Genomic DNA, 72,089 nt, shown 5'->3' with positions numbered 1-72,089 from the left:
TCACATTATTTAATGAGTATTGGAAGGCACTCAGAGACTACAGTGATTATCATGATAGAAGGACCAACTTGACTAGCACGGGACAGGGTCAAAAATGACACTCTCAGCACAGACAAAGGGTGCCGCAGACATTAAGAACATGTTTGTGTCATTTTAGTTACATAGGCAAGACTTGACCGCATTGGAAAGGATTAAATAAGAAAAAGTCCAAACCCAATTTTAGAGTGTTCTCTAAACCGATAGCCAGGGATGAATAAATACATGCTGCTGCTGAAAGCCTGAGCTGGGTAATGTATTGGGAGACACACAGACTTCAGACAGCAGTCCCCAGGCAGCTGAGTTGTGATCACACAGACACGCTCGGTCCTGGATGAAATCAGCGACTCCAGTCATTGCTCATGGTAGCTCAGCACATTCCCTGCTGACCTGGCTGAAAGAGTGCTTTTATGAGACACAACTGATTAAAGAAACAAATGATGTAAAATGAAATGTCATCATGGATACAAGGTTTAGGGCTATACAAACAACTGTGGATTGAAATCATTAGACTCTCTCTGCTCTGGAATGGTTCAATATTTTTAGAGGATTAAAATGCCTTTTCTACCCTTTGGTCTCCTGTACTTATTTGTATGTCAACATAAGTATTTGTCAGTGTTTTTCATGCTTTCCTAAGTCAGGAAATCTGTAAATTCATCATATAAAGGGACTGAGTCTTAATTCCTGGGCCTGCAAGTCCTGGATCAAAGGTTTTGATATATTATTCCTAACTTCTTTTATTTGGAAAAATGTAGCCAATACCTCTAGCAGACAGCATGGACCTGATCCAGAATCCACTGAAGTTATTTAAAATACTCTGATCAAGTTCCATGAGTTTTGGTTCAGGTCCCGTGGCTCCAATCCAACACAGCACTTGAGCTCATATGTAATTGCTCAGGAGCTTAACTTTACATATAAGTACCAATGCTTTACCAGATTGACACGTTCATATCAGCTGGTACAAGTAGACTGGCTCACATAACTGCTCAGATGGTATTCACTGGGTAATATACTCATTTGCAAAGTCTGAAGTAGGATTTTTCACGTGTCGGGTTAGTAAGTAGCTGTCTAGCTAATAAATCTTCAGCAAGTCTTTTCTACAATAAGCCATGTGGCATTGTCACAACAACATAAGGTATGCTTGTAAGGAGTGCTTCCCATTGAGGGCTGGGGCACTAGAAAAAGCCATGAAAATAAACAGAAAGTAATATAGGAAGGCAAAAAAGTAGTTCGACTGTTAAAAAGTAATACAGCTTTAAGAAGTGAGCACAGTTTTTATGAACGTCTTTGTGGACAGTGGCAAGATTATGTTCTGTCAATTGGCAGCCCTGGATGAGTTTCTTCTCTCTTGTTTTCCCCATTATGCTTTGATCTTGGCTGGGAATAAACTGTATTTAAGGACAAAAGGCCTCTTTGGTGCTTCCAATAAAAATCACAATAGTTGCCTCATTCACTGTAATGATCCATTGCCGCCTTCTTAGGGTGTAAAGAAAGAAGATTACAAACTCATGTTGAGCATAGCTGATCATCAAATAGTAATCAGAGATAATTACAATCTACTGGGTGAATAGCTCACAGTCACTGCTAAATCTGGTCCTTCATTATATTTTTCTGTAAGAGATTGCCATCAGGCCTCAGAAGCAGCAGTTGCTCATACTTGCTCAGGGAGTCCCTCTGCAGTGTAATGCCTGGATTGAGCACTAGGGATGAACTCGAAACGGCTGGACTGTGATTCGTTAGCCACTGCGGGAGAGATTTTCAAAACACAAATGACTGGGAAACATTAGACATCTGTTTCTCTTTAAATCTACCTGAAGGTGTCATTTCTGTTTCCCGACCAGATGAGTTTAACACAGAGAGCCTGGTGAGATTGCAACCAAAGTCAGTGCTCCGGCTGACATGGGCAGGTGCTAATTGCCAGGACGCGGTTACAGCTGTGAATCTTTCCACCGGGAGGTATCACTAGCTATTTGCTGCAGGCTGATAAATAGGACCATTCTATTCTATAGAGAATCGTAAAATATTTTGAGAATTTCAAGTTGGGGTGTTCTAGAAATGCGAGTTAATACGAATTGGAAGCAAATAATATATTGTTATTCCTGTGTTTTTCCTAGTTCCCAGTGTAGTGGCGTAAGGGACCAACCTCAATCTTCAGGCAACTTCCTTGCTGTTAATGAGGTTACTCAAGAGGTGCATTTCATCTTCTGCTGACAATTTTTAGCCTTAAGAAAACTATTCATGCTTTGAGACAGAGGGCTTAAAAAGTAATAGCAACATTTAATAGTATAATTACTTCACATTATTTTGCATTCTCTGACTTTACTTAAATGAAACACATCGCATGCTGAAATAATCTTGTAGGGAGGATTATTCAAACAAGATAAAGTCCCTGCTGAATTTAATGTCAGATCTTTTTATGCATGCTGAGTAACCTGCTGTGCTTTGGCAGCTTTAAGACTGAGCCATATCGTGCTCATATTGGAAGCATGCAAATGTCTGAGCTAGCAGTATGAAATGTGGCCGAGCAGTTATTACTTCAGGAATGTTAATTATTACTTTTATGTGGATAAAGTCTCTGGAGCTGCATCCATTTAAAATTCAACCACAGACACTATGCACAAGTTTGATTCAGTCTCTGTGTTATAATTTTTCTTTGTTTGTATATTGGTAATGGTACCATGCTGGTGTCAACAGACTAAGACCTTATGAAGTGAATGTAGAAATAAATATTATTGTTAAAGAAAGGATGAATCATTTGCAGTCAAGCAAAACCGAAGATTTGTCTAGCTGCAGAAAACCCTGACTTGAGGCGCTGGAGTACACAGAAATAACATCAAAATGTTAAATAAAAGTGAATTAACACGAATGCAAGTGTGCAAGTACAATATTGTTAAAGAAAGGAAAGCCAACAGAGAGCCAGGGTACAAAGCCTGAGCTGCAAAAGAACATGTGCCAATCCAGCAGGTTTCCTTGAAGAAGAGTTGCAGTTTCAGGTCCCCCAGGCTTCATCTTGACAGGTGGTTAGCGCTTGCAGCTCGTGTGGAGTCCCGGAGATTTCCATAACAGAAAGTACTAGCGCTAATGAATCATTATGCCCCAAGTTTTCAAACATGGATTTTAGCTGGGTGGCTTAATGATTCAAGAGAGGCAGATGAAAAAAGAGGTCATTTTTTAAAATCTGGATCCAAACCTGCTATCTGATTTTTGTATATTGTGTGCTGTGTCTGGATGTGCTTTCAGCATGAGATGTTACTGCCTGTAGTTTACAAAGAGCTCTTTCACCAACTCTGGTAAAGTTTTGGAAGGCATTAGCGATCACCCTATTTTAAGTAAGCAAACTGTATAGCAAAAGGAGAAAAAGAGTAAAAGGAGCTAAGGAGAAGGAAGACGGTTTGACATGCGTTGGTGGGAGTCCATAGAAGAGTTTCTTAAAACTATTTTATCAGTCTTAGATTTCCATACAAATCTCCAGGTCAGCTACATGTGTATGCTTAACAGGAATTGCTTCCGAGTTTGCACTGCCATTTAGCTGGAAATAAAACCAGGACACTGAAGCCAGAGAGAAAGAAGCACAGAGCAGTGCTAATGTGGCTGCATTAGACAGGACCGTTCCAAACTTGGACAAGAATCTTGATTCCAGAAGGAGCTGAGAATGGCACAGAAGCAAAATTTTTTTATGTCTATTTAAATGGGACCTAAAATAAAGGTGATAGTAATATTCCAAAATAATTGCCAATTAACTGATTAACCTCTAAAGCTACTGGTAATCTATAACAGAAAGTCAAGTCTGAGCTTTTTAACAGGCATTTCAATGGCAAACTCCTTTCATGAAGAGGTGAGCTGTGGTGTCTGACACACTGCAAAAACGCCTGCGGTGAAATGATAATTCTGTGATGCTGTTTGAGGCACAAGATTACTTGCAAGATGCAGTAACACTACACACCTGTGCCCAATTTCACTCCTAATTTAATTTGCACTTTCTGTACTAGACCCCAGTGAAGGGAAGCATCTCTCCTCAGGAAAGCCCTTCTACATGTTTGAAGTTCTGTGAAAATTTAAAACATATGTTATTGTTGTCCCGAATAGATCTGGTTTAATAGCCTGAGCTCCGGCCTTTTTTCCACATGGGCCATGTTCAGAGCACTTAAAGCAACTCTGTTATACTTATGAGTATTTTTGTAAATGCTGATGGAAAGATCATGACCCTGTTGGAACATGGAAGACCGAGAACACGGGTAGGTCATTAAAAATACATGTAGAGTAAGACCTTACTTAATGTGGTAAAATCAGGCCTTAAGCATGAATTTGTGATAGCTGTGTACTGAAGAATGATAATAGAGTTTGTATGTATATATAGCTATAAATACATACATAAATACATGTGTACATATGTAATATATAGTAACAAATTAGCTCAATTTTTATTTATTTATTTTCAAAGTGATAAGCAAATATTAAGCCGTTGCTACTTTTGTCATAGAATTAGGCTAAAATAGTACCCTTTTAAGTTTTATCCTTAAAATGTGAGCCAACCCCTAATGGGCTCTCTGAGATCCTAATACTTTACTTTTTCTCAGAGATGCTGAAATGCTCTGCTGAATCCTTTGTGGCTTGGGTTGTCCTTGTTTGGACTTCAATATTTTCCTAGTTTTCTTTATTATCCTCAGAATGTCAGGTCCAATTTTGGCTTATTGAACTTAGAATCCAGCCTGAATCTTAAATGAATTTCTCTTAAGGACGTCTGAGTCCCATAACTGGATCCATACCCAAATGGAAGTGGGCAAACTAAGATGGCCCTTTGCTGATATTATTGCCTCCTATCTGCCAAATACATTTACGTTATGCATGATACACCCATGAATGAACTGTCACAGTGCTATCTAGATATTTCTGTGTATTTCTACTAAATAGTCTTAGACGAAAAGTAGCTATATGAAGCAAATATATAGAGGAGAAGAAGAAACAGGAGAGTTTTATCTCTTCTCTTGTAGCAACCAGTTTTTACAGCAACCTGTTCTAACTGTGGCAGGGCAAATGGGTTTTGCAAATCAAGCCTTTCATTTGCTCTTTTGCATTATTATGATAAAATATAAATTCCAGAAGGAGGAGAGCGTTGTTTCAGCAGAGTTAAAAAGAGTAGTGGGGGATTCTCAGACAGGCGTATGCACATTCTCAGGTCAGGAATGCTCTTTCGGAGAGCAGCAAGCTGTGAATGTGCAGCTGCAGGCTTCAGGGTCCTGAATAATCTACATTCAGAGACTGCAAAGTCATCAGTATTTATGGACTGGCGGGATCATCCCTGGCATGCAGCTACATCTGCCAGCTCTCCGTTTACTCCGCATCCTTTTCTCTGCAAGTTTCAGGTTCTTATTTCCTGTGACTAGTAGGTTTGCACTTTGAAGCAGAGCTCCTCCAGTGAAACAGAGAAGATGCTTCCTGAATCATACTGAGCAAGCATGTTAACCATCCGCGTCGAGAAATACCCACTGCAGCAGATGTTGTGTGAGAAACGGGAGCTGCCACTTACTACAGTTTCCCAGACTCAGCCCTGCTTTGGTTGATGCAGCATGCTTCTTCTGACTTATTTTCTCAGAATTGCTTTCAAGCAAAAGGCTCCCATACCCTGTTTCAGCAGGAACTGCCATTTTGTCTTCAGGCAGAGCCTGCTGCAGGGCAGAAATGTCCATACAGGTGTATTTTCTCTCAAAGGTAGAGTCTATGACACAGATGGCATTTGACTGGATCCTGCAGCACTGGAGCAGCGCTTGGAGATAATCACATCCAACGGGCCAGTACAGTTCATCTCGCATCGAGGCAATGAAATAATTCTTAATTTTCCAAATAAAGAAAAATGAAAAAATCATATTTATGTGGCAAAATCTGCATAGCTTCAACAGAGAACGCTCATTTAACGACCTTATCTATTAATCTCAGGCAGTTTAAATAACAGGTTAATATTAATGTCAAATTTTATCATCGTTTTATTTTAAAATCAAGGTCATCAAGAATGGCAATGCATTATTGATATTTGCAAAATATAAAAACATAAGATTTGTGTCCTTGCTTGCCTAAATTTGCATTTCAAGGCTGTGTGAATATAATTTGAATCACAGGCTATCCAAATAGCAGTGAATCAGCAGTGGAAAACTTGCGCTACACCAGTCATCTTAGACTCTGGAAACATTTACTTCACCCGATTGCACTTTTCTCACATTTTCCCATGAATATGCAGGTGACAGAATTCTACTAGCACAGGTGCTATGTATAAGGAGTCCTAATCTTGCATATTAATCATTCACAAAAGTGCATTTTCAATTAATTTCTGTAAGTATTAATGTGCAATGTTCTTTTGCCTAAGATTGCCTGATCAAAAGTCAAAATTGCACCATCTGTCCAAACACAGCTCCCTAGCTCCATATTCTGTGCTTCTGATTTTCTCTGTATGAGAAATGTCACTGTGTAATGAACAAAAAATAATTTCTTTAACAGAAATTATTCTGTGCAAGTTTCATGTGGCTTCTAAAAGTCATCAAAATTTCATTACTCGGAAATTATTAATAAAATTTCAGAACAATAAAGAAGCAGAAGAGAAATGATCTCTCTACATTCCCGCATATTCGTGTGTTAGCTTTGATTTGCGGTTTTTGTTTTGTTTTTATTGTCAGCATGGCACTATGGAGTAACTTCGTTTATCGTTCCGAAGACAGAAAGCCTGAAGGAAAGGCAATTTCTTTGTCTTCCCTGACAAATAAATCTCTGAATTTAAATTTATGTGATCCAGTGGATGTACAGCATGGTACAACTTAAAAATCCTTCTGTTCAGTTCAAGTATATGACGCCACTTTAAATCTGTTTAAGTCCTGAGTTCATATGATAGTCGGGAGACTTTGCTTATTACATCAAAAGGTGCAAATATTATTTTAAAATTTTTCCTTTCTTATGGGATGTTTTAATGCAGGGTGCAGGTGGCACATAAAATGAGCTCCAGTTTTGATAGGGTAACGTGTTATAGGTGAGTTGACATTGTGGCCTGGGATACACAGCTGACCTGTTGGGCTCCAGAGCCCTTGCTGAGTGGCAGCTGGTAGAAGACGACAGCTGCCCCATCTTCTTAAGCCTACCTGGTATCTGAAGCAGTATAGTAACAAGGAACCTGTCTGGTTGACACCTTCAAATATATTGATATACTCTGCTCCTGTTGACATGGGGCTGGCAAGACTTCGACGTCCCAAGAAGTATTTGACTAATGTTATAGAATATTCTGGGTGATGAGTAATATTCCTGCTGTATATAAATGATTCAAGTGATATTAATCTCACAAACAGAGTAAAAATTTATGACATATTTTGGCTAAGGTCTCTATAAAAAGATTGTAAAAGGTAGTTGCCTGAAGAAACTTTGGACCTACACTCTGTTGAGGAAGATATTTGCAGTATACAGCTTTAGCGGTGGGCTGTTAATGTGCTACGTGTGCCAGGTGGGATGAGGGTGGAGAAAAGCAAAGCTAAATTCCCGGGAGCAGGGGAATGAGATATACAAAAAAGAGGATGAAGGGGCAAACAGCATTGTCAGAGGGGGAGCAGAGTTGAGTGTTGGCGGGATGGGAGATGACTCTGGAGCATGTGTGCGAGAGTGGTGCTTGGGAAGTGGAAGAGGAACATGAAAGGCTTGAGGAGAGGGCAGGGAGTAGGAGGCATGTGGGTGAACAGATCATCACTTAGGGTTAGGCTAAGATCATACAGACACATGGGCCATTTCTGCTGGGAGCTAAGCAGCATGACACGATGCAATGCAGTACACTTGCTTTGAGTAAATGCACCCTGCTCCTATTTTTTGTTATGTTTAGTAGCTCTTTGGGTATTCCCAGCAGCCTAAGCTTTCTTTAGATTTTCTCCTGTTTAAGTAACTGTTTCAAGAACGACACCAGGACTGGGAAGCAAATACAGAAGTGCATGCACTCAAGTCTTCACTTCTCCACCCCTGGCTGTTATTGTCTATCTAGCCTGAATATAAACTTGTAATCTCTGCTCTTTTGTTATCTTCCCCCAGATTCACTTCTGGGTCCTCTTGAAATGCAGTGGGTGGGTACACATGGCCCTAGCCAGCTTTCCTGTGAGAGCAAAGGGAAGGAGGGTGCTAGCACCCTAGCTTTTCTGCCTCCACCTCAGCAGAAAATACCCTAAAGGCAGGGCATATTCATCAGCATCTCGGCAGGTGTAGTATGAACGCAGGAGGAAGGGGCTTGGAAACACAGCCCTGCGTATGTGTGTGTGTGGGGGTGCCTTCAGCAAGCAGCATGGTAGCAGCTCCTTCTGGTGAATGTGGATACCATGGGGTCAAATCCTTTTTGACAGAAAAGGGAATGGGATTTTCCACAGCCTGGGAACGTGCCCCCTTGCCTTATCTAAAACTTCAGTGAATCTGACTCCAGTTCCTGGCTAGCTTCGAATTTACCAAAACTGCAGTTAAAAAAAAAAAAAAAAGTTACCAAAAGTATAACTAAACTACTGGGCACTATTTAAGAGGGGTAAAACTGAAACAGGACTGAATGCCTGCACAGGGGAGGAATCCTTATTTTAACTGAATCATCCTTTATTAGCTGGATGTTTGTGGTACAAACAGTGCGGTTTGATGTCAAACTTATTTTCCTCTTCTACAATCCTCTCAATATGCCAAGTTCTAGAAATTACTGTTTTAAATTTTCTTTCCCTCTTTAAGTCATGACTTAGAAGTGACATAAGCTTTCAGACAGAAATCTGTTTAAACTCTCATTGCAATATCCTCATGTCATTCATGTTGTCTACTGTGCTGACTGACAGATGCCTACAAGGTAGAAGAATGCATGGTACAACAGTACCTGAGCATGACAGAAGAATTCAAGACAGCTGCAGCATAGAAGTCTTCCTTGCTTTGTTTCCTTGGTTTTATGGTTTTTAAAAAGACCTTACTGTAATGCAGTATTCTGTGGTTAAAATTAATTTGCTTTCTTAAGGTATCATTAAAAAGCTCATTCACCCACACTTTACATGCTAGATGGTGGAGGGCAAGACAATATTTTAGTGGCTACATCAATGGCATAAGAGTTGGGATTCCTGGGATCCTAATTCCATGTGCTGAAGTTGTGTGGTGAAATTTATAAGAAATGTCTTTCGGGCAAGATTCATTGCATTTATCACCGAAGTGTGTGAGAATGCAATTGCATTTCCTACCTACACAGAGGAAGCTATGATAGCACAAGATTTATTGAGGAGTAAGTTATAGTATAAGATAATAACTTCTAATATTCCTTTCTGGGGTTGGTGGGAGCTTCAGCAAAAGAAACTGAAGCTACATGTATTGAACCAGAGCCTGTTCTAGCTGCTGGCTAATTTTACACAATTTTTGGGCTGTCCAGCCATTTTTTAGGGCTCAAAAAATAGCAAGAGACACAGCAATGTGTTTTCAGATACACTCAGATCAATGGTGAAAAGGTATGTTTGTTATCACCTCTCTGAGTACTTTTAGTTTACCCATGAGAAGATTCAGTATCCTTCTTCCTCATTCTGTCTTGTGGTTTGATGCCACAGTCAGTGGTTTCTCCATTAAATTCTAAATGCATTACAGAGTTTCTGGTTATAAAACCCAAGTCTAGAGCCATCAGCTTCTTGCACTTTTTTCATGCGTCTTCAACCCTTGGTTTTCATCAGTCCTTCCTGCTTCTCTCCTATTTCATCCCCTTTTTACTCAAATCATGCAGTGCACACTGATTTTCATTAGCCCACTCTGTACTTGAAGGCTTTTCATCAGTTTTGTTTCTTGGTTTTGTTCCAGTAACCTTGTCTCTTTGTTGTCGTGGTGTCAATTGTCATGCTTTGATCTGCAGCTTTTTTTCATTAGTAAAGTGTGTGCCTTAAAAAGGTTATAACTAGAAGGGTAAAGATACATGGAGAACCATATATCACAAGTGCTCCTCAAGTATAATTTTGACATGTGAGAAGGAAAGGAGGAGGAATTATTCCTAGCATTATCATTTTCTTTTTCACACTCATCTCATTCCAGATATGACATCTGCTTTTTTAGACTGCTTTTCCATGTATAAATACTTAACTGAGACACAGAAATTGACTTCATGGCTTCAGATCTAAATCAGTTTACAGGCAGTGAGGCAGAATCCTTATTTGTCCAAGGATTTTCTGTTGCCTTTTTCTGTAGGATCTCTGACTCAATTCTTGACCCTTTTCTATAGATTTTATACAACCTGGGAAACTGGTTAAATTGTATTTATGACTATTGTATGTTAAAAAACCAGGCATGACTAATAATTTTTAGCAAAAGCATTAAGCAGTCAATGGCAATGCTCCTTCAATTGCTGGGGAGAGTTAATTGGACAGTTTCCAACAGAGTCCATGGAAAAATGCAGATCATATCAAGCAAGCATTAGCTGTGAGAGTATCCAAGGTTAGAGGGAGACTCATGCTTCATTTATCAGCCAGGATTAAAGGCAGCGGAGAATGTTCATTGCAACTGTGCAAACATAAAACATCTTAAAGGGCCAAGACGTAGAAAATGTCAAAGCACTGCTGTTCTGAGCCTATCCATCACAGTGAGCCAGGAGTCATTGCTGTATCCCGCAGTGAGTCATGAGTGAAGCAAATGTTACATAAGCTTTTTTTTACCCTTGGGGATTTCAATTAACTTTTGAAATAGAGATGCATTGTGTTGAATGTCATGCTGATATTGAAGACCTCCACAATGTTGTCATGCCCGTAGACATTTTTAGATTATTTAATCAGCCTTGTCTGGAAGGAGTAAGGCAATGGGACTCTCAGATTTAAACAGTTTTGCCAAAGCTGTAGCTAGCGGCCCCCGTATGATGGGCAACACACCACAGTTAGCCTGATAGTCACTGATTGTAATCCAGTACTGCACGGTGTGGAGAATGAACTCGCGCAGCTTTGTGATGATGATAGCTTTAGCCCCTTCTGCAACCAATGTGTCTCAGCCATGAGAATGGCCGTTACTGGGGCCTTGTGTCATTTGCAACTTGGAATCTCACTCTATCACATTCCCCAAAAGGCTGTATCACTCCACACTGAGGGTTACGCAGGTTGGAAGGTGTTAGTCATTTCTCTGTTACGTTCCCCTAAGTTATTGGGGGGAATAACTTGAGGAGGACTCAAGAAGAAAGTTCTCAGCTGAAAGTCATCCTTACAATAAGGCACGAGGGGCCTTATTGTAAGCAAACACTGAATGCAGTATTGAAGGAGTTGATATAATTGTTTGACAAGGATGCTTACCTATCTTCTTATAGGAAACTTCTGGTGAGAACTTAAGCCTTGATAAGAGTGTCACTTGACAGACAGGAGGAACTTCTTTGATTGGTGGACACATTATTTTCTTATATGAAGCAACCAAAATGGGTTACAGGTCTTGATGTAACAGACAATGAACAAAAATTCCTTACGTAGTTTTTGGGGTAGTCTTGCTTTTATGGTATCAAGCTTTAAAGGAAGTTTCTTAAAGGCACTCTCAGCCAAAAATAGTGTTGTGGCAGTGCATTCTCCTTTCCAGAGCAGAAAATAAGGGCTTTGCTCTGCAAGTTCTAAATATGTAGTGAGATTGATCCCGTTTGCACACCAACTTGAAGGCATACTGAAGAAAGGAAGAGGTAGTTTTAACCCATGTCAGTCTCCATGTCAATCATCACCTTCGCTCTCATTACTGATCCCTGAATCATGACCTTGTATGCTTCCCATGTGCTGCTTATCTCTTCATTCAGCTGTTGTCCTTCTCATTCCCTCAGTTTGTCCTTCAGCTAGCTATCTCCTTCTCCTCTTTTTCTGCCAGAGGCTGGGGCATGGAGGGAGTGGAGAGGCAAGGTTCAGGTGCCAGTGCCATAAACCAGCAGCTTTCTTGAATGTAATAGATAAGCATAGCAGTAGCATTAGGGAATAACAAAGAAGAAATAATGGGGACTTTTTTTAAACTAGCAGCCAAACAAAGGAGAGAAAAAAATGGGTTTAGGATGGTTATATTTGTGAGCAGAAGTCTCTGCAGTGCACAATCTGATCAGCTGTAGAGGTATGTAAAGAAAGCTCAATTGGATGCAGATACCGTAAATACGAACTGCACAGTTACAAGGAAGTTGTAAAGTATCTCTTTGCACTGTTTGTTAACGACAAGAAGTGGTTTTCTGGGTTTGTTGTTTGTTGGGTATTTTTATCCCAGCCATTTACCAGTTGATTAATTTTAAGTATAAGACTGATCCCATTAATTTTAACTTTGAAGATCAGAGCTTGATTTGGTCTACCCATAATCTTTCCTTATAAACTCCAGTGTCGAAAGAGTTCAAATGTCTGGACTTTTACAATCAATTTTTGACTGCTGATTTTGCAAACAAGTTCTCTTTGTTTGTCTGCTTCTCAAAAATAGACAACTGAAATGTCACACAAAATTGTTTTCTGGGTAAACAGGTAGTTTAAGATATTCAGATGTACAGCAATTTGTTGTTGAGCATTTTCTCTGTCCTCTTGTGCAAATTCCTCTACCCTTTTGTGAGCATGAGGATAGACAGAAAACACACATCCTCCATTATGGAACAAAAACTTACTTTTTTATGTGTTCAACATCTTTTTATAATGAAATGCCTATAAGCAGAATGTTGAAATTGAGCATGGAAACAGCAATGGCTCGCAGGCACATTCTAGCACTATGCTGCAAATGATTTTGATTTGACAATGCCATTAAACAGTGAAAATTCTTCTTAGGATTTGCAAGGCAGTAGAAACAAATATTATAGCCTTTCTTATTAGCTGAGAAATAGCAGTGGACAAATTGCTGGTGTTTTTTCTATTTTAGGATCTTCTGAATAACAGTATCATAATACACTTGAGACAGGGATTTTTTAAAAGTTTTTCCTTAGATTTTTCCCCCTTTTTTAACTCCAGTTGAATTTCATACGGGTTTCAAAACATTCTATCCTCCAATACAGCAAGGTATAAAGGAAGTCTTGTAGATGCAAATTCACTGTTCTAACTCCCTGTTAAAAATGCCTACTGCAGGAAGGGTGGCAAGAAAATAATCTTTGGCTTCCTAAAGAAAGCATTAAATTGGAACTGCTGAAGTCTGTACAATTGTAACCAGGGTGGATTTCAAGGGTTAATAATGATGCTTTCCATACTGATTGGAACTCCACAAAGCACTCAAAGAGAACAATATATCAGACAGCAAGTCAGCAAATCTAGAGAGGAAATCGGAGCTAATCACATTGTCTTTTCCCTACAAACCCACTATTCCAGCAGGGTAGGACTGATCCATACAGACGGGGTCTGTCTGCACAGATGACTGTGCAGATGTCAACATCTTTAGATGTACAGCTGGCTTTCCATCCCAATCTTTTCTTCTTCCAGATTCTTCTGTTGTTTATGAAGTCTCCCTCCACCTGACCAAAGGCTGCATGAGCCAGGTCAGAAGTTTTTTGCCTGAAATCAGGTAAAAGTGTACATGTACAATCTCTGGAGAATTGTGTCCCAGGAGAAGGTGTAAACCGCTTAGTGTGCCCAACAGAAAAGGTCTAAAGGGTGATGTTATGAAATGTGATTACACTGTGCTGTGACGGCAGTCAGCAGGTCTGGGGGTAAGAGTCAGCCTGGTTGCCCCAAGGGTCATCCAGTTGACCTGTCCTCTCATGGCCCTGCACTGTTCCTAGCGCCATTCAATGGGATGAATGCCATACAGATGTCAGTTTATACCAGCCTCCGTGAGAATACTGCAGGGAAAGGAAGGAGAATCAGCGGATTATTCTTATCAGAACAAAGAGAGACAACATGCCTCAGAAAGCTAAAGAGATAAATGTACAAGCTGGAAGAGAAGCAGGGTAAAGCAGAACTGCCCTGTCAACAGTCCACTTTAAAAGCAGATATAAGGAACTCCCTTATTTTCTCTTTGAAATAAACTAAAAGCATATAGAAAATTGGGCATAGGTACAGTGCTGATTTTGTCTTCTGTCTTTAGGCAAAATTCTGTGCTTTAACTCAGAGTGACATCAGATAAATCTGCTTGTTGACTATCATTTCTATTCAGTATAAAAGAAAAGGCCTATTAGGAGAAATTGTTTTCAGTGGACTAAAAAGAAAAAAAAACCTAAAAAAAATTTTTCAACATCTTCCTTCATGGTGTTAACTGTGATTTTGCTCAGCAAATTGAAATGTTAGAGTATAGATCTTTTGCAGGTCATCTACCTATTCAATGAAAAATCAGAGGGGAAACTAAAATAAAAAACCAGAGTTATTGACTCCCAAATTCCGTTTTGAATTGGTGTCTTTGGGCTACTTTATTTTTACCTTATTTTCTAGGCTTTCTGTGTTTGTTTTTTATTGCATTTGTATGATGTATATAACACACATCAACACATGTAGCCTCACATCACTCCTGTGAGAAGAAAAGTAGCATTAAACTGACGGGCATAGATACAGGGACCAAAAACCAGGAGGAATTTAATCAGCATACTGCAAGTGTGCTTGCTCTGAATGACCTCCAGCATACACAAACACAAGGCCTCGGGGCATCTTAGCGAGGCTGCAAGTCGCTGCAGTGGGAACACTGGAACACAGGACGGTCTATGTCAGCCCCATTAGACACCGAATGCCTGAGTCCTCCTCAGTCCTTTACCACAAGATCTTCCCTGATCAGTAGTTGCCTGAAATAAAACACAGAGCCATGTAACCCTGATGCATTGTTTGCAGTCTAGGTTTTTGTGGTTTGTTGTTTTTTGGGTTTTTTTTGCCAATACTTCAAATAACAGCAGTTCTTAATTTATTTCTTATAAAGAAATATTTCCTTTCAAGAACCAAACAAGCTGATCTCCACTGCAATGATCCCCAGATATCTTTATGTACAACTCATCTAATTGTGTAAGTGGATTGAAATGGTAGCATGCTTTTCATGTCATTGAGATGCTACTTTTTAATCTTAATTCCAATTTAAATAAATTATTCCAGTGATCTATGATTATGGTAAAACATGCCAAGAAGGCTATGACCTGTTTCTGAGCGAGAAGTAAAAATTCAGGGTTCTCCTGAGTCCTTCTCCTGTTGAGAAGGTCTGTTTTACAAAATACCTTTCACCTGCAAGTTCCGTAACAGCAGCAGAAAAAAAGATCATCAGGGGAGAAACAAACCCCCTTGGGGGGAATATTTACAATACAACTCCATACGGTCTCACTCATCTCTGCGCTACTCTTTATTTCTGTTGTAACCACTGGTGTCAGTGGTTAGACTAATAGAAAACTGGATTTTGCAGTATGCGAAAAGGAGGGACTGATTATCCCCAAGGGCAAGGAAACTGTACCACACACTTTATTTTGAAGGCAAAACAGAGAGTTGGATTCTCTATTTGAGAGCATCTGCAGTGTAGAAATACAATGTTTATGAGACTCCTGCTACAGCAGCTACCTACACTTGCTAGCTGTATAATCAAGAACAAATGACAAAATCAGCCAAGGATGTGAAAACCAGAGATATTAAAATATAGACATTTTAGGTTGTTCCAGAAGCCCGTCTCATCCTTGTGTGATATGTGACAGTCAGACACAGCCAGGCGACATGTGTGTGTCTCCCACTGTGATGGGCAGAACTCTTTCTTTTACAGGATAAAAGGAGATTTAAAAGCTGTTATCCCTTTTGAGAATATTTTATTGAAGTGTCACTTTAAAGGATTGGGTTGGATTGCTTAAAGAAAACAAAATACAGAAACCCTTTTAAAGAATTATATTTTTCCCGAACAAAATGCGGTTGGTTGAGAGTTCTGTCTTCCCAGGACCTTTGTTTAGTAGCTGCAAGAAAACTGTGTGGGCAAAGACTCAGAAAACAAATACTGTATATCCAATGTCTGATCTGTCTAGGTTTCCGCAGCACACCCAGCATTGTATTATCTCAGAATTTTAAAAAGAAGCTAAAAAAAAATTTTTTTCTTTGTTTGTACAATCCTGAGGCACTTTAATAGGGCAATCGGTTAGCAATGCATTTTTAGTTTGCTTTTTTGTTTCAAATGTTCTAAGGAAGAAAGCTTTTTCTCCTGCGGTTGAACAGAAACCTCCACAAAGCACAGCCTGTTCATGACAGAAATAGCCAAAATTCAACTCAGGTGAGCTCCTCCCATCTGCACACTGGGTGACTTGTTTGCTTTGCAATAGAGGAAAGCGATCATGTAGGGCAGTGAGAACTGCCTGGCTGCTTGTCTTTAAAACCAGCTGTGAGGTCAGTCAGTTGCCCTTCTTGTACTGCCGTAACAGCACTGGTTTTTAACATATAGGAAATGTTAAATATTAAATGTATTTGTCCTCCATGAGTAGAGGTAATAAAACCCGCAGACACAGAAGCTCTCCTGCAGTCTGTGCCCTTCTTTGCAAGGGTGGCCTGAGGGGGTCTCAGGGCAAGCTGGCTGTGGAGGAGACAGCAGGGGATGTTTCAGCAGGGGATGTTTCGGCAGGGGATGCCTGTGGCCTGGCTCCATGGTCGGGACAGACAGAGCAGGAAACTGGCCTTCTTCATAGCTACTGCCAAGTCTGCTTCCGAGAATAACGTAGATGTACCTAGAGAGTCCTTTAAAAAAAGCAAACACCCCCACCTCCCAAAAAATACTCAACAACACTTTAAAAATATCTGAATGTATCTTTGTCATGACAGGAACTCTTTCTGATCTGTTTGAGTACCCAAAATGACAGGATTTGCACTCCTAGCCTAGGCAGAAAGCTACGTTTTCCTGTATATCTTGTATGTTTACCACACCGAAAAGATTGAAAGGCTTGCAAAGCTTGAAGCCAAAAAGCTTGAAAACTTGCAGGTCTTTCCTTTGGAAGGTTTTGACTAACGGTTTACAAAGAGCAGACAGCCTACTACACTCAAATAGCTGTTTCTTTTATCAATAGGAATGAAGCATTTGGGGGAAAAAAAAAAAAAAAGATTTTTAGGTGTATAGACTCCATAAAGTTGTATTATCTTCTATCAATGATTTGTGCAGCCTGACTTCTCTTGACACCCCCAAGAGGCCTCTCTTGAGCTATTCTTTTTTCCTTGTAGACCTGTTAGCTGAAGCAATACATTCAGACAGTAAAAATCCCAATTACAACATTAACAAATCATACTAAGAAAATATTATGGAGCATTTCTCTTTTCGTTACAAGTGTTACAACAATAAAGTCTGACATCCTGCAACTCTGAAGAGCTTTATGTCAGGTGTCCAGCAAAGCATATAAAACTCAAATCTAACCATGCAAAAGTCTGTAGTGGCTGATGTTTAGGTCTGACCCTTTTATGTACATTAAAATCTGCTTTAGATCATTGTTAGAAGTTTTTATGCTTCCTTCTGACCTCATATAGTTAGATTCTTGACATTTAAGGTTTTACTGAAATAAACATAAACAAATAAAATTGAATTTCCCTTCCTCCTTTTCTTAAAATACTTCCAAATAATTTTTCCACTGCTTAACTGAAAGATACTGAGCACATACCTCTGTGCTGTAAAGAAGACACATGACGTGTTTGGAAAGGCCACCATCTCATTTTTTCCTCATTCAAACAGTAGCCAATTTTACTCTTAAGTTTTCACATAAGTGTCAGGCTCGTTTATCCCATCACAGCACCATACAATTCTCCCACGTCTGCACATTTTATATATATGCAAGTAGGTGAACACACGCATACGTGTATATGTAGATACGTATGTCTGTATGCGTTTGTTTATACATCTTTAAATAGATGCATGTAAAAGCTCTGCAGATTACAAAATGACCACCTTGTTCAGCTTTAGTTGGTCACACAAAATTTATAGTGCCTGTGGGAAAAAGGCTGTTAAGTACAGTGCTGGCAAAATCTTCTTTCTGATTTCTTTCCTCTGGCTCCCAAACTTCATTTGTTGCCACGTTGAAGCTTTGTTCTGGATTCGTAGCCTATGGCAGAGAGTGGGATGGGTGAGAAGAAGAGAATGCAGGACTTTTAGCACAGTGTAGCAAATCGAAGTGTCAGAGATGTGTTGGCAGCCTGTGATACAAGCAAAATGAAACCCTCAGCTGGACAATAGATTTTATACACATCCACGGTAAAGTCCCACGCCCATGAACCCCCAAAATGTCACCACTGTTGTCCTCATTTGCTCTCCAAAAACCCAAATGCACTAATAAACATAATGTAAGTCATGGAGGGATCTAAAGGATAAAGTTTATTGATACTGCTGCACCTTGGGATGGAAATGAACCCTCGTGAGACAGAGAACGGTCTTCAACAAAAGACACATTACTTTTATGACACATAATATGCCACAAGAACCACTTTGTGTGGAGGTACACAAACAGTTCCCAGTTACAGCTTACCAGTATAAGGATGTGTGCTTATCACAAATGGCTTCCACCCAGGCGGCACCTGCCCATGCCAGGGGTGGAGAGAGCAGCTGAGCTGTCTGCCAACGGCGGCGCCAGCGGCACCCAGCCCTGCCGAGCCAGCCGGTGTGCTGGATTGCATGGCCGTCCTGACATGAAACTCTGAACGTTTACTACCCACAGTGTAAGAGCAGAAAAATGGCCAAACTAAGGGACGTTAGGATTACCTGAGGTACAAGAAACCTACACCAGTGAGTTACAGCAATTCACACAAGTGGTTTTACACCATCGCTGCACAGAGGGATTTAGTCCTAACCATTTGGAAAGTTTTTTAGTTAAGAACTGTTTGGTAGGATGATGAGAAAATGTGCTGAATGACTGCAGCAGAGTGCACATAGTGCACCTTCTGATAACTGGGGCCAGCAAGAATGCTTTTATTTGTCAAAGAGCTTATTCAGCACACTTAAGCAATGGGTAAACACTACACCTACTGTATTTGTGAAGAGCATGTTTCAATGGGACCCCCAGTGTGTCAGCAGGCTTATTCACAGAACTTAATGAGTGTAAATTGGTATTTGCTAGTGTAAAAATACTTTCCCATATACAGAGAAAAAGAACTGATCTTTTAATTGATCTTTGAACTACGTTACAATTGACAATCTTGAGATGCCAGTGTGCAAAGTTAATTAAGTTGTCAAAGACATTTTAAGAAGCTGAGCCCGGTTTTGTTTGAACGTCTTTGTCATTTACAAATTTGAGAGAGGCGCTGCAAAGCCACGGGTGATGCTAGTGTAAACAGAGAATGAAAGAGAAGCAGCGTTATCTCTGTCAGGATTGTTCTTTGTTGTGGGTGAGGATCATCTTATTCTGATTCACAGAACTCCTACGCAATGCCAGGACTAAAAGCAGGCTTGAAGTCGATAAAACTTAAAAAAATAAAACTGCTACCCAGTGGAGGTGAGCGGAGAAAATGGACAGAGGAATTTTGTACCATCTTCCAAATTTCACATGTGTTTAGCAGGGGAAAGGAGAAAGGGAAACTAACAGAATTAAAACCAAAGAGATCAAAACTGCATTTATACTCGTACCTAGCTTTTTGGGACTAGGGCCCTAGACATGCGTTCCTTGAACATTTCCAACCTCTGCTTCCCTCTTCTGTGCTTACGTGTTTAAGAGAATGAAATTTAATTGACTTTATTCAATTACTATAAATATTTGTTGAATGCCTTCCAAAGCAGCCCTAATACTTTGAGACTGTATCAATTTTATTTCTATGTGCGTGTGAGTGAGTGTGACTGCAAGGGTGTGCCCCGTGCGAACAATGTCTTTCACTTGCAAGAATAGTTGTCAGTTTGTGGTTGGATACAGTTTTTCTTCAAGGGAGAGTCTCTTCTCTCTGACGGGTACAGTAACTGCTCTCTTTAGTTTTATTGTCCTCTCTATAAAAAGATCATTTTGGCTGAATCAATGTGAAAAATACTTTTCCTTGAAAAAACAGCATAGCAATAATAATGTGTCCGTCCTGCAAATCCTTCATGTGCAGAACTCCTTCCAGCTCACAGGAGCTCAGTGAAGAGTGGGTTTACAAGGTTTCTGATGACATAGAACTGGTAAATCAGCAAGAATGGAAGTAATGTAATTTATTTAGAGAACTTTTTGCAGAGAAAGTAAAATGCCAGCAAAATGTATGGAATATTACAGAAATCATTGTTTTGCAAGTCAGAGGTGTAAGTATAGTAAAATGGCAGGATGAAAATGGAAAATGAATGCTCTGAATAATTGTTTTCCAGGGGTGCTAATAATGAATGAAGATTTAATTTCCCAAATTTCTCATCAAATGACCCATCTTTAGGATGGAGGTCTTTGGGGGTTTTTTTAATAGTTTCAATGATAAAACAGTGCTGTAAAGATGTTAATTTTGTGAATGCCTGCTTGTAACTGAGGTAACTCTTGCAGGAAAAGGCAAAAGTTACAGAGAATGTGTTTTGTTTTCCTGGTTAACAAAGAGCCACCCCACCATGATAATGTGAGAGAAAGTCATGGCGTTCTTTTTCATGTACATTAGCAGATATATGCTGTTACATGTCTCAGTGAATACAAATTATGAAGGATGTTTGAAACACAGTCTTTGGACAACTTCACTTAGAAATGATTTTAACACCTTCGGATAATACAAGTCCCTTGAGCTCCAGGAGATGAATAAATTCTTGTAGGTGGAGGCTGCTGCTGATGCACAGCAGGAGCTGTTTCCCAGCTGTATCACTGATTAGCAGGAATCTCACCTTGCCAAGCCTTTAAAGCCTTGCAGAAAATGCACCAATTAAGTGTTCAAATTCTTCAGCCTTAAGCCGTATGTCAGGGGAAAATAATTCACTGGCATAGGGCTTTGGGTCAAGCTTCTTAGCCCAGCAGTTGATGTGATAATGCTTTAGCATTGTGCTGCTTGCCCACCCAGGAGGAAGGAGAGGGAGACCTGGCTATTGTTTCTCTCTAAAGCAGACCTCTGAGGAATATGAATGTAAGTGTGACTCATTAATAATCTCAATTTTAAGGAAAGGTGATGGAGGAGGAGGGTTTTAAGTATTCTTGGCTCAGGGTGTATTCATTGAAAAAGTGTTACTTTGCTCTGCCTCACGGCTCTGCCTGCAGTTCAGGGCTTTTGCTGCCACTACTCTCTATTTGCACCTAGTAAGCAGTCAGTTTTGTGGGTAGATTTTGGGAAAAGGCAAGGAAATCAGATTTATTTATGGAAAGAAAGGGTTGATTTCTTAGGTTGATTTCTTTGACAGAGAGCATGTAAGGGTTCACTGAGGATAGCCACATGTTTAGCTGCAGGCTGAATTAAGACAGTCACTAAAAGTCCATGAAAAACTCCTCAGATGCTGGAATTGCAGGGCAAGACTGACCACCTCTGCCCCAAGTGCACTGTCTGTAGAATGAGGTCACTAACCTTCAAGGAGGTAAAGAAAATCCCAGAAAACATGGCTGAAAACTCACACTGATGAAAAGGGATTTCCTGCCATGTCTCAAAGGTGTAAGAAGGGCCCCACTCTTCCGAACTGTAAAATTGGTTGCTTTTCCCAGCAGAGAAAGGGCAAGCACCTGGCCACACAGTCATTGCAGTGTTGCCATCCGAAGCCCCTCATGCATGCCCCAGCATCCAGACAGTCTTAGACCCATCCTGCAATGAGATGCCACAGCCTCAGCTCTAAGAAGTAAGAGGAAACCCAAAGACTTCATTAAAAAGAGAAAGCTGGAAATATTTCAGGCATCCTCCAGCAGGAAGACAGTTGCTTCTGCATTGAGATGAATATTGGATGTTCAAATATCATGGGCCACCTCTTCCCCCTACACCACCCGGCTCTCGCAGCTCAGCATCCCCAAAGTGACATGAGTCAGGGTAGGAAGGAGTCTGCAGTAGGATAGGGAACTGAAGGTGAGAGACACCAAGTTTTAGGCCTATAACCTTCCTGAGAGCTCATATTTGTCTCAGGAACAAATTTCATCTTAAGTATGTAGCAGCTCTAGCTCCAAGCAGCGCCAAGTGTGAAATCTGTATGTGTAGAGGAGAAAAAAGAAAAGGAGATTAATGTAAATTAGGCACAGACACAGAATACAGAGATTAGATGTTGTGAACAAACACTGGACATCAGTTTGTTTTAAAGTGAGTTTCTCCACCTGCCTATAGTTGTCTTATATATGACCAAAATACTGGGCATGGTTTTGCCTTTACAAGGTTTCTGCATAAATGTTTATGTGCTGTGAATTAAATCATGCACTTAAAGAAGGAAAAGGATGAAATGGAAAACTTACTAACCCTAATGATGGATGGATTGCTCATTACTCATACTAACGGATGGCCAGTCCAGGCAGGAAGTTTCCATCCAGTAAATGAATCTCTCTGAAAATTTGCCAGGTAGAGGTAAAGAAAAATGTTACTTTTGCCATTTTGAATTACTTCTTGAAGGGTTCTGGACTCTTTCTGCAGAAGGAATAAAGAAGAGTGTACAAGACTAAGAAATATTGAACAACTGGCATAATCTGAGCTCAATAAACCAAGTTTTTCTATTTGTCTTTCTCTATCACCTGTTCTGACTCCTGGGCTATCTGCTGGAAGTATTTTATAATGTGTATGTCTATCTTATTTCATTAAAACTGACATTTTCAATTAGCAGCTGAGGTAAAAGCTTTATAAACGTCTCAGCTGAAAATAGTGTAAAAAGACCAGTTTTTCAGTCCTCTCTGTCAAATATTGTATTTATTTCAGTACTTTGGAAGATGAACAAGAGCTGTATCTTCAGCCAGCCCCTTTGTTAAGCTAACCTCAGCTCTGCTAGACATCTGCATTAAAATAATAATTTAGATCTTGGAAGTAAACCAGTACTTTATCTCTTCTAGTGAATCTTTTGAAACACATCGTTTAGATTTTTTTCTTTTGAAAGCAGTGTGAATTGACCCATACACTATAAGTATCTTTTGACTATATTTTTTTTAAGAAACCCATAGTAATTGTCACCTCTGTATGCCTGTGTATTTATACAGTATCTGCACATCAAGAATTCACAGGTACAAATAAATACAGTCATTCTTCTATGAGCCATCTTTTTGTTGCACACTTCTACAGGGGGAGCCTGTTCTATAAGTGGCTTTTAGGTGAGAAGGACTAGGTGGGACCGGTCCAGGTTTCACACATCATTAAACTCTTTTAATAAATTGATAAAACTCCACCCTACAAGAAGTTGGATTCTTTGCCCAGACGACTTCTACTGGAAGACTATGGAAGAACTAGAGCTCCCATATGTCTGTTTTTCCACAGACATTTCCTGTTTTTCTACCTGATTTTTTTTTTTTCTGGGACAAATTTGCAGATTTCTTTTTGATGTTTTTTCAGTATTTCTGGCTGTCTGGCAGTCTGAACAGAGTACTTCTCACTTCTACACATTTTCAGGCATTACTGCAAAGCCCACACTAATCAACTACACAGAACTGGTACCGTAAGTAATTTAACAATGATAAAAGTAACCATCATCCTGAAACACCATTCAGCTGAAGACCTCAAATGCTCAATTAATACAGGACCTTGAACCACAGTGCTTCAGAAGGGTTATCAAGGAGAGGGATATATGGCAATCAGATCAGCAACTGTGTGGTAGATACTCTTAGATGTCTGTGCTGTTCTTACAATATTTGAATTAAGAGGGATGCATACTGTCATGCTTCACTTTTACTCCTTCAAGATGTGTTGTTTAAATCCCTGCAAGTGTCTTTGAGTACAGACTGTTGCCTGAAGCTCTCGCACTTCTTTTCCAGTCGTTAAGTGTTAGTACGGACAATTTTCAAAACCTAGCCTGTGCAGTTTTCCTTTGCTGCACAGTGCGCCCTGGCCTGGTGGCTGGGGTACCCCCACCCACTGAGCTGGGGGTGTAAGTGCCCACAGCACGTGGAGATCCACTGCACACAACTCTCTGGGGGGGACCTTGCCCCAAACTGCTGGTGCTACAGAGGAAGACCACCATCTGCCCCCAGGTCACAGGGTTACAGAGGAAGAACACCAACAGCCAGATTAGATTGAACAGTACATGGGGAACTACAGGGAGACTTTGGTAATAATGAAGGAGCTGGCTCAAAAAAATGTCTTAAAGAAGCATGAAGATTTGCAACTGGTGGGTGAGACCTTGGGGTGGAAACAGCAGCAGCCTCTAAATTATGTCTGATGAGCTACTTTGTCAATGAGATGGTGTGTTTGGTTTGATCTGTGACTCCATAGCAAAAGTTTAGGCAGATACAGAGTAAACCATATGCTGGCCTCTCTTGTTACTCATGTATAAACTTTGTTCCCCAATTGATAGGGCGCAATATACACGTGTATATATATGTATTGTATGTATAAATCCACACGAGGTTGGGGAAGACTCTGTTACTTGATGTATACAGGGAAAAACCCTTAGGCAGTAGCAACAGCAAGATTAGAGCTAAGCAGTAGTTAAAATATAATGAAAAAAATAAACTATTGCAAGGGAAGCATTAGTTCCACAAGCATTACTGTTGAAACTGTGCACACTGCTGTTACCTAGCAGTGAAATTTGGACTTAAATCAGGCCTGGGCACAGGATCACTTTTCTGTCACATTTGGCAGAGCACATGATACAGAGTTTACTCTGGCTGTATGCTTTCCTGATAGTTTTATGCTGGTAGTGTGGTGAAAGTTGGTACCTGATTAAGCTTGAAGCCTGTTGCTACAAAGATAACCCATCAGAAATTGCATTGGTCAAGTGAGTCTGCACCAGACCAGTGATTTGTGTCCTCTGTCGTTGGTGTTAGGAGATAGAAATTTAAGGTTGAACTCGTACCATTGAACCATGGCCTGAAGCTGGTGAGTTCTGACCTTCACCATCAAGCCTGCATGTGGGTCTGCAGCTCTAGTGAAATAGCTACTGAATCACTGAAGTATCTAGCATTTCTGCCTTCTGTGGGTCAAAATTCAGTCTGTGCTTGGTGGCTTTTTGAGAAGGCAAATGAAAGAGTTTGAAACTTGAAGCAAGTAGTGCTGCTGACTGAAAGCATTCTCCAGGAGGAATGTTTCCTTTGTTTTCTAAAGATGGTCAGATGCTGTATTCACCTGATGTTCAGGGAAAGATTTTTCCAACGCTGGATTGCCTTCAAAAAAATGTTTTGTCCCTAGGTCCCAAAGGCTTTGTTCTGAGCCTCAGTGGTTTGCAACTGCAGCAGGGCTTCATACTCCAAAGGCTGTAAACTGGCATTAGGAATTACCTGGAGCTGAAAGAAGGACCTGAGCACTGGCCTGGAGTGATTACAGTGATCTAAGGCAGGCATGAGGCAGACAGCCTCCTTCTGCCGCATCTGGAGCCGGCACGTTTTCTTACATTCGGCTTCAGAAACAGGAGGCTGTAATAACACAGCCGTCAGGTAACAAATGCAGAGGATATTGTGGCCTCAGTGGGAGGAAGGGATGAAACTCCCCATAAAGCTAAAGATGTGAGAAGGTATTTTTGGGATGCTGCCCAGTCATCCAGACTCAGTAAGGAGTCAGATAAGAATCCAAGGCTTCACACAACCTTAACAAAAAAAAGCTTGCAGGCCTTTAATGGGAGACAGTCAGCTTCACTTCCAACAGCATCATTTCAGCCTTGCGTAGGTTTGGGCTGAGCTCTATATTTGATTAAAACTGGCAGGCAGGAGGAGTTTCATGTTTCATTTTTGTAGCCAAAATCTCTGCTGTACTTTCAGAAAATCATATGTAGTGCTAATAGAAACAATTTAGAGATTTTTTTAATAAGTAATCCTTTTCATTCTAAGGCATTCATTGCCTGAGGCTTCCTTTGCCATTGAACTCCATTTTATTGATGTGGAGCTTCAGTTTAATTTTCCTCCTCACAAAGTCATGTGCAGTCATTATGACTGTGTAGCCACGGGTGCAAAGGAGGTAGTGAGTTTTGCTGGGTTCATTTAATTTCTGTATGCAAGAATTCTGGTCCAGCCTGATGACTACCTCATTTTCTCACGTTCTTGAGGAATGTCCCATCCCATAAAAAATACTCCACATGAATTACATGTACTAACCTGAGAGCATCACTCAGGTATGGTTTAGAGGGTATTAATCCTGGAGCCCTACATGTTCAGAACTTTATTCCTGCTTTCTCTCTCCTGTTAACTCCTAGCACTTCTAAGTGAACAATTTATAATCCTAACTGCAAAATACAGTCTCCATATTAAAGTATGTATTAGGGTATATAAATTGTACATATGTGCCTACAGAGGTATGAACATTTGGTTTAAATGCAATTTTTATGCTTTCTAACAAATTCCAGTTGTGATGTTAATTTCAGTTGCTAAGGTATATGATTTAGTACGCTCTGTATTATAAAATTTAAGTTCTTATATCCTTTTTGTGTAACAAAACCAGGACTGCTCTTTTGCCATCTCTGCTGTATTTCTCGTGTCCCTCAGCTCAAGTTGCCGTTGAATCACTCAGCAGCTCCTGTTCCAGTTTTTCCTCTTTCTTCTTTCTTAGTCAGAGAAAAACAGACCCACTGCACTTGATCAATTAAAAGCCATTTTCAGGTGTCAGAATATAAAACATCACAGAAATCTGAAAAATGGAGCTGATCTGACGAACTGCTGCAGTAGTTGCACTGTCCATGACAACATCTGCAGTCTTGTCTCAGGATACGAGCTTGACATAAACACAAAACAAACCCACGAGCGCCACAGGAGACAGCTGCTGCTGAGTTTATTCTCCTTCTTTTCCAGAGGTGTAGCAGGCACAAGTTCAGGCTTTAATCAGGTGTGAGCTGGGCATCAATGTCCTACTGTAAAAGCAATCTTCTGGGGACATAGCAGTACAGGGCACCCAACTGTCCTCCTGATGTCCTTCCTCCCAGGGACAGGGACCTCAGATTTCTGCTCAGGAAGGAAGTTATTTGCCTCTGAGCCTGGGATCACACTCCTTCTGACTGGGGAGGGGTCTGAAGCAAAAGCCCAGGGACATGTTCAGTGTTGGGAAGTAAACTGGATCTTTAGAAAGTGGTGCTTAAAAAAACAAAGTTAGGTTTCTGAAGTGGTTCACGTTTGCAGCTCCACTCTTTCCATTTCACAGTTACTTTTGTAATGAGAAAAATGTACTAGAGCAACTTCTTTGTAAATACATTCCAAAATTAATGGCTTATAGTAAAACAGAAGATGGCAATTCTGTAGTAGTTCCTTGTTATAAAATGAAAAAAGAGGACTGAACTATAAGAATGCACTGCTAAAAAGTATAGTATTTTGAGCAAGTATATTTCTACTTAGAATTCAGAAATTCTACATGTGAATGGATTTATAGCTTTTTGTATTCCCTTTCACTGCAGACTATTATACCAATTTCTCTGAGTTGTGTTTGTATCCGGTCCTTACTGAATAGGTAATTGTTCTGATAGATAATGAGACTACATTTGGATAACGTCAGCAAATTTTTGTGAAGTCTGAAATCGTGATAACCAGCACAGTAATCTTATATTGCATGTATTTTCCAAGTATGGAAAGTTTTCTTCAAATAGGGGGTGGCTTGTGGCTTTGAATCTATAAATGAAGCTGTTTATGCAGCCCTATGAGTAGGTTTTGGTAGCTGTAGATGACACTACCTGGAAGACCAATTCCGTCCTCAAAAAATTACTCTAATAACTGCTTTATCAGAGTCTATATTTACTGTTTCCCACTGAATACTTACTACATTTACTCACTTTTCGGCTGAAATATATTTTTCCAAACTAAAAATGCCCCAAGGTCTCCATGAGCTCTTTTTATTTCACGCATTGTCACTGACAATAAAGATAACACAAGCCAAATTATACAGCTAGCTCTATCTCTGTAACATCAACTGTGGTTAGATTATGCCTTCAGCAACATCTGAAAAACCACATTGGTTTGCAGTGTGCTTGTTCGGCACATGAGATGGTAAGACTTGACTTGTCTGCCAGATCTTTGTGGATTTGAAACTGAAAAACACCTCCGTTTGCCAACTGAGCAAAATATATAATGTAATAAATGAGACTTAATGAACCTGCACCCATGAATTCTGTACCCACTCAGGAAATCTTGGCAGTTAAACCTCACTCCAAGTTTGGCTTTCATAGCGGATGATAATAAAAGCATGACATGCATTTTGGTCAGGGCTTTTTTAGTGTTGAAGACAAATAGCTTGGAGATTTTTTGTAACATTTTAATACAGGAGTATAACAAAAGCTCTCTAGCACATACTTTCAACATGTTTGTTCTCATGTCCTCCCTTATTTCTCATGTAAGTTTTCTTTAAATCCATTGCATTTTGCTTTTTAGGTTCTTTTTATATGCCAGTCAATCAATCAATAGCTCATTTAATTCATGAGAATTAATTCAAATTTTAGGTCAGGTAATATCAGCCCAGTCAGCCAGAGCTGCGCATTATGATCTCAAGGGCTCTAAGGGCTTTTCTTTTTGTGAGTTTCTGCTTCTTTAAAAGATTTGGCAGCATGTTAAACCAAAGGTTTTCGCTTTCAGTCCAATGCAGTCTTTGGATGTTATTCCAGGATTTCCTGTGTGCGCTACATGGCAAGAGATCAAGTCTGTAGATTGCATTCAATTAAACAGATCATCTAAATGAGATCATGAAAATAAGTGTGTGGCATGTATTTGTACAGCAATCACTGTAGCCTAGTCAATACCTATAGTTAACGAGCACCACAGATTTCACTGTTCAGGATCATGATATATTTCAGTATCCCAAAAATCTGGGAAAAAAGTACCAACTAAGAAAAAAATAATGAATTTGATTTCTGTGGCTGGTAGTTTTTGTTTGCCTTCAAAGGTGCAGTCCTTATCATTTACCCTGACATCTTGTGTGCAAACACTGGCAGGGTCAAGCTTAAACAATGGGAAACCTGGTCGTAAAGGCTGCCCATTGCGGTGTTTTCCCTTAATGTGAAAAGTGAATAACTACAAATGGGTGACTTGTAAGTTGCTTGTTAGGGCAATAACTCTTGCTGACAAACAAGCTCCGAGTTGGATGGGGAGGAAAGAAGGGGAAGTTCCCTGATCTCTTTTGTCTCAGTACAATGTGCTGGATTTAATAGAGGCTGGAAAGGCTGAGCAGAATGCTGCTGGTGTTTTGAAAAAAAAGCAATAGTTTCTTTTTAGCAGGCTTGAGACAAAACAAGACACAGTATTTCTCCTACTCTTTTTTTTTTTTTTTTTTTTTCCCAGAGCAACATTAAAAATGCGGACCTCATAGCTGATAGCCATCACTACACAGAGTTTATAATTTTCCACCTGCATGGATGCTTTCTCTTGTGCCGTCCCATTGGAATCCTACCTTTTGTCTGCCAAGTGGAACTAAGTTAAAATACTTTTCTGCTGATTTGGCAGGATTAAGAAATAAATTAAAGCACCCTGACTGCCTAGAAGTCTTGTTTTACCAGCTGCTTGCAAAAATCTACTAATGATTACATTTTAAGTCCTTTTAGCACTTCGGGTTCAGCAGGTTAAGCCTACTGGACCTAGTGGCATGGGAGTCATGTGTCTCCTGTATCTGAGAGATCAATGTTTTATAGCAGGTTGGCTTAGCAATAAACAGTGAAAAAAGAACCATCACTTTACACCTAGTTCTATTAAACATACAGTACTACCTCGCTGATGTATCTAAAGGCCAAGCAGTCTCTCTGGCAGCCATGGTCACTTCTCGCCAAGCCAGAGCTGTCATGTGAACTCATATAAATCTGTTCCATTTGTGGAAAATGAAAAACTCAAGAACCATGAGAACATAAAATGTAATTAGGAAGTCATTTCACCATCCATAAGGGGTTACTTCATTAAATTTAAACATATCTCTGCACACATTTCATTTAAAATCAACTTAAGGATATGATGGTTTAAAAAGGTAGTAAAGAAAATAAAGGAAATATGCTGACCAGAGATTCTTAAAAATATTTTTCTCCATTATTTTGCCACAGACTCCATTTTGGCTGGATCATTACCTCACATGTGTGCAGTGCCTGAAATGGACTGCAGTATTTGATATAGTAAAAGTAGCTGGTGTTTTGTTCATGGGGAATGAAAATTAAAAACAAGACAGTTAATTTTATTGGAATTTGAAAAATTCAGTGGAAAAAATTATTCTCTGCATCTAAGCAAGTTTACGTGAGCTTACTCAGTTGTAGCAGTCTAAGCACCTTTCTCCAAGCTCAAAGTCTGTCTGGGATGAGTCCGTGCTCAAATTCTTAGATTCTTACGTTTGATTAGGACTGAACAAATTACAAGTAGTTTGTGCTAGAAAATCTGTTTTATTTCAAAGCAATTTTGTCAAAATCAATCAGCAACTGCAATATCTTAGCCTTCTGAAATTAGCCCGACTCTGAAAAGGATATGCATGATTTCTTTAGACTTGTATACGTTTAAAATATCTGATTTTCAGAATGAGGATCAGTTTGGATAATTTGGGAAACCTGAGTGACATTTGCCAAAAACATTTCCTGATGGCTTAGCCTTTCAGAATATGCTAAGCATCCCTTTAGGTTTTAAGATACCCCATGGCTTACTGAGGCCCACACTGATGATTATCAGTTGAATGGGCCCTGTCAGGAGAGATTTTGACCCATGAAAACAAGGACTTCCTAGAGAACAGATAACAAAAACCAAAGGTTCATCCAGTCATCTCTGTTTCTGTAGCTTAGAGTAAACAAAGGAGCAATGTAGGCTGGCTGCTTAGTGCCTCTTTTCTCCCATTTTCTCCATTTGAATTACCTACGGACAGCTGGGTTGGTAGTCTGGTTGGCCTTCTGTAATTAGGACGCATTTCTCTAGATCAGAAGTGAGATGTCTTAATTTGCTGCCAGGATTAAATGAGGGCCATTCTTACTGATAACTTTCTACCAGTGCAGCGAAGGACTGTTTTGAGCAATTTACTGACCTGGGACCTGGTGAAACAAAGGATTACGGGATGAAAATATGCAGGGTATAAAACAGGTCACATATCATCAATAAAAATACCAATAATCCAGGTTTTTTTCTTCACGTTTTATATGTAGCTACATCATTGATTTAAAAGCATTCCCTACAAACTACTGCGCTAGCTGATTACCACTGCGGTTTTCTGTAACAACCTTCTATTGCTGCAGCCCCATACTGTAGTCCAGCACACTTCAGTAATGATGGTTGCCTGGTAATAGTTTCTCAAAACCTCTTTATTAATAACAGTAAACTTTTGGGTTTCTTGCAGACGACTTGTAAGATACCCAATAGGGATGATATATTAAAAGAAACCCAAATCTTTCACTGTAGATCTTAGCTCGAAAGTTTGCATCTGCAGAAAACGGTTTTCTGAATCTGAACTTGCCCAATATAAGAAGTAAAGATTATTAAACTATTCAGACCTGAATGTTGTCAGTGTGTGGTTATATGCGAACATGAAGATGTAATTTTGGCCCAATATCCAATTCTTAAGCTTGCTGGAATTGCCTTATACGGTGTTAATAACAAGTTTCTTTACTAGAAAATGAAGTAGTACCCTCTGTAATCCAGTATAAAATAAACCAATCCCTGTATTCAGTATGTTGTATGGTCTTCCTCCAAATGTGAAGAAAGCTAATAGTTTCACATCCTACTGCATTCAGTACTTGGACTTCTTAAAAAATCTTAAATCCGTTTTGCATTTTCACATCATTTCCAAATGTGTTAATCCTGTGAGCTTTTCTCCTGTAAATAGGTGAAACGAACTCTTTTGGGTTATGCGTAACAGTACTGTTGGGATTTCTATAAGATTCTTTTTTAAATATGATTAAAATAAATAAAATACAGTGGTGTTGAGAAAAATATTTCCTGTAGCAGCAGGATATGCTTTTTTTTAAACGCAAGTCCCAAGCTGGGCTGGAGTCTGTGAAAATCAAAGGCATTTTTTTAAAAGATAGAAGACCATGTAGATTTGGCATGCTGACAAAATCTCACTTATGGAATCTATTCAGTGTCTTAGCCACAAAAATTGCAGAAAGAACACCAACAAGATTTTAGCTTCCAGAATACTGCATTTCTTCCTCTCTTCTCCCTTCTCTGTACTCATTTCCTGAAAGTTGGCTCATTAAGGAAAGGAAATTATATTTTTCTTAAAAGCAAATAATTAGCTGTTCCTGAAATTCCATCCCATGGGTTGTCCCACTGTCTTTGATGTACCTACAGTATCATAATTTCACCTGAAGATCTGATTCCATGAGTTGGATTTTGTTATAGAAAGTGTATTTCCAGAAGAAAACAATTTTTTTTTTCATAGAGCAGATGCGTTTTTACCCTGCCATTTTAAAACAAATATATTAGGTAACTGAATCTTTTTTAAAAGCTGGATTTTTAAAGTCATTCTGGGATTACGCTAAATGATGAATAAACAAACAGAAAGAAAGCCTCTAAATGCTTGCACGTCATTACATTTTTGAGAGGTTTTAGTGAGTGGATGAGAATAACCACAGAAGCATTCTAAGGCTAAGAAAATGAAAACAAAGACCTGAAGACCCTTTATATTCTGTATATTTTGCTCATTTACTGACTTATTCCTTTAGATTTGGTGTTTATAGCCAGGCAGTTTCAAACCACTTGCCTCTTTGGTTTTCAGCTGAAAGCATTGGGAACTCTGTAAACATCATCAGGCTTCAGCTCCACGAGCTTTTGAAGTCAGAATAAAGTGGAATGACACCCTTCCCCTGTCCCTCCCCTGTCCCTGGCTGTCCCTGTGAGTCTTCCTCCCTTCTTTTGCCAGGGGCTGGCAATGTGGCTTCTTTTCAGGGCAGGACCAGCTCTTGCCAGCTTCAAGGGTCTGTGGGATAATGGTGTGAGCCTCTCACCCGTATTACTGCTTCTTTGTCCTAGGTGCTAAGCAAAAACATGCATGGGCAGACACGGACACAAACCTCCCACCATCTAATTTTACTTGCAGTGCAGAAACCTGAAGGTGGAGGAAGGATAACAGTAATCAGATCTCAGTATCAGTTGCTCCAAATTATGCAAGAAGCTTTTCTTAAACTTAACAAATGTCAGTTGTTCGCCACTGTCACTTTCTCCTTTCCCACTACCTGATGGATAACACTAGATGTCTGACCAGACTAATCAGATACAAATGTTTCCAAAGGGGGTAACAAGAACCTGTGTGGGATGCAATTGTTAAGTTGCACATCGATGGCAAAAGGTTTTCATCTTTAGCACTTGATTTCCGAAGCAGTACAGTGTGCAGTGGGACACAGAGGCAAAGGACGATGCTGTCAAGAGCTGCTATGCAAAAGTTCTTGTGGTCCTCATATGTCCTTGACTGCAGAATGATACTGTTTTGGCTATTGTTATTGAAGGTGTACATAGAAAATTGAGCCTATAAACAGGTAGTTTGGAGAATACTGGGACCAAAGAGGCCTGATTTCCTGTAAATTCTCATGTTAAGTTTTATAGACCTTTGTCCTTTAGTTTTTCAGGTGGTTGGAGCATGTATTTGGGCTCTCTTCCATGTGGATTCTCTGGTGTCTAACAACATTTGAGCTCACATTACCCTCGTTCCCTTGCCGGTGGCATTAATACGGTTTCTCTCCTCTGCCTGCCGCACACTTTCAAAAAAGTGGCTGGAATCCGAGACTCTGAAACTTCCACAAGTGTGGTTGAAACTGCGCTTGCTAACACAAGGTTTGAATTTGTCCACGAACACAGAGAAGTTTTAACTGGGTGAGGGAGCTATAATTCCACTGACTCCAGTGTGGTTGCTGAAGTGGCCAGGAGGCAAAGTTGTACATATGTGAAAAATCTCAGGATTTTAGGAAGTGTTCCTTCCAAATTGCAGTAATAAGCAAAAACACTGAAACTATTTCACGGAAGTGAAATTCTGTAATGTTTTGTTACAAAACACAAATATTTAAAAAAAAAGGTGCCTCCAAAGTTCGTAGTTCTTAGTGGTAGGAACGGGACCAAATTGGGAACCTGGAGGCTCTGATAATCCTGGCTCCTACTCAGCTGATGGAAGTAAGGTATACAGGTTGGCCACAACTTGGAAGAGTTTGCATTTTTCAGCAGAGAAGTGTTTCACAAAAAAAAAATAAGTTGCTGGGTCCAGCAGTTGCTCCTAATCCACACAGTATATTTATGAGTAATATCAGACCCCAAACAATGCCAGACCCCACTGGCATCTCACGTGATAACCTAGCAAACAGGGAAAAAAAGGATGATAACAGAATACTAATATTAACTTTGTAGGAGAGAAAAAAGATCTGTTGCACATTGATCTCATTAAGTAAATGATTTACTGGAATTTCCTCTTGCTTTGCAACTTGCTTGAGAACATATTCGATCTCAGCTATCTAAGGCCTGGATAATTTCATCTGGTTCTCTGCCAGCTATGACACAGCCATTTAACACTGTCACTTTTCTTGGCCACCTCCATTCAGTGTTTGTTGTTGGCCTCTGTTTCTAAAGTAACAGGACAGTATTTTCCTAAGATACCAAGGACATGTCCAACGGGCAACAGGGAGGTTTCATCTGGCTCTGCTTAAAGGTAGCTAATCATTGAAAATTTGGTCTGAGGTTGTAAAGGACAGCGCTAGCTTTTTGTTCTCCTTGTAAGATTTGTTTTTATATATCCCAACGGCTAAAAAAAAAATATATATATATATCAGGAGAAGTAACAGAAACTGTATAACTGTGGATAAAACAGACTTGTTTAACTTTGGTTATCTTAATTCCTGTCTTCAACTGGTTGGACACAAGAAGTAAAGATCTGTTACCAGTTTCGTTGCAATGTGGAGCTGCTAGCAATAAAATGGTGTACAAAAGAAGGACGAAAGAAATTTCTCATGGAGGTGATTTAGCATGAAAAATAATTAACAAAATAATATAATTATGAATTTGAGACTCTGCTGGTTAATACTTCACATTCTCATGTCTATTTTCCATGAATATATAAATGTGTATTTAACATTGTTGAAGATATAATAAGGATCACAGGTCTGTGGGGAGGGACACGCACATGCGGTGCATATGTGATTTCAGTATAGTGATTTCAGTCCAGCTCCTTAATTGCTAAGATTCTGACATCATGATATAGCGAAGGCATAATCAAGATACATGAGAGTCACTTGCGATATCTGAGTATGAAGCCGTGGGACGCCAAGAATTTAACAAATTACCTGATATCTACAAACTTATCACTTATGCATGTTATTGGATTAGAAATAGAAACAGACCTGGTTACTGATTTGAGAATCAATTATGGTTTCTAAAACAGCTGATGAAATTACTTTAGTACTTGCCTACTTATCTTGTTTATAACACTGGGTAAAATTAGTTACTGATAATAGAGGGAGCCTGGCAATCCAGTGTTTGTGAAGATTGCTCTCTCTGCTTTTGCTAGTTAAAAAAATAAGAGTATTATGTGAAATGACATTTTTATCACCAAAAGGAGATTTTTATGACTTGCAAATATTGTATGTTGGACAGAGGGCACATCTTTACTGACAAATATATTTAAACAGTAAAATCACCTAATTAGGTTTTATAGTACCTATATTTGTCTAGCAGAGAGAACCGATTACAGGGAGATCAATAGGCAGGACCGTTCACTGCAGCAACGCAAACGCGATTGGGCTGATGGGAGTTTGGAATGAGCCAGGAATGTACCTGAAAGCCAACTCCCTCACTGCTGGAGATTGCTGCCTCACATCCAGCACTGACTGAGGATCTGTCTACGTATTAGCTACCCCATTATTTATTACAGACCAGCAATTCAGAGGTAAACCCAATATTTGAAATGATCAGTGTGCAGGGCAACTAATTACAGCTGCAGCTGTAACAAGGCTGCTATAGCAGGGGCAAATGGACTACCCCCATGAGTAGAGGGAGATAAAGGAGCGCACTGCTGCTGTGGGCCCCTGAGAGCTTAGACCTGCTCAGATCTGGGTGCTCTCCGGCATTGCTGGGGGCACCAGCCAGAAGATAAAGGTGGGAAGGAGAATTTGATTGAAGCTACACTGGCATGCTGGGCAGAGGCCTCCTTCGAAAGGGTGCAGGGGACATCTCTTGACCCCTGCCCTCCCTGTGCTTTGGGCTTACTGTCATTGTCAACAGCAGTACTGACCCCAGGTCTTTGTGCTGAAAGAGTGTGAGGTCTTTCCCTCTGCCCTTTTTTAGCACCTTTATAAACCAGGCATAATTTCGCCCCACGTGTGTTGTTTCCAGAAATTAAAAGCTGTATGTATGCCTCAAAGTAAAAGAGTATTTTCTTGCAGCCTTTGCTGTTGCTACATCGACTGGCTTAACCTTGGGCTGTGTAGCCCCCAGATGCACACTGCCGCCTTCTGTGTCACTCCAGCCTAAAACATTAAAGAGATCCACTTATAACTTCTTATCAGCACAGCATGAAGACAGGAAGAAAATAACTTTTAAGAAACAGCATGCCTTTTAAAATAATCAGCTCAGACTTCTGGTTCAGATTAAGCACAATAAAGCTTGGGTTGCACCCGTACTATATCCTTTGGGGAAGAAAACACCACAGAGGCGTTGTTCATAAGAATGGATTAGGCTTGCAAAGATCAGTAACTAGTATAATCTGGAACCTCAATTCAGATGCTTTGTTTTTTAAAAATAGGGTTCACTGGGGCAAATTTATGCCAGATGTAACAACCATGGCCAGCAAAACTAATTATTTCTATTTAAAAATTCCATTGCTAACACAAATGCTGCCTGGAATGGTGTGAGTTCATATTTTCAGCATATGAAAGGGCTCTGCAACTGCTGACATCTCTGGAAGCAGTTTGACCAGTAAAGCCAAGAGTCCTCTGTGGAAACAAAAGCCCTGTGATTCTTTTATTAAGTGTATCGTGTTTTCCTCTGTGCATGGTAAATACAGCTAGGAGCCATGAATGTGGGAGAACACCCATTGGTGAGTCCATCATCAACTCATTAAGCTATATGTATAGCATATAAAAGGGCATTCTTCCCATAAAAATGTAAATTACAGCAGAGATAAAGTATTCCCTTTCTCCATAAACTTTTTCAAATGCTCCAGTTAGCTGTGCTTGTCAGCACATGCACATGCATGTGTGAGCTCACAGGACATGCGAATACAGATTTATGGGGGAAAGAAGAACTGTAGAGTTTTATACTCCGTCCATTAACTCTGGCTCCCGTTCCCATCCCACACAATAGTACTGTGAGTGATAAAATCCCTTCTTCCCTCTCTCCCCCGTTTATAGGAAGGCTATTCCTGAGTACAGAAGAAGAACATTTCTTCTTGACTTTTGATCATGCAGTCTACAGCGTTTCAATGCATAATTAAAAAATTTCACTTACAGAACAGGTATGAACTTTCCAAAGTTTGACTGAAATTGCATTTGAAATCTGTGTGATCTATGTTTCAGTTACAGAGTGGTTAAACTGTCTAAATTTTACTGATGGAGGTCTGGACACATGAGCTGAAGTTAGCAGGCTTATAGATTTAGACCCAGAGACCCATCCTAGCCCAACAATTTAGGCTAGGTTAAGGACACTTGAACTTGTCATGGTCGGCTGAGTGCCAGGTTTTCTTAAACTGTTTTCTCAGCTGTATTTTGCACTGAGGTAGGGCTCCAAAACCATCAGGAACAGGAATTTATGTGGTTTGCACTTATATACTCATTATCAAGGGTGCATAAAAGTTATGAAGAATATCAGAACTCAAGGTCCAGAATTTGTTTTTAAAAAAAATCTTCAATAAAATCCATAGTTTCATAATACTGTAGCACAGAAAAAAGAATCCAAGAACCACCAGTGGGCAGCTGTGTAAGCCATTTTCTTTAGATTACCTCCCATAATGTTTCATGAGTGAGGACTTCTGTTTAGCCCTATTAACAGACATCTGCAATGGACGAGATGCTGTGTTCATGGCCAGAACATAAATAAGAAAAACTGATTCCAGCTCTATTGTCACTTCCCTCAAATATATTTCATTAGAAAAGTTCTTAGAAAAGTCATTAGAAAAGTTCTTATCTGATTTACAGGATGTTTCGTCTCAAATCAGCAAAATCGTGTCACAATATTAAGAAATCCTTTGCTGATCTGCCAAGAAAATTATTAATGCCCCATGAATTCTTACTCAGACCTTGAATGGAAGTTTTATTTCCATTTACTGCCATTTAATTTAAAATCTTGCCAGACTAGTAACCTTTTATCTTCATCAGGTTTGCTAAGTCAGTACATGCCTTGCAGTGCATATTGCTGTTTCCACAGGGAATGGTCTGTCACTGTCAACCTGAGAGCAACACCGCAGGTTGTGCTGATACAGCTTCACTGGCAGAAAATCATAAACTAAGTGAAGTGGTTGGACCACCAGAGGAATGATGAATAGCCCTCAGAATAACCCTGTTACCTCCCTTTAGAAAAGATGACAAGGGATCAAGGCAAGGCGCATTTTGTTTGCGTTCTTTTCTTGACCTACCATGACCCAACTGAGACAGTAACAAAAATTTCAGAAAAAGGCTGATGTTAAGAATACTGCTCAAAAATCTCACAAGAAGGACTTGATCAGGGAAGAATATTCTGAAATCCAAAGTTCCAGATTTGTAAAAGAGCCCCACTCAGCATCTGAAATGTTGCCCAAATGAAAGAACTAATTAAGGAGTCTAGTTGAGCCGACTGTAAAAATTTTGGTACATTTAGATTAGTGAATCTGATTTTTCTAGTCAGTTGTTCACAGTAAGAAGTAAGATAAACTACACTATCCACATCTGGAGTTGAATTCAGAGTTCCCCCCAAACTCAAGGATATTGGAAGCTGAGATTTCAGCTCTTGTCCAGAAAAATCCCAGATCTGGATATCAATAAAAAGCCACCAGTCATCGTATGCCTCAAATAATTCCTTTCTGTCCAATCTCAGTTCTTCAAGCCTATAGAACATCCTGCAGTTGTGTGATTTTTATGAAATAGGGTGGCTTTGTGCATTGTGCCTTAGTTTTCTAAGTTTTGCCAACCAAAGAGACAGACAAATACTCTAGATGCCGAAGAGATTGTAGTCAAGAATGCATAGAGGATATCCTCCTGTAATGACTCTTTGACCTTCCTGGTTTGTTTTCCTTTTCATAGAGATGAAGCATCACTCAAAAACTCTCTGGGGACTCCTGTGAGAGTATGAAAAAATGGAGCTCCCATTCTCATCCGAGTGGTTGTGCTGATGGGGAACAAGGGTGCAAAAACTATCATGAGGTTACTGCAGGTGGTTTCTGGATTAACTATGTGATTTTGCTAAACAGTCCAATAGCAAATGCTTTGCCTCGACATGAATAACTCAAATGAAGGATTTAAGGCCATGCAGAGGTAATTAATTTGGAAAAAAACTAGGAGACATTTTAATCCAATCATATTTGAATAGCTAATGAATGAAAAGGAATTATCTTTGCTTCCCCCTTCTTTCCATTTGAGACCTTATTTTACTCTTGCTGATATATTTATTCCTGAAGCATGCATTGCTTTCATAGGCTGACAGATTCCTCCATCCACAGCCTTTCAGGGCAACACCTAGTAATTCTACAGATACTACAGTCCGAAACTCTTCAAAGCACTTCATATGTGGAATAATGGGCTAGTTAATCTTTGTTAGAATAACAGCAGAATATGATAAAGCTATTGAATGCACTAAGATAATCAAAACAATTTTTAAAGCTGACTTTTAATAGGCTCTCATGTTTCAAAGAGTAAAGATTTATACCAGTACCCAACAGCATGCACTTCTTCTGTAGAACAGTTTCAGATAGAAAACATTCTGCATGTTTTCTTGGAAAAGGTTGACTCTAATTCTCTTCCCACTTCCACCATCTTTTTCCAAGTTGAACATGCTCCTTTTGCAGTATCATATCCTGTTAAATTAATGCTACTGACAGGAAAATCTGGTCTGTAGTCTCTGTGTGGACTTAACTTCTGTTTCTTGCATAGAGGGAGGCCAATGCAAGGCTGAAATCTGCACTGCTTGGGTTAAAAACATACAGGTACCCCCATCAGAAGCTTGGAGAGACAACCCTTTTTTTAACTCAGAGGTAGATTGCAAAGCCTAAACCCGTTAAAATCCCCCTTCTACAGGAACGAAGTTCTGGCCACTAGCACTCTCAAAGAAGCTTTATTCTTTGCTCTTATCTCAATGCACCCATGCCCCTGGGAGGCTCTATTCAAACCTCAGATAACTTCGCGGCCAAACTTTGTTTAAGCTCATTTGAGCTGCATAGTCCAAAGTATGGTCTCTCATAAGAAATCATTAGAAACCCTTCTGTAGTTGAAGAAGTCTAGCAAGAGTTTGCCAAGCACTCTCTGCAAGTCTCCAGGCACAGAATTGGATTCCAAAGAATCACAACTTGGCAGAATTGATCTGCAAAGACATCTATCACTACAGCTCGGGTGACGTGAAAACTGTTTTTAATGTGACACTCGGTTTAAGCTGTGATAACTCTATAAATGCTACAAAATAGAAGTGCAAGCCTTTATTTGTAAGAGCAGTGGTTCCTGAAGGAAATCAGAAAGTACCACCCCTGTTAAATTTCTAATTGGCAGATTCAGGTTTGTCTAAACTGGAGAAAGTGCATCGCCTGGTTTAGTCTTTAATAAATAATCCAAGGCCAGATCCAAAGCCTGTTTAAATTTATGGAAAAACCTCCCAGTGATTTCAGTAAGCTTTGGATAAGGGCCTATGCATCTATATGTCTTCCTCAAGGCATTTTCAGTTTGAGGGTATCATATCATTGTCCTTATTATTTTAGTGCATCATAAAAGTATATTGTCATCACAAGAATTTTAGCAGCTGAAGGTAAGAATGGAAGAACTCTTTCATGCAGTATAGGAAGAAAAAAGGAAAAAAGGAAAATGATCCATCGAGACTCACTGTAAAGCCCCAACATGCTCTCTCACTACAGGAATGATACTGTCAAGTTACAATTATAATTGCTGATGGGATTTATGCCAGCAGTTGACCCAGCTAGCAAGTTGATCATCAGCTGAAATGGGGATGTAAACCTTAATAAGAATTGAAAGAACAGAACTGGAATTCCCCATGGAGCCCTTGAACAGTAGGCAGTGTTATCTTTGCAGCTGTGCGTAGGAAGAAAGCATAGACGTCAACAGTTCTCCAGTCTTCAGCATGACCACAACGGTGTATTTCAGATGAATCCGTTTTTCTGTTATGGGCTACCACTAACATGGATCCAACCTTACATCTGGTGCCTCTGTCCTTTTTATTTTTTGTAGCTGATGGAAAGAGCCTACTCAGTGAGAAAGATGTTATCTTTGAAATTTTTTTTTTCTTTTTAAGGAGCAGTACAGTTATGCCTTCGTATACACACAAAGAGCAAGTGCTTAGTGGGTGTTTTCTACACTCATCTTCTGAAATTACTTTTAAATATGCTGTTTCAATGAATAGTGCCATCTAAAAGGCTTTCTCAGACTAGGTTCTGTGCACTTTTCAAGTCTTTCTCCAGTATACCCACTGGTATATAAATTAATAGTCTCCATCACTTTGTAAAATTTTAAAGGCTGAAGCTTACTATAAATTAAAATTATTAGATATCAGAATATAAGTTACAAAGATTATGATTAAGGTGCATTATAGAGCACACAAAATGCCTTAGTGGGAGGCAATTGGATACCTTTGATTAATAAGAGACTGAGAACCAGATACAGCCTGGCTATTTTCCACCACTGCAGAAGCACAAAGAAGCCATAAACTGAGGTTAACCAACCAATTAAATTGGTTTGTATCTGTTTTGCATCACTAGAGCTGCACAAAGAAGCCAAGATACATTAGTGAGTCTAACCCAAATTTTTAAATAATATTTTCAGAAAAATGTTTTAAAACTGATACCAGTATACTCTCATTAATATGCAGCTTTCCTAGCATGAGTACCAGTTTACATCAGCCATAAATTTGTTAGTACTGAATTTAAAGCCTGTCAAGTTAGAAGTCTTTAGACACTGTTTGATTTTGGTGGTATATGAAAGGTAGTTTCTATATTGCTGTTTTCTTTTTTAAAAATTATATGGATTGTCTTATAGATAATGATGGAAAAGTTAATGGAATAGCTAAATAACCTGCAAGAAAAATGTGAAAGATATCAGCCTAGCTGGTATCCCACAGCTGAAGCCCTTGGATATCGTGAATACCTCTTTGGGCAGAACATGTCAAATCACCACTTTACTGTGGATTGCCTGAGCTGTGTGCAGCACAAATCAGAGGCACAGGAGGAACAGCTCGGCTATCTTTATATGCTCCCCACTCTGATTATGACCGCTATGCAGTTATATCCTCAAGATAAATTAGAACAGCTTCAGTACTGCTTTATCTCAGAAAGTCCCTCAAGGGGCTGTTGTGCTCGTCAAAATTCACCAGGGCTCCAAATCCTGCTTATCTCGGTGAAGACGAGGGTGGGCTGATAGGAAGGCAGCTACACCATCTTCCGGTTAACTGAAGATTTCCTCCGTCTGTTAGCACAGGGAAGAAAGACTGAGTGGAGATGTGATAAACAGTATTCAAGGATATGAAAAGTTGTTGCAAAGAGGAAGGGAACAAGCATGCAAGGCAGATAGGAGAAAAAAATGATGTGTTCAAGCAGGAGCATGAAAGACTGTGAGTAAGAAAGATTAGAGTAATGTTTTCAGGGCGGCATTTTCAGTGAGGGAAGTCAAGTGCAGGAAAAGATTGCCTAAAGCAAGTGTGAAGTCTCTTCATGGAGATCTTTAGACAGGTAAGTAAAACTTCGGTCCAGAGTGAGACGGGCATGCTTTACCCTGCCTCACGGTTCCTGACAGGTCTATTTTTGTTACAGTCCCTTATCACTGGAGGAGTTGTGTATACTTCCAGCTAGAGATCAATGACCCTATCTACTGGCATTTCATTGAGTAAGTCACCAGAGTTAACTTAGCTAATCCTTGATCTGCAATTACTTTGTGGCTGCAAGAAGTTGCACAACTTTCTACGAACAAAAGAACATCTCCTGCTAACACATTCAACCATTACTTGTCCTCCCTTTGGCAGGAGATCTACCACATCAACAATTTAAACTGTCCTCCATGGACATCTTTACAAAAATACCATATTGAACAAAAAAACACCATACAGCTGATTCAATCAGGAATATAATTACATTAGTGGAAATATTTTCATGTAGTGGCTGAAAATGACTGTGAGAGTGGGCTTGGGTTCAGTTTTGAGGCTCAGTTCTGAATGGTAAGGCTTGAATTTGGAAGTCCTTTTTTTTACAGGCCTGCCAGGCAAGATTGGAAAGCTTTCAGTACTCGGTAAAACCAAAGTAGTAGTATTAAGTGAATGGGATCAGGAGAACACAGCCCGTGTTATTTTTCCCTCCTATGCTTATAAAGAAAAAAATTAAGGCGCCACAAGGAAACTTGGGGATTGAATGGATTTCTCCTCAGTGCCGGCAGAAACATCAGCTGGGATGGAGACCTGGAGGTCCCATGCTTACAGGAATGGTTATGCCTGGTTTGTTTCCTAGTCAGTGCTACTTGGACTCCACTTCTTCTCAGATAGTTGACATTTGGCTACATGTTTTGTCAATATTCAAGCCCAAATGTGAATAACATCTGATAATGGAAATTTTGGGACAAACTTCTGCTTTTGGGTGTGTGTACATCTGGACCCAAATATGACATGTATTTCTTACCCATAAGCTCCCCAATAAATAACAGAAATGCAAGAAAAAAAAAAGTTTAATATATTTCTTTTCTCAATGCTCCTAATTAAAAAGCAAACTTACCTATTTTTAGGTAACAGTTCAGGATTACAGAAGTGACAGTAAAAAGCTACGTTGGGCCTCAGGTGTTGGAGCACAGCCATTCTGCAACTAATGAAGCAACTATAGTGAGTGTCAATAACCAGGGGAACACTCTCTTTCCTTTAGGCAGATGTTCAGGTTACTGAATCAGGCCAAGTGAGGTGGGATTTCTTCTAACCAAGCGTTCCGTCTGCACCATCATTTTTTCCTCCTCACCACCCACTGAGTCTTAGCTTTCCATGTCCTCCAGCTGCCAGCTACCACAGCTAACCTTCCCAGAAGCCGAGTCCCTCCCTTAGCCCATGGCTGCTGTCCATCATTGGCTTTGGAGCAAGTGTTCCAAACTTATTCCCAAATGTGGGTCCCCTGCCTGGTACGTAGCATATTTTGCTACTAGCCAGGACACCGGGGTGGCCTTTTTTGGCTACCTGTTGGATTGGTGAATTCATTGCCCCACTGCCCTTGGGAGCCTTGATAATGATCCCCATAGGCTTTCTCAATGCTTAGCAGGAAAGCAGAACTGAACAAGTGCAGACCTCCCTGCTGCTGAACTCGGACAATAGGGCTGCTCATAATACCAGCAGATGTTTTTGCTTTTTAGGCCATACAGGGCAAATTTATTTTCCTCTCAGGAGCAAACGCAAGCATAGCCAAGACTAAGAAATTCAGAGCTAGCTTCCGGAAACCCGCTATTGACTTATGCTGCAAAGCAGTATGCTTAAGGTCCATCAATAATGAGGGTCTTCTGGTTAGTCCAGCAAAAAGCAATGTGCCTTAGGCATCCAAGCTGGGCTTAGTTTCATACCCGGCTCTGGTTAAGCATGGTATACCAGATAATTTCTCTGCTTTGTGTATCACATTTGTAATGGCATTGAGTTCTCTTCCCCTTAAGGCATTGAGGTGTGAAAGCTGTAGCCCTCTGAAGTCCCCATTAACATTATACGTACCCAGAGAACCTATATCAATTTTTTACATTTATTAAAACAACAGTACTTCATAAACTATTTTTGGTCTTTCTTCTACTTCTTTGTGCTCATAAAAGCACTAAAATTAAAGCAGAAATAAAGGGAGAAACACATTAAACTGTTTAAAGTTTTTAGTTCACAAAAACTTTTAACTGGATTTCTTGTTTGGATTCAAAGAGGCAAAACATAAGACTTTGATGTTCTTCATGTGCCTGTTAAAAGAGAGAGAAAGAGACCCACTAATAGGAAGAAGTTGGCATGGAGCCCTCTTTGACACAGCAAGCACAATGTAAAGGATTAAAGGTCTAATCTAGAAGATATATTGCACACTAAACAGCGGAACCATTTAGGAGAACATTAAATGGCACTTAAGCTAAACAGTTGTCCTTGGGAACTGCAGTTTATATGTGACTGCTCTAATATCCATTTTAAGCTTGCAGGGCTTTGAAAACAAGATGTCATTGTTTTATAAAAACACACACATTTAATCTTCCCTTGTGAGGCTGTTCTTGAAATATCTGGCTGCTGGACTGGCAAAACATTTCAGAGGAAACAAATGGGGCTGGTGTCAAAACTAGTACTGTTGCACTTTATTTCTGAAGTTATTTGCATGTGCTTAGTTGATTTTTTTTTTGATCCAAATAAGCAAACCACAAACTTTTTCAATGATAAAAGTCCCATTTAATTTTTTTAACAGTATTCCCACTGTTCTATAAGCAAATAATAATAATAATACAGTTTAAGTAATATGAGAACACCAAGAAAGTGGTCAGTTCTACATTCACTTGTGTTCTGCGTTCTTCATAAATTAATATTTATGGAACTATTAGGAGGCTTCAGCCAAAAATAAAGACCACCCAGAGCAAGGTTTCAATTTTAGTATTCTAGGCACAGGTCATTAAAAAAAAAATCTTACAAAAAAGCCTTCTTCTGCACCATGTACAGTACATGGATTTTCATGCACATCACTCAGTAGGCGTGTGAAGCATATTCCATTCCTAAAAAATTACAATGCATGCTTTTATAATTCATTTATTATTTTTCACCAGGGAGAAATCATCCTCTCCACCATGCAGGCCAGAAATAGAACAGGAAAAAAGGCAGCAGGGAGGGGATTGTGTCTTGCAGAATTATACAGTCCAGTTTAAAATCTTCGTACTTTTAAATTGATGATCTAGAAAATGAAACAGAGAGAAAAAAATATTTAAAAATTGTAACTATGTATCTGATACCTTCAGTCTTGTTACTTGTATCAATAATGGTATTAATCCTTGGCATAGTGACTAATCAAGCCAGGATATCCCCTGGATCTAGTCATTATCCCTAAAAGCTATCTGAAGAAAAATAGTACCATTGTGGTCCTCATGGATAGTTTTGGTTAAATGAGCTAGTAGTCTCCAAACAGTTCCCAGCAGACAGGCAATCCCAGCCAGTTGCCTTGTTAACTACTCCAGAAGAGAGTCCAAAGGCAAAATCAGTGAGGAGAGCAACCACCTCCCGCAGGGCTGGGGTGGCCTGAAATCACAGGTGGCTCCGGGCTGAGGAGCGCGTACAAGGCATTGCCGCATTGGCTACACGGTGTCATAGCCACAGAGCAAGCAAACAGAAACCCTCTGTCTCCAAGCAGCATTGCAAGACAGTTGCGGGAGAAAAGTTAACAGTTATTTTTATAATAACCTGCCACCAGGCTCCTCAGTCACCGAGCCCATTATGCTTATGGTCATTGTCATTAACTGCTGGAGTATCTGTGAAGCTGCTCTTCTCAGACCCAGTAGGAATCCACTTAACTGGTTCTTAATCAAAAGCAGCAGCTGATACCTCATGGAAACCATTCTTTGTGAAGACAATATGGACTCTGTCTGTGCTATGTGCTTGCCATAGTTCTCTGTCCCCATTTGACACCAGTAGGTAGATTTGCCCAAACACAGTGTTGAGACGTGCAAAGAGCAACAGCAGTTCTGAGGCAAGCTTAGCACTCAGGTTTTGGCTTGTCTAGACCACAAACAAAATGATATCTAGGAACGATACAAAGGCTTTACTAGAAAATAGTTTTGTTAGATTCTAATTTTAAATGGTTCTGGTCTGATATTTGGCAGTGGAGCCAGATGGTGTTGATCCCAGGAGATCAATTATTTCAGCCATCCTCCTATCTCTCTCTTGAGAAGTCTTCTCAAGATGGCCTCTTCTCTTCAGTCCTTCTAGGTATCCATGCCAGGTATCACCCCATTCCCAAAGCCATAACTTTCCTTTCAAGTAAGACCACTCCAGCACCATGAAGGCTCTGCCCTGGCTGTTTCTGTCTCCATCATGCACCACTCAGGCCTGAATCTTGGGCTCCAAGGAGTCTCCTGAGATCTGCCCTGGATCCAGCTACACCTCATGGAGAAAGTTCAGAGCTGCGTAGCAGCCATAAGTCTTCTGCTTATAGAAAAATAGGAAATATCTGAGAGTAGAAATTATATGTTTGATTAGAACAACTAATATCGTCAGAACAAATGCCAAACTTGCAGGCACAGAAGAAGCCCTTCTGCGTGTCTGAAACAGAAAAAAAATTTCAAAACAAAGGCCAAATAAATTTGATTTATTATGATATCTTAACCTGTAAAACATCTGAGAGAAAATTAGTCTTCTTCCTGTCTACAGTCACTTGACTGCTGTCTCTGCAGCTTTCAGTAGAGTCTTTCCTCTGCTTTGCAGTGTTTGACTGAAAAGCCTCGTTGTTAAACTGAGTCTCAGCACACACAGACAAGTCTTACTTGTCCTTTGTGTGTAGGACAGCCTAGGCTTTTCTTTATTTTACCTTTTTGGCTTTTACTTTATTTTTTACTTTATTTTTATGGTTATAAAATGCCAATTGGTTGGTATTTCTGTTGCTTTGTACATGTTCTGCATCAGAGTGATCTCTACCCCAATCAATGATTGCACCAAAAGTTCTGGAGACAACTAAAAGGCTCCATGGGGTAAAGGGAGGGGCTGGGGATAGAGAATCTGGGGAAGGAAAAAGATTGGCTTAAACAGGAAAAAAAATATAACACTTAAATGGAGTTTATTTAGGCAGCGTTATTCATTGTGGACTACATAATTTTGGACATTGAAATTTAGAGGAATTGGACAATCTCAGAACTTTTCCAGATTGGGAATCTGGTAGACACTGGACATAAAATGTCTGTGCTGAGCAGAAAATTCTCCCAACAGCAGTTGGCTGCTCCCATGCTGGAACAATGCATACCCACAAATAGCAAGTAACCAAAACACTTTCCATTTCTTAATAGGCTGTCTGCTGTTAATTATTTTAGTTGCTTGCTGGGAACAATGGAGGTGGATTGGAAATGATGGCTCAGAAATTATGAGAAATAAATAACTAACTATTTTTAATGTTTTGGACTTCACCAGTATATAATGCCTCTTGTTAGAAGATCTCAAAACACTTAGAAAAGGGTAACTATTAGTATTATACTCAGTTTACAAGCTAATGGAGAGGGGCTAGGGAGTTAATATGGTGTTTAACTTTGAACAGGGTGCAGGGATGGCTTTTGCTACAGCTATTTATAGAGGATTTACACGACTGTAGTGTTTATTGTGTCTTTCAATAAAAAGCAGCTGCAGAAACACACAGCTGGCAAGCTTCAATACCTGTGAGATACTGAAGACATTATCCAGAAATCTGATGCACAGGTACAAGGAGATTCACATGCTCTCTGCAGCACTTTAAGTATTGCTTTTCTAACAAAAGTCTGAACTAATTGTAGATGTTTATGTTGTTTATGTTCAAAATTCTCTTCCTCTGCCTGTTTAAAGCCAGATCCTCATCCTGATATAAATCATCCGACTGCATTGTTCAGGTTCTTCAGTTAGGTCTTTTCTGCAGAGTTCTGCAGGCTCTGGTACAGGTATTGTTCCCAGCAATTCCCAATATTTCTTCAAGGTTAGCAGTGCTATTGACCCAGATTTGTTTGCATAGCTATCCATGTGGGCTAGAGGCTGTGAACTAATTGCACTGCAGCTGATGCGGGACCTCCTTTCTCATGAGAAAACAGTGCAAAAATTGACTCTATGACCCCCTTCAGTCCTGTTACGGACTCATCTTTCTGAGTCCACGATGCCCCTCACTTCTGCCCACTAGCAATGTAGGCTATATACTGTCTCTGTATACACATCATGTAAGAGAGATGCAAAGAAGAAAGGATCAAAGATGTGGCCATAAGCTGAACATCTGCTTCTGCCCATGATCTGTTTTCCTTGACATTTTCTTATCTCACATGCCTTTCATAAACTCCAGAACTTTCAAACCAATCCCTCCTGTCTTCCACTACATTATCCTGTCCTGTGCTAAAAGAATGAATGCAATTTATATGTATCTAGAGATTAAGACCCCATGGAGAGGTTGCAAAGGAGATATGACCACTGTTATAGCCAAAGGGCTAGAACACCACTGATGAAATTGCTGCCTAAATAAGATGTGGTAAGTTTTGCATCTCTATTTTATATTGTTTATATTTTTTATTTAGATTTCTGTAGGAGATGAGTTGGGGCTTAGAACTTTATTCTTTAAAGGAGTCTCTTGTGAGAGGCCATGTAAAGGTCAGCAAAACTTGCCTTATTAAGAAAGAATGAAGAGGAAAAAAAAAGATAAAAAGAGCTTGGAGATGCTTTGATTGAAAATAGCATGCTCAATTGCAAAACTGCATCACGTCTTTTTATCTGGTAAGACAGTGGCTTCTGTGCTCACTGACTCTATTTCAAATCCTAATCCTAAAATTTCATAGTGGGGCTCATCCAAAAGCCATCAGGATCACTTCCACAGTTTTCTGTGAGCTTTGGATTGGACTCTGTCCACATGTATCCAATTAGAAAGGTCACTCAGACTCTTGAGATCATCTTCCTTTCATCCTCTTGCACCAAGAGCTAGGGTTTCTCAGGACAATACGATATGCACTCTCCATCAGCAATGCTAAGAGTAGTGGATACATAAAAAAACCACTGGCACCAAACAGCTAATACATCAGATTTCGCCATAACTTCACACTGTGTTCAATCCTATTGACGTCAGTTCTGTGCAGTGTTTGGCCCTAGATTTTCCCACAATGGGATCCCATTCTTCTTGCATGAGAATATGTCTTGGACAAATTGCCATGTCACATGCATTCAAAGGGCCATGATAAACCCTCCATCTTTGCACGGGGCCCCTAATTACATCAAAGGAATTTCTGCATACAAAACAAGGGTAAAATATGCCTCTAATTTAAGGTTAAATTATACCGTTAAGGCATGGGCTAAAATAAGAGGCAGCAAGGAAGCTGAACCACATTAGGGAGTACATCCAAAGCACCGTGTCTCAGAAAAAATGCAGTCCTTTATACTACAAGCATTTGGCACAAATGGGGAAGAATTTGTGATGTGCCTTTTCAGGGAACAAGCTATCTTCTTTCCTTCCTACCATGCATCCCCACTGGAATGCAGAGAAAGAGAAGAAATTAATGATTTAAAATGTTCTTTACCTCTTTCAACACTGATTCCAAGCAAAGACTTGTAGGCCTGGTACCCAATTCCCGCACACCAGCCATCCACAAAGACTGTGAAAAGACAAGGATGCTCTTATTTTCTCTCCCCCATTCCACTGTATATGCACTTCTGAGATGAACAGTTTAGCTTCTGGGAAAAAAATCCAAAGGTGCTTTAGCAGTGAATATTCTGATGATTTATGGGATCATATAGAAGAACCGTTATGCATGTATGTATGTTCCTTGCGTATGTAAGTATGATTACAAAAGTAGAGATGAATTGTTATCTCTAAGAGTCTATGACAATAATTTAAATAGATGTTGGCAACAGCACAAGCTTCCTAAACCAGAGTAAAATTTGAAATGCAACTTTTATCTGAGAATGCCATGAAAATACAACCGAGAAGGAGATTCTGCAGGACCAGATATTTGCTGCCACGGTTCAAAAACTGTGTGCAAAGTAAAGTCAAGGCAAGGGTGGCAGAATCAGCTCCCTGCTCAGTCTTTTATTTCTCTTTTCTTTTATCTTAAATATGTTGTCTAGACATCAGTAGCAGGTACCTCAAGAGTTCACCTGTGGCAGCCTCGCAAATAGCACTGTGCTGGGAGCTGCTACAGTTCCATCAGGTTGCATCTTCTGGAGTAAGGAAAAGGATCACTACATGCCATGAGATTTTAAAGCTATTCATGGTAACTCAGTTTGCTCATTGCTATCCACAGAGCTATCAAAAATATAGTGATTTGGAAGATTTGGTGTAAAAGACTCTAAATTGTGTTATGGGAGGATTTTAAGGAGGATTCAGTGGATTCAAGTAATTTATGACTGTATCTGACCTTAATTGGGGTATCGCAAGGTCATACATATAAAAAGCAGTGCCTCTTTCCATGGCTTTGGTTTTATGAAAAACTCCTTGTATAGTTCATGACAGTTCTAACTTTTCACAAGACACTCACAAATTAGAATCATCTTCCTTGTGGGCCTGCTAATGGAAATCCCCTCATACAGTTATTAGTCACTGTCTTACAATAGCTTCTTGTCTCTAAGGACTTTGATGTTGTACATAAGAGCCGTGGATCAATTACATTCATTTTTCCCATTACCGGGCAAATATTTGGACATTTTCTGCTGAGTTGATTCAAGACAGGACTAAACCAAAGGAGTTGCATACTGTGCAGACATTTCTAACCTTCAGAAGCTGAAGGTTTTGTGACCTGGGAGAATTAATAGATGTTTATTCTAGCAGGATAAATGGAAAAAGACCATTTCTATTTTAGGGAGATAAATGAAAAGCAGGGAAGATGGGGTTTGTTATGACAAAATTGTTCACAAGTGGCATGCTGAAATGAGGAAAAGCAGTTATGTATTTATATTATAATCCTCACGGAATGTTTGTCAAGAAAGACTCAAGTGGCAAAACGCATTATTAATTTTTGTGTTTCCTCACATACCAAAACAAGTCTTTCCACTAAAACTAGTCTGCTACGGTTGTCTCCATTGCAAAGATTCAAAATACACCTATCTTCTGCAGTGAAAATCCAGAACTTTTTCATTAAGATGAGATTTCTTCCAACAAGGAGAACACATATAGCTATTTCTTCTTGCCTGCTTCAAACAATAGCTGTAAGTCTTCCACCACTGTGTCAGAAACACATTTTGAAAATATTTCACTTGCCAGGATTCTTCTGCAGAACAGAAGAAGGAAGGCAAGCCAGCTGGCATGCCCAGCAGTGGCAATCTCAAGTGCTTACCACGCTCAGGAACGTTATAAAGCAAGAGCAAACGGACGGCATTCTCCAAACATGGTGCTGCAGTTATTCCTCAGCTAGTACTGCTCTTCTAAACTTACTCAAGTTCACTGCTAACACTTATGGGAATTTTGGCTCAAACAAGGGTTTCATTGAGAAGAGACTAGTGCTCAATTTGGTCATCAATTTTTCATTAAATCTTTTTTCAGCAGACAAGACAGATTCCCTGAAACCACTTTTTCCATAATCTGGAAAGGAATTTCTGTGACTGTGGTATAGACAAACTCTCTGTTAATTCAGCTGTATTGCTGCTCTGGTACTGGGGATTAGCTGTACGGAAAGACAGAATGGCAGTTTGTATGGGCTTTGCCTTCTTCCTTCAGAGATCAGGAGCTGCCAAATGATAAGGGTGAAGAATCCTTAGAAGTAACCCCAGAAGAGGATTTCTCCCCAGGAAGACTGTGTGCTAGTCTGTGAAGCAAAAAGACATTTCTTTTTGTCTAAAAGTTCAGGAAATTCAGATAATGAAATTATTGTCAATATTATCTAAATAGGTAATGGATTTAGGGCCATTCAAAGCATGAACACATGAATGGATAATGTATTTCATATTCATTGAAAAAATATGCTTATGATTTTTTTCTGATGGAGTTTTAATATTTTTATTTAAGCCTTTCTGAAATAATTTGAGCTTCTTATTGAGTGTTTCCATTTACTGAAAAGCTGACATTTAGCCAGAAAACCTTCTTTGAAAAATGACAGCATTTCAATAAGTCTGTAAACTATTTCATTAATGTTGTGTGTTTGGAATAGAAAATTAGTCCGGTTGGAACCCTGAAAAAGAAAACAATTAAAAACTTACACATGCAATTGTTTTCAAGTCCTTAAAATCCCTGAGTGAGCCTTGGTATGAAATTATCATATCTGTCATTTCCAAGAGAATATCTTATGTCACAAATGTCAAAGTGTTTAAACAGGAGAAGGTATAGTTTAACACTGTTATCTGCTGTGACTGCCAGGAAGGGCATAAATCATGGTTATCTGGAGGCCTGATGCTGTTCCATTTGTGTAAATTTGAGTCAGGAGAAATACCACTGCAACCAATGGACTGTACAATTGTACAGATAGCAGGACAAGGGTGCCCCAAACACATTGTGGTTTGTACATTTTATCTTTCTTTACCCATTTTCCTGGCTTCACCTCCTTTTCTTTATTCCTTAAAATGAAAGACAGCAAAGAGCTACAACTGGAAACAGCCTTATCACAGGGAACCACCCTCAAATCAGTGTGTCTTTTATGAGGCATTGAAACTCCCCGCCAGGACTCGAACCAAGGACAAGAGAACCTGGTGCATTATTGCATTAAGCCTATTGTGATTTGTAGCTTAAAATGCATTATTTAGTTTTCATTAAAAATGGATTTGCAGCATATGCAATTTCAAAAAATAGGGTGAAATTTACTGTCTCTTTCCATTTATGGCTCAAGCACTTTGTTGGAGGCATCATCATTCATCACAATGTCACCTCATGATTATTATTTTGCCTGCTGGGTAGAGGCATTTTAGTTAAAAGTGAAAGTACCAGTTGCGCTAACTATAATTATATGTTTGCAGTATATTGAATAAAATAGATGTGGTCTGGGACTTAAGTTAAAAGCACAAATTCTGTGAGGTGCTGAGAACATCCTGCCAGATGCTGTGCAACCTCAGTTCCCATCCAGGGTGATGGAAAGCTAACGTGCCTCATCTTTTTCAGGGTCAGACCACTGACGATTAAACAATTCTAGCAAATATGATCTCATTCTTATTTGTCTGGGACGTTATGAAACACAACATGAAGGAAGTTCAGATGTGGTAGCAGAACACAAAGCACTAACACACCCAGCGTGGTGCTTGAAATGTGTTCCTTTATAATCCTATATTTCCCAGACAAACACTTGTAAACATTGAAGTAAAACAAAACACATTTCCTTTTTATGAAAAAAATGCCTTAAAAACCACAGGATTAACAACACCAGGGAAGGACAATCCCCTGAAGGGCCTAAATCTTGTTTCCAAAACTTGGACTGAGTTAACTGCGTTTAAGCTGAAATTTTTGATGATAGAGCATGGAAAACATTTTTTTGAAAAGACATATCATGGTCAAATATACCCTGAACAGATTCTGAAGTGATACTGCATGATTTGAACACTCTTACTGATTACAGAGGACATTCCAATGGTCAGGGTGGGAAATGGGACTCAGACATCCTGGATTTGGTTTCTGGCTTGGCTGCAGGTTTTCCTGCATACACAGGGGCAAATCACTTTATCTGTCCTGTGTCATGGTCTCGTGGCTAAAGAAAATAAATCACATTCTGCTTTCTTCAATTCAGAAGCAATACAGGTGGGATAATGTACCTGCCATTCCTGTCCCCACCCAAAAATCAAAGACAGAGCTAAATACATGCTGAGCCGATAACAGCCGGTAATGCTAAACTATTTACACAGTAAAGCAAAAAACATTGTGAAAAAATTCACTGTGGTCAGTTGTTTTGTTTGTTGAATCACGTTATTTTTGAAGGTAGACAGAAAATGATGAAATTGTTTATCAGATTTTTCTTCAAAGGTTGCAAAATGCTCCTCCTTTAGGCATCTCTCTCATGTTTCTCCTACCCAGGCTGTGCCCAGTCATCCAGTCAGAAGAGTAAAATTATCACACAAGTGAGCATCCCTGGAAATGAGGAGAATTACATAGACAAAAAGCCTAGTTCACGGCGTGGAAGCGTAAGAAATATAACACGGGCCCAAACCAATGTCTCTTTGACAATGTTTTATCTCTGGCAGCAGGTTCAGTTAAGGTAGGGCTCATCCTGCACCCTTCTGAGTGTCTGCTCTTCAGCTATTACCCACTTCCCATCTGCCAACATTTAGCAACTGAAGTACTTTCTGAGCCACAGGCAGCATGTAAACCACCACTTATTAATACCCAACAAAGCATCTGATCCTCATGAATTTGTCTAATCCAGTAATTTCAGGAGAAAAAATCTTCACCTGTTTGTCCTTCACAGCACCCATCCCATGGCAAGGAGTTCCACAATTTAATGATGTGCTGAACAAAAAAATCACTTCCTTTTTCTGTATTTCCCTGTTGTCTAATAAGATGTCCCTTAGTTCCCGTACTGTTGCAAATTTTTATATCTTCATAATTTTAGATATTTTCACCACACTACCCTTTCGGTCATCACTTTTGCAAGTGAAAGGGCATTATCTTTTTAGACTCCTTTATAGAAAACTCCTCTGATTATTCCTGTTCCCATTATCTATACGTTTCATGTTATCCTGACATTGGTGCTGATTTGATTAATCGCAATAACAGTTGATTGACTGACAATTTCATATTTGAATTCTTCCAAATCTCCTGTGTGAATACCGTCTATTGTTACTGATTCGTTGTGGTACTGATTTGCTCTAAAATCTCCGACGCTCCAATCTGGGAGTTTGCACAGACTCATTCTGTGTAAAGAATGACCCCAGTGTGAAAGACTCCCACCTCATTTACAGAGGGAACCAGTGCAAATAATTCATTTAGCTGTTCCATAATGTCTTTATCTTCCTTTGCTGCTTCTTCTCATCCTGCTAACTGTCCAACTGTGCTGCTTCTGATGTATATACAAAAGGCTTTACTGTTAGCTCTCATTACTTCTGCAAGTTGCTTCCACTAATATTTTTGGCTTGCCTTGCTGTGGTTTAACATTTATTTTGCTGGGGATTATACTCTTCCTCTGTTTTCTTTCTTTGAACACCGCTTCCATATTTTGGAAGATGTCTTTGCATTTGAATGGTGTCTGTTACACTGCTGTTTAACTACACCAGCTGCTTCTGGCTGTGGCTTATTCACAGTCCATTTTTATCAATGCTATTGATGACTGGCATACATTTATTCTTTTAAAAGTATGCATGCTACTTGCAAATATTTTACTCTTTTAACTGCTATTTCCAATTCTCCCTTAAAGAGCTTCCTCATTTTTGTATAATTCCCCAACTAACTATTTTTCAGAAGTATTTTGGTGGAGACCTATATGTTACTAATGAACCTAAAAGTCTCTGAATTGCTTTTTAAATGTTCACTAAGCATAGAAATCAGACAACAAAACAAAATGATGAAAGGGCCTAAGGAAAGCTGTCATGAAAAACATCTGATGCACATACTAACTCAGAGGTTAATGTTCCATCAGTGTTTGTTTCTTAAATTTGCACAGATCTACATTAACATCGTCCACAGCATCGTCAGCACGGGGCAGGGGGGCAAATGTAGAACCTAGTATATATTCACATACCAGAGAGATGGGCATGCTGTAAGAACTCAAAGAGAGTGGTTTTGGTTGTTCCTGAAAGCACATTAATGTAGATTTCTACTATATTAAATCCTCGTAAACAGTTCGTGATCAAGGTACCATACTGAATTCTTTGTCCTCTACAAAAGGATTTTGAATTGTCTTTGCAAAAATCTCAAAGCATAATTAGATTCTGATGCCTGGCTAAATGGAAACATCAGTCTGGCTGCATAGATTCCACCTTTCGTGCTAGATGCAGTATGGTAAACCTCCTTCAGCAAATCTGTGTGTGAAGACTACAAATTAAGCCACAATAGATTCTAACTGCAGCTTCAGCCTTTGTGCAGAGCCTTAGGAAAACCTCACGGAGTTTTTGTGCTGTCTCTCTTAGCAAGTTGTACGCAGATCTTCCTAAAGTAATACATGGAAATACAACACAATGTAAATGTAAGGGGCACATATTATTAATGCAGCTACTAAAACGAAGAATGCAATACAAAGAATGTCATGTTTGCATAAAACTTGAGACTTGACTGCTCTGTCATTAAGTATCCCTTGATCCTTTTGCAGGAATATGACCATGCTTGTGCCATGCCAAATTTCTTTTCCTTAATATCTGTAAATGTAAATAAGTATTTATGAAGCAACTTCTTTGTATTTCTATCTGCTTTAAATAACATGTAAATCTGTGTTTCTTTTTAGAGGCCACGTTACGAGAATTTATGTAGATAATGTACCACATACATACTATATGTATGTGTATATGCAAGTGTATAAAAATACATGTTTAACGTTGCTTATGCATATTTGTTCTACATACATAATGGTGCAAAATAGATGCTTCTTTTTTCAAGAGAGTAGGATGACAGTATTCCTGCCAATGGGAAAGAAGAGCTGAATTAGTTCTTTATTTTCCACTTTGAGATTTGAATCCTGTAAGAAAGCTAGTAATTTTTTTAAAAATGGAAGAAATAAGATGGGAAGACTGGAAAAACAGATGTCATTGTAAATGACAAATAAGAATGCAATCAAGAAAAATGTCTGTTCAGAAATTTTCCAATCATCTGATGTGATTTTTTTTTGTATGAAAGCTTGAGTAGAGTAAAAGAATAACTCTGAAGTAAATCTCACAACTCAAATAATGTATTATAGACCTAATCATTTTATTTTAAATTAACTTTAAATTTAATTCTTTTTTAAATTAAAACGTTGCTTAGGAGAGGAAAAGACATACATAAAGGAGAGTTTTTATCAGAGATTTTGGAATAATCCTAGTTCTGAACTCCGTGAAGCAAAGTGCATAGCCCACGGCAGTTGACCTAGAAATCACTGCTCTGAAATGATACGGGGAAAGCTGACACTATCCTCCCATATTTGTCAGAGATACTCGGGTTTGGGGTGATCAAAAATTGCTTTAAACCTTTCAGTATATTTCTGGTTTTGTTTCTCACAATAATATTGAACCAACTTTGTGTTACTACAGACTGAGTCAAAAGCAATGAAACAGCAAAGACAGAAAGACTTGTATGTTTAGCCAGAGCCACGCTTTGTCATTTTATCATACAAACTATGTCAGCTGGCGGCAGCACGAGTAATCTAAGCTTCAAACAATATCATTCAGCAGATAAACCAATGCATACAGACAGAAACAAGCTAAGTCTATTTTAGACAGCCTAATGATCAGTAGTTTTTTCTAATAGCTTGTCAGACTTCAACCTGTCAAGCCTGAAGATTTAGGGACACTGATTCACTGGAGATTTCCTGATTGCATTCCTGCTGGGCTATCTACGAATCACAATAGGAGACTCCTAGGAAAAGGGGAGAAAATGGATCGCCTTCAGGCCTTTATGAGGCACAGGTTATTGTCATGCCTCAACTAAATCCTAATTACTCTGATTAACAATGCAAGACTGTCACTACTCATGCATAATAGTGAAAAAGTTTGCAGTAATGACTATGAAATTCTGCCACTTCTGCTCAGGCCTCCACACGTGCCTCATTGGGGCTTTGTCCGCCCTGCGTGCCATTCACCCAGCTGCTGTTTCCAAAATAACGTTGCCAGGGTGAGCCCCATTTGCAATTCAGACCAGACCTGAGCATACTCAGTGGGATCAACTGACTCACAAGATGGGCTGCAGGATTTAAAAGATATTGAGATGTTACTGGCTCTGCAGGTCAGTTTTCTTGCTTCTTCATATTAACTTTCCTCTTAAAATCAAAGGTCTATGGTGGGTTGCTATTCAAATTTAATGTCATCCTTTCTGTATATATATATATATAAGTATCTTATCCGTCTCAGAGCTTTGTCACTGCTCATCTGTTAAATATCTCTGAGTATAATGGAAATAATACCTCAGGCAGGTATCTGCAACAGCATATACACATCTACTTAGAAGGAAATGTCCAGCAGTTTAGTGAGACTTATACCATTGCTTTCATTTGAGAAAAAAAAAAAAGAAAAAATCTTTTAAAATAGAGGAAAGACTTTATTTCTAGGGAAAAAGTGTATCTTGAGATGCATACTCTAGGGCAGTAGATTGCAGTCATGTATACTGCTTTGCTAATGTCCCAGAACCCTTGCCCTCTCATCTTCTGTTAACTCTGTGGTCTAGTCCTGCTGTCATTAAAACCGACTGCAAAATTCTCTAACAAAGTCCCTGTACCACTGGAATTACCAGCAATGTTCCCATTAGCACTGGTGGCCGGGTCCAGTGCTGGGGAGAAGGGCCCTGGTGTCCAGGGGACACGTGGAGGAGGTGGCAGAGATGAGGGAGAAAAGGTTGTGTCCTGCCACAACATTCAGCAGCGGCCAGGGTGTGGGACCGGACCCGGGAACTCGGTTTAGACATGCACGGTAAAAATGAACGTCACTGTTACTGGTTTAAGGTGGAAACGTGTTCCTCCCCCTCTGACTGGTAAGCCCTGGCTCCTGCTAGCTGCCGGTGCTCAGCACAGGATTAGCCCATGCTGGCTCCACGCTGGCATAATGCACTTCTTACCCCTCACCTCTGCACCAATATGCATTAAATAGAAAGTGTTGGAGTGTTCAGAAATGAAGCCTATAAAATGAAATCCTCAGTTATGCTCCAGTAGAAAAAAAAAGTCATAATTAAAACTCTTACTTTTTTCTTTTCCCATTTTAAAGGACTTATCCTGGGAATTGCTGGATGCTTTTTTGCCACATCCTCCAGCTGAGGACACACAACTCTGAAAGAGGGTTTTGTCCCGGAAGAGCAGAAAATACTGCCACTTCTTTTGTGCATACGTGCACAGTCTTCCTTCTGCCTCTCAGTCAGTGCATTTCTTGGGCCTCTTGGGTTTGGTGTTTATCAGGTGACCAACTGAAAAGGAAGGGACATTTGATTCACCTTGTTTAAAACAAAATTTCAAACTAAAACATAAGACAACAAAATACAGTAATGATCTGCTTTGAAAATACAGAGCCGTTTGCCTGTCAGAAGTGGCATGCTGGTTTCATTAAACTTTCTCTGGAAACTCCCTGGGCAGCCAGGCCAGCTGGCAGCCCTCTGCCCCTTCCCGGCATGCCTGAAGCCCACGGTGCTTGGTGCCCAGGCGCCACGCAGCCCTGCCTGGCCGGCCAGCAGCTAAAGGCACTGACCAGCAAGAAGGCAGGCACTGACACAGACTGTCCCATTTTGCCAAGTATTTGGAAATGTTGATTCCAGGGCAGAACAAAATGAAATGTTGACAACCTGGAGTTTCCCACAAAACTGACATTTCCTTTTCCGGACAGCTCTAACATGCACACACACACACACACACGCTTGCAGAGTTATTAACTGCTATGTAATGACACCAGACTATATGCCCACTTCCACCGTGTGGTATGGAAGGAATCCAGCCCTCAAAAATCCTGCGTTAGAGCAGCCACCGGAGAGCCACGGAGCCTGGAAAGCAGTTCGGTGGCATAACTCCTTCTTCATGGAGCAACCCGGAGCTTTGTGCAATGTCACGGTGTGAAGCATCTGCTGCGGAGGAAGGAGAGCACTGCCACGTCTGAGGAGCCTACAGAGAGCGACTCGACACAGCGCAGTCTGTTATTTACGGAACAAAGTACAAGAAAGACATCACTGTTTGGATCAGCAGTGACTCTTTCTCCATCCCCTGTGAGTCCCTTTTTTTTCCTTTTTTTTTTTTTTTTTTTTTTTTTTACTGGAGCAGTTGCAAAGTGCCAAAAGCTATCAGAAAGTCTGCATTACATCAGGCAAGCTAAGTGTACTGACCCTCTGGGCTAGCCCACAGGGAAGAACAACAGGAGGGAGATTGCAGAGGAAGATAGGACTACTTAAGTAGCAATTCATTGTGAACCACTTTTCTAAGCTGTTGATAGAAGCATTAAGTGTGAGAGAGGAAGGGGACTTATCTTCTTGCCCAAGCAGAACCCTAATGACTCCATAATGACTGCTAAATAATGTTGCCAATAATCTCCATTTAATTATACAGCTCTAGTATGACCTAAAAAGGAAAGAAAACACAAAAGGCGTCTGCAGTCCTAACATACCCAGTAGTGCCTTAGCTTAGTTCTGTAAAATGCATATGGGTATGGAGCATGAGTTATTGCCTGGCAGATAATTCACTTCCCATCCTTCATCTCCTCTGAAAAATTCACTCGTGAAATAAATTTGCTCAGCTCTTGACGCAGCCGTCAATAAATGCCGTGTCTGTTGTAGCTTGTGAGCATCCAGGTAGGCTCTCCTCAAGAGAGAAATATATGTGATTTCGCAAATCTACTTTGGAAGGCTCTTCAGAAGCATTTTATCTTTGACCAGAGGGGACTACAAAAGCAGGGTGTTTAATGAACACAGCACCAGTTCATGTGAAAGTTTGAGGAATATTTTTCGGACAGATGCCTATTGTAAGAGCTGGTGACTTATACAATGGGCTTTTTAAAAGCCTGCAAATATGAATTCCCTCTTTATCATTATTAATTTTTTTACAGATGCTCAAAGTCTGAAAATAGGCCGGTCTTTGAAATAACAGCTTAATAGTACACTATGCGTGCAACAGGCTAAGGAGAGTATTTTCTTTAAGCACAAAAATCTATTTTTGGCTTAATATTCCAAAGCTTTCCTAATGCTCAGTTCACTAAAATACTTCTTCAGGCACAGCCCGGATTCTGGCCAATACAAACACTGGTTTCATCTGGAATATTCAGCAAGCTAATCGATAAAAAACATGGCATAATAGGTGAAGGGTCTGTCGTTTGACTTCCACCACCAGCTCAGGAGACTTATTGTTATTATAAATAATACAAATTAGGGAAACACAAAGAACCAGATTTCCACTTACTGTATGGAGAGAGAGCCAAATTCTGGATTTTGGGATTAAATTGTAACGTGCAAGCCAGCGAAGCAGGAATGAAGAGCACCTTCAGAACGGTATTTTGATGAAAACATAGTGTGATTTCAACCAACAGCTAGTACACGTTTAATTCTAGCTATATATGTTAAATATGCTGCCTTTAAAGCTCCAGCTGATGAACTTTGTTGGTCATTCTTTTTGGTAAATTTGCAGTCCATCACCTGTCCTATCCCTTCTTTACATGTATAGAGCAGAAGAAGTAGAAGTGTAGGTGTGAAAATTCACAAACCAGAGTATTACCTTAAATTAGTTGGGAATTGTATTTTTAAGGGAAGGAGGTGTTGTGCTGAGTAGCGGTTGAAAAACTGCCCTGTGTTAGCATCTTATAAACCTGATGGTAAGCATTGATTCCAAAATAGGGGAGAGATGCAGAAGGCCAGTGCAGGGAGCAGATCCGTCTGCTGGAGCTACCTTTCCTGTGCCTCCAGGGCCCCAGCTAATCACCACCCCCCTCGGAAGGTTATAACACTGCACCTGATTATAATACAAAACTAACAGCCTTACAGAAGCACTAGTAAAGGAGGCACAGTCACATCTGCTCATCTCATTGCAAAGATCACAAAAATCTGATGGCAAGCTCATGCCTCCCCAGTTCTCCAAGCGAGGTCCCCTGGAAAAGGGCAGGCAGGGAGAGGGCAGGAGGCAGGCTCTGTCCTAGCACCCAGCAGCTTCCTTTCTTTCCCTGTGCAATGGAGATAGAGAAGAAAAACAAAAGTGAGCAGAAGGAGATGCCAAGAAAAGAAGCAGAGTTCGGTGCAGAATACAAGTCCCAAAAGGCATTGGGAAACGAGGAAAGGCTCTGTATTCCTCCAGTGGAAAATATTAGAGCATGTACATAGTCTGAAATGCCCTTATTAGACAAGCAGCAGCCATTTCTATTTTCCTAACCTCATTCTTTTCCATTAAAAAATAAAATAAAATTGTCCAGTTGATGTGATTCAGCTCCTGAACTGGCTTTTCTAGAGGTAACGCTTCCTGTCTGAGGTACTGTTTCTGGCCGGCTGGATTTCCTGGCTGAGATTTTCAAAGTCACCTAGGGAACCTGCGTGATCACACATGTACCATGAATTTAAACAGGCACTGTCATCTGAACCCCATGAGCAGATGTGAAATATTCTTTTTTATCCCTCTCTTTTCACATACTCCTTATTTGCTACATTTTTTATCAGTTTCTTTTCTGTTTTATTCTGTCTTCTCATAGTTTCTCTTTCCACTAAGACTCCTCACATTTCACTCCCTACTGATTTTCTCTCTCTCTCCTTTTCTCCTATAGCTACCAGCTTCCTCTGTGTCTTTGACTTTCCTTTGTCTCCAGATGTTCTCTCTCTCCCCATTATCACTCCTTTGTGTCACTAGTCTGCCCTGTCTGGCCAGTTGCCCCATATATAAAAGGTGAACCAGCTCTCCTGTTCCCAATATGACCTATAAAATGGGAATTCCTTGCAAGGCTCCCTCTCCAGCAGTGAGGCTGTGTAGATCATCCAAGCTCCATGCAAGAACGTCAATATAACTGCAGAAACACCCTCCGCAACATTCTGTGGGGTGGTAAAGCAGGGAGGGAGAGAGACTGAGTGAAGAGGAATTGGCATACGCCTGCTTTTCTTGGTCACAAATCACTATCTATGTAATGTTCAAATGGCATTGAACACTGATACATGCACCAGGTTGTCCCACTATGTCCCAGATTTTCCACTGGCATCTCTAGCGTGCTGCAAAGGCAAACTCATGCCTTTGCTTTGCAGGTTCAGACACCTGCCTGACCATGAATTCCCAGCAGTGCTCTTTATGCGTCCCTATGTATTCAAATGTTGGCATTTGTACCCACTCTGTATCGCTGAGTTGGAGCTTACTCTCCTGTATCCAGATTGTGTGGTAAAATGAGAGGGTACAAGCAGCTCAACTGGGCTTCAACTGTTCTCAGGAATGAAGCTGTGTCTTTAATACTGTTCATAGTCTGGAACTGAAAAGCATACTGAAAATAATGAAAATCAGGTAGCTGAATGCACTTTTGCTTCATTATTCAGAAGAAAACCGTGCACTGACGTTGAGCCATACAACATGTGATTATGCATTTGGCTCCATAGGCACAAAACCCCATCACTAAATTAAAAAATGTCTAAAATATTATAATCATAGATTATTTTTTTTAATTAAAAAAGAGACAATTAATGTGTCTTACTATCTATCTGAGAGATTCAATATTTTAATTCTACATTTTAGCCTAACACCCAAACCACTGCACAACCTCTTACTTTAAAATATTTAGGTCCTTTGAGGTCAGGGCTTCTTTTTGCACTACTTAGTTACAAAAAGCTGTTAGAGTCTGCCAATTCTACAGTACAACGTTTATAGCAACAGGTCAAAAGACAGTCCCTAGAGGACTTCAGCAGCCCTTTGTAGTAAATCAGCAGTCATCTCTTCGATAAATGTCTCCCGAGTCCAGCAGTAACTGTTCCTTGGTGCTGAAAGATAAAACAGCGGGCTCATACGAGGTGTGTAGCCCAGTGAAAGTCACACAGCAACAAGGAACTGGTAAATAACTTCTGAGGAAGTTACAGTTAACCCCGTGCACATGAACACTGAACTTTAACAGCTCTGGAAAACAAGATGGAAGCCTACCTGGGCGCGTGAATTTGGGTGTGCTGCTCGGATATAAAATGTGCAGCACCTTGGAGGATAATAAGGCAATTGCTCTAACCCAAATGAGGGATATAAAACTTTTTCAGGTGGATAAAACCCTCTCCAGACCTTCCTATTTTGACGGCGTCACGAACTTCTGTGTTCAGCCTGTTACTTGATAATTCTGTTAAAACGCAGGCCCCACAAGCAAAGAGCAGGGGTTCCCCCAGGCTCCATTTTAATGCTCCAGGGGCCGGTCCTGCAGCTGCAACCGATATGACCAACCTCCGCTTACAGGACCACTGTTCACACAAAACTCTTTTTTGCCTTTCATGGCCAGATCTGCTCTACTTTTCAGCCGTACTCAAGCCAGTGAGAATATTTTTCACTGCCGTAAGCAGGCCCATGAAGAGATGCCGCGGACTAAAGAGGCGCAGAAGGGCCACTGGCTGGCTTGGGAGGGCAAGGGTGAGGTTTCTGGGTCAGTTTTCACCCGGCAGAAGCAGTGCTCCCCTGGGAGGTGTCATAGCAGCCCGGCATTTCAACACCACGAGAGGGTAGGCAGCGTTGGAAGCCGCGGCAGCCTGTTTGCAGCCTGTCAGTGCCTCATCATTTTAACCTCAGAGAGGGCGAGAGCTGATTAAGTCACACACTTCCATGGGCAGTCGGGGCTCTGGTACCCTCAGCCCTTGGGCAGGGTAAGGTTTTGAATGACCGGAGTACTTTGTCGCTGCAGCGGTTCATGAGTTTCTACCACTAGAATAGTATAGCGGAGGATGCCGGTGGCTGCGTCAGAAGGAAAATGAATACGTTGTATAATTCTTCTGGCCGAGATTTATGGGCCCATCTCATCAAGACTAAATTGATGGTGTAGACTCAAATGAAAACTAGGTGTGAGGAGCAGCTTAATTTGACAGCACGAAAATTTGTCCCCTGCTGGCAAAAGAATCTCTTAACTTTTTCTATTAAAAAAAATTTAGTCTAGTTAAAAAACTGGATTAACTCCCATCCAAGCCATCAGATCATCATCCAGGTACTGGAACCATGCTAGTAAAAATATTATTTCATATTCTTTTCTTCCCAACTCAGTATCTGGCCTCTTTCCACCAGGAGAGGGAAGGCCTCCCTCTGAGAGGAATGGCACCAAGCCCTCAGCAACTTTTTTTGCGCATTTTTGAGGATTGCTTATTATAATTCCTTTTTTGGTGACATTTCATGTATATTATCTCAGGAGCAAATGCCCATTGAGACTGGTTCATTAAGGATTTTCTGAAAATGCCCTGGGATTTCTGGTAATAGTCTTCTGTACCTACTAACAAGGGCGATGTGCCTTTACAATAGGAAACAGAGCACATGACTGTTTCTGAAACTATTTCGTTAACTATGCCCTTATAGCTGAGCCAAAATTACTTACACACAAGCACTGGATTCTGGATAAAAGCGACTGTATTCAGGGCTAGGCATTTACATAGGGAAGTTCCTCCAGAATAATAAATTATACCAGAAGAGATATAGAGGAATCATTATTTCTGGAGCAGCAACATTTAAGAGTTCCCTCTGTGGATTCACACTTAATACACACAATACAGGAGGAAGCTATTTTGTGGTCTGGAGAAGGAGAAGTTTTAAAACATGATAAAGTGCAGGACTAACGAACCACTGAGACCTGCAGTGTCTCTTGCCTCTTTATATCTACCATATATTACTAAATACAATAAAATAAAACTTCACACACAGGGACCAATGAATAAGGACATAAAATGCATCATTATGGCATACTCTAAGGCCATTTTAAAGTTCTTTTTGTTGATTTAAAATAATATAGGCTACCTAGGACTATAACTAGACTATATGGATAAACATAATACAGATGAATCTAAGGTTTATTGGGAAGAGATCTCGTGGTCTCTACTTTGCTGATGCTTGTGAGAAAGAGACCTGGTTATTAGTGTAATTCTGGATTCCCGCTGTGACGAGGATACTCTCAAGTCTGCTGTTCTTGTGCATTGTAGACTACTAAAAATTTTTTTTTTCCCCCAAATTCCCATAAAAGCGTAGGAGCTCTGGTTCTCTTTAGATCCCAGATGAAATGCTGAAGCCCAGAATTTCCCCTCCCTCCCTTCTTTACCCCATTTCCAGCGACATGCACGGCCTGCACCATCCTATTTTGTCCCAAGGGCCTCCAGCACACTCAGCCAGCTATGCTCAATGGTGTGGAGGAATCAGACTGGGTTCCTCCAAAAAATCCTGCCTGTTAAGTGAGTGAAGTTTCCTTGAGTACAGTAGCCCTTAGTATCCTTCTTACACATCTGCATGGGGATATTGGACAATTTAACCCCAAATAGGAAAGATGAAACAGCATAAAAATTTATTTCAACATCTACAAAGCATAAACTAGTCAGGACTCAGATCCCCTGGTTTATGGTGCCACCATGCTATCTCAGAGCATGCTTACATGAAAATTCACTGCAGTCTAGTGTTACTAAATCTTCTCTGTCAAGCAGTTATTTCGACTTGCCAGGCTTATTGCACACCCCCATACTAATACCTAGGTCCCCATCAAAACCAAACATGCTTTAAAAACCTAACCTAAATCATCAGCAAGTACCTCTTTATGCATGTCCCAGTAAGACAGCTGCACTTTTCTGCTTAACCCAGCTGACAAAAGCTGCATGAGACAGTGTTCCCAATCAAAGGTGTTTGGCTGCGGACACGTTTCCAGAGAGCAAATTAATCCAGACTTTGAGCAGGTTTAGAGCCTTTTTGGTTAATACGTTATCAGGAAAAAAAAAGAAAAAGACACCACAGAAGAAATATGCAGAAGGTACACTACTATATAAACAGGAAACTAAGAACAGAAGTTTCACAGACCTTTATGAACCTTCCTATGCCTACCTGATTAACCTCTGTAGTACTCTGACGTTAGTATGCTTGGGGATACGAAAAAAGAAACTCTCAAGTAGATTAGGTGTGTAGTTCAGTATCTTTGGGGAGGGGAGGAACAGTAAAATGTATGTCATAGCAGGTTCTGCCTATGTTTATGCCTGTAACATCTTATTTATGTGGCCAGGTACGTAGGTAGGCACATCCTCTTCTACAATATGGAAGTATCTACAAGCTTGGCCATGTTTAACTTTTGTATTTGAATATCAAAGTGTTTGGTAGCTGAATTTCAGCCATCTGAGTCTTGAAACCCACCAGGGAGGCAGCTCTAAAAAGCAAACCGAAAGGAAGCCCCTTTCCCCAGCTCCTTCCCTACAGTGCTCCCTGAGCTGGCTGGAGCAGCACAAAGCTTGCCTCCAGTCTGGGCTATAGCTTACAGAAATGCATTTCTAACTTTCATAAAGCTGATTTCAGACAGCGTGAAAGAACAGATGGGCAAATGAGGGATATAAGGTCAATGGGTGCTTGAAATCCACAGTTTCAGAAGATTGTTTCAGGTGCTCCTATTCCTCCCTTCTTGCCCCTCGCTCCCTCCCCTTCCAGTTTCCGTGGCTTTGCAACCACATTTGTCTCCCTTTTAACATACCTTTCTCTCCCCTGCTGCTGTGCGAAAGACTCCCACAAACCACAAGATAAACTAATTTAGGGCCAGATTTTCTGGAGTGCTGAGTTCCCGTTTAGGTCCCCAAATACCTGCCAGGTTTTCAGTAGTTCGGGCTGTTGGGTATTGAACATTTTTGCAAAATCTGACATTTATTTACATGTTTAACTGGGGTATGAAGTCTTTCAAGATTCTGGCTGTAGTCTGGGGTCCTGGGATCCCTTGACTAAAACTGATGACACACAAGGATTAGGAAAAGCAACTACATGCATATTGCTAACAAAGCAGCCGTCTAGCTTGTGCAGACAAAAAACTTCTTTTTTTGTCTTCTGGAGTCTGTTACATTCATAACCTACTTTTATGTTATTTACAACAGAAATAGGCCAGAACAAACTACAGAAATAAGTCAGAGTGGACCAGACAGAGAAGTGATTATTGACTCTACCTTGTGAGCAGCTCTACATTTTTGAATGAACTGCACTTTGGTATAATGGTTTTGCTGCAATAATTCATCTCCACTACTTTCTAAGCATCTCACTAGAATACTTTCTTCTTGCAGAATGCTAAGAAGGGAGGATATAGCTTTCTGTAGTGTTGCCTTTTGAATTGATGTATGTCATGACAGCCATCCCAACTCTCAAGCTCAGAAACATCTCAGGTCTCTCAAAATCATGAGATTTTAAAAATACTTGGTCACCATTGACTTCTTACTATTTGTCTCCCGCCTTTGAAGTCCATTTGAGGTCACATCATCAAGTACTTGTCCACTTGCAAGGCTAGAAATGCAGCCTTACAAAAAAGAAATCTGGGATTCCCAGATAATCATTTGAGTACAGGAACTAAGGATTTATTTGTGAAACTCAGGATAAAATCCTGAGAGCTGGCAACATTAACAGTGTGATTGTTACTGCAATTAATGAGAGTTTCAGGAACACTCATAGGAGATAATAGTTCCTCTGTGTGCAAAGTACTTTTTCCCATAAAACTGCTATGGAGCTTAGCTTTGTATGCAACTGCCAACATGAATTAGTCAAGAACAATTCATGTCAAACGATCCTTATTTCCCACTCTAGTAAGGCAAGAGATTTTGCGGGCAGAAGAGCAGCGTAAGATGCTGTATCTCAACTTCAAAAAGGTTTTTTTTTATATTGTCTCAGGTAACATTACCGTAAGCAAATTAGGGAAACAAAATAATATTTGATCCAAGACAGATGTCTATATGATTCAAAAGTATTGTATAGAATTTGCTGAAACAACATACTTAAAAAGAAACGAGCAATGGTTCATTGTCAGACTACAAGGCTGTATAATGTGGCTTTTCCTAGGCATCCCTCCTGGGCCAGTTTAATATTTTCATTAATAAAATTGCTTCTTACATTTTCAAGCAATAAGAGAGCTTAGAGGGGGTGCAGGCACACTGAAGAAGACTAGGCTTCAGAATGACAGAGGAAGTGGTCAAATGGTCTGAAAACATAGTAGCAGGATGCAATCCTAAAAAAAAAAAAAAAAGGAGTAGGAAGCAATTTAATATGCACAATGGCAGGGCTCTAAACAGTCAGGAATAACCATTTGCACAAATTCAGAAGAGGGAATGATCACTTCTGCAGAAAGGGTTTTGGGGATAATAGTGGTTTACAAACTAGATATGATACCATGCAGCTGGAAATTTAAGAAAAAAAACAGGGGAGAGGAAGAAAACATCATATTGCATGGTATAAACACTTTTGTTGGAAACAGGTAAAAATCCTTCTTCTCTGACTAGTGCTGCCAAAACTGTAAGTGAAGTTCTGTTCCAAGTTTTAGGCACTGGATTTCAGGGAAGAGGTAAACCCATAGAAAGATAGAGCTGAAGAGAAATTATAATAATCTTCAAACAAGGTAGCACTAGAAAGAACAGTCTCACTACAACTAGGACAGAAAAAAATAAAAAATCTAAGAAACAACAGTGTAGATTTAGGTTTGTCTTTAGCTTTAGGACAATTTCTGATAAAGATAAACAACTTTTATAAGAGCAATAATTAGACAACATAATGAGAGAAATTACATAATTAACTATAAAACAAAATCATCTCATTTTGTTGTGTACCATTCCTGCTGAACGTGAATAAGTTCGTGTCACATCACACACAAACTGCTCCAGGAAGCTACCTGTAGTGCAGTTAAACAAAGGTTGCAATTAAAAAATGATGCAGAGGTACAAGTTAGGGAGTAGGTGTATTTTAGTATTGGTTTATAGCGCACCAAACAAGCTAAGAATACCTAGCTCATTCTGTTTCCAACTATTTGTTTTCAGTTATTGTTTCATTCCATTTGTGGAACTGGAATCAGAGACATAAATAACTAAACTAGTGTAGGGCAGTCCATAGGGAGAACTTAATTTTAGCTGTCCTGTTAGATAATTTTATGTTGTTTGTTTTTTTCAATATCTTTTCAATATAAATGCCCCAAAAGATATCTATGTGAAATTTTAGCCTATCAATTGGAGGATCTGGAAAATTGAAAGGAAATTTTGAGACCAAAGAAGTTTTCCAGAAAAACACTCACAGATCAAGCTGAATACTATTCACATTTTCTTAGGTAACCAACAAAGAACCAAATATTGAATAAATGAATAAATCAGGTCTTTTATAGAAGTAAAAGGTGCACAGTCCTCTTTCTCCATTTTGCGTATCACCTTTGGATGTATGGTGGCTACAGTTTCAACTAAACACATTGAGGAGCTGGACAGGTTACAAAAAGATGGGAATCTCACTGAACTTGTTATTATCATGCCCTGCTTTTGAGAAATCTAAAAATTTGACAGGGAAATTCAGAAGTTAATTGAATCTGCTTATTGTAACAATAGCCAAAGGCAAAGAAGATGTACTGGTGTCAGATAATAACGTTTCATTTCTTTCCTGTCCTGAAAGGTGATATGTGTTAGAACTAATGCCCCTTGGCACAAGAGTTTGCTGGAATGTACTGTTTTAGCATGGATCAGTGATCTTAAAGCTTTCCAAAGTGGGTGCAAATGTCAGTCCACTGAGTAATGAGCACCAGGGAGGATTGTGCCCTACAGGATCTGTCTAAATAAATACAAAACTACGAGCTGTCAGTCTGAAAATAGGGTTAAAGGCTATTTTTTTTCATCTGATTGCTTATTTGTCAAGCATACAAAACAATACATAAAAAATAAGGAAATGAGGAAATACCGACAGGCATATGGCAGAGGTTTATGAGATTGGTCAGTGTGTAGAACTGTTCCTGAACAGTCATGTGAAAGTCATGAAAATTACTTTCTTTCTTTCCCAGAAATAAAACATTTTGTTACTGCATTGTGGATATGCATTTGCACCAGTATTTGGACTAAGAGTGTTCTCAAATAAATATTTTGGGAGGATTTGAGAAGTCAAGTCTGTGTAAGTGAATGACTGCTCATTTCTCATGAAGAGCAAATCACTCTATGACAAAGTGGTGGGGTTTTTTTATCTTGTGATCTGCAGAGCCATAGAAGTCCATGCACTACTTCTACCCTGTAAGTCTGTGAGAGGCAACAAAGAAAGTAAGAAGAAATTGTCCACAGGCTTAAATACAGAGTGCCGTACCTTCACTAGATGAATGCTAGAGGACCAGAAGTTGAAAATATTTGAAAGCCACTGAACTAAACAGTAATCAAATTGTTTGCAAAAAATACAGAGGTTGAGATATACTCACCAAGGAGTCAGTCCATCTCCTACTACCTTCAATGAGAGCTTGAATGACTCCCTGGTTCAAAGCCCATTGGAGTCAATGTGAGTCATTCAGGGATTTCAATGGACCTGGCTGTACTTGAATAACAAAGTGATTTTACAAAATATAAATTTGTTTGCAAGTAATTAATGTACAGGAGAGGAACTAAATTAATCAAATAAATATTTTGCTGTGAATAATTTGCCCTAAATCCAGTACTTACCTAATTTCCCTCAAAACTTCTGTATAATATCTGCAAACCTACACCGTAAACTAAATGGAGTAAAACTGAATTCCAGCATTCCATGGAGTTCTTTTTGAAGGTTTTATATGCTACATATACACTATATTCATATTTAAAACAGCTGTTTAACATATGAGGATTTTACTACTTAGTTTACTTCTACCATTTTTCCATTAATAAATTCACCATATATGCAGGCTTGCGAACAGACTAAAACAGACCCAAATGTTCTAGATACACAGTCAGTTCATTAATAAATGATAATAAAGAAAAGGAAAAAGTATGTTTTTTTCTATTCATGCTAGCTGAAAGGAGACAAGAGAAACAGACTAATATCACCCAATCTCACAGATCACAGGAATAAAAACATGTAAGGCTTCACCTAGCAAAAAA

This window comes from Nipponia nippon, unplaced genomic scaffold, assembly GCF_047370975.1.
Source record: "Nipponia nippon isolate SJK-2023a ecotype South Korea unplaced genomic scaffold, ASM4737097v1 scaffold_4, whole genome shotgun sequence".
NCBI classification, from domain to species: Eukaryota; Metazoa; Chordata; class Aves; order Pelecaniformes; family Threskiornithidae; genus Nipponia; species Nipponia nippon.
The sequence above is the reverse complement of the archived record's forward strand: the minus strand, read 5'-3'. Positions refer to the sequence as shown.